Source organism: Ambystoma mexicanum, chromosome 2q (genome assembly GCF_040938575.1).
Source record: "Ambystoma mexicanum isolate Mex_15411 chromosome 2q, UKY_AmexF1_1, whole genome shotgun sequence".
NCBI classification, from domain to species: domain Eukaryota; kingdom Metazoa; phylum Chordata; class Amphibia; order Caudata; family Ambystomatidae; genus Ambystoma; species Ambystoma mexicanum.
The window spans coordinates 1,487,777,113-1,487,849,201 of NC_090924.1; the positions used below are offsets into that span (position 1 = coordinate 1,487,777,113).

The 72,089-nt window shown below is 47.6% G+C and overlaps 1 protein-coding gene across 1 annotated transcript; it reads left to right on the forward strand.

Annotated features, from left to right (window-relative positions):
* The first annotated feature begins 20,033 nt into the window (after positions 1-20,033).
* Positions 20,034-57,143, forward strand: LOC138570313 (zinc finger protein 615-like). Its single transcript, XM_069649095.1, has 3 exons — positions 20,034-20,226; positions 51,295-51,416; positions 52,122-57,143. Exon 3 carries the CDS (start codon positions 52,834-52,836, stop codon positions 54,172-54,174), a length of 1,341 nt encoding a protein of 446 aa, XP_069505196.1. The 5' UTR covers positions 20,034-20,226; positions 51,295-51,416; positions 52,122-52,833; the 3' UTR covers positions 54,175-57,143.
* The last annotated feature ends 14,946 nt before the right edge of the window (positions 57,144-72,089 follow it).

Consider the following 72,089-nt stretch of genomic DNA (forward strand, 5'->3'; position numbering starts at 1 on the left):
GCGCACCCCTGAAATACACGCGCACAGGCTATTCGCGTGTGCAAGTTCCCGCGCACCCCTGAAATACACGTAACCTGCTGTAATCGCGTGTGGGACTTTCCGCGCACCCCTGAAATACACGTACCCTGCTGTAATCGCGTGTGGGACTTCCCGCGCACCCCTGAAATACACGTACCCTGATGGAATCGCATGTGGACCTTCCCGCGCACCCCTGAAATACACGCGCCCAGGCTATTTGCGTGTGGAACTTCTCGCGCACCCCTGAAATACACGCGCCCAGGCTATTCGCATGTGGAAGTTCCCGCACACCCCTGAAATACACGCACCCTGCTGTATTCGCGTGTGGGACTTCCCGCGCACCCCTGAAATACACGTACCCTGATGGTATCGCGTGTGGACCTTGCCGCGCACCCCTGAAATCCACGTACCCTGATGGAATCGCGTGTGAGACTTCCCGCGCACCCCGGTATACACGCACACGTATTTTTTGTCAGCGTGTCCGTGTTTGTGGGTACCCCTTTGCACGTCATTTGTCCTGGAGGGCCACAGTATAGGACATTCATCATGGCAGTATATGGGTGCTATTTGTTGGCGCACCTTTTGGCGCACATTTCTTACAGCCGCAGAGACGCTACCGCCTGCTTTCTTGTGGCGGTCGTGTTTGTGCCTGTGCGCTGGTTTGAGCGTGCGCTTTTTTGCCCTATTCTATTCCATGAATACATGTTGTAGGCGAGCGTGTGGGCATTCCGCGCACTTGTACCCTGTACTTCCCCCGTGACGCCCACATTTTGGCAAGTTGTTCCCCATTCCGAGTGGTACGCCCCGTGTTCCACCTACTTTTGTTGCGTGCGCCGCGCTATGTGCGATTTTCGCTGTGGCCTGTGCGATTTTCGCTGTAACCTGGCGCACGCCGTTACATGGCCTGTGCAACAACGTGCGCCGCGCACTTTTTTATCGCACATCCGATGGTTTTCTCGCGCACGGCCTTCCATGAATCGATGTGCGCTGCTTTTCGTGCGATTTTCGCACTTGCACTGCGATTTTCGCTATTCCACTGCGATTCGCACGTTTTTGGCCACTTGCGCCGCGCTAATTATTCCATGAATCGGCCTGTATATGTATTGCTGTAGCTTTGGTTGCCTACTTTGGCCGTTCAGTCTGTCTTTATTGACACCTTGATTAGCAGCCATTGGTTTCCTCACCCAATATGGCCGCTGCCGGCTGGTCCGGTCCTTCTTGTTTTCGTGTTCTAGTTCTCTAGTTTAACTACACCAGCGGTATCTCGCGCGCGCGCGCATTCTCCCTTGGATACAGTTGTTGCCGGAAGGCTGGTAAGTGAGATGCTGCTCCTTCGATACGGTCCCTTACATCTAATTATGTTCGGTTACTATTCATTTACCTAATTCTGTGCTCTGGTTCTTGTGTTTTTTTCTGCTAATTGCCCAAATCGCAACTGATATCGGACTGTCGTGGTTCCTTCTAATTGGCGGATATATTGTTTCATCGCGGGCAACATTCCCCTTCCTATTGTGGATCCTTGCAGTCTGCCATAATTAGTTGTTGCAATTGCAATTTAAATCAAGGTAACTCTTTTGATTTCCACTATGTGTGACAAATTAAAAATGATAAACTGTTAATCTTGGTTTTTAGTCTTTGCTATTTTAAACTTTGGTAACACCATGGCATTGCGTAATCATTGTGACTTTAGATATCAATTTTTGTTGCATAGATTTTTCACTCTCGACAAGGATCAACGGTAATTATACCTTATTATTATTATTATTGGTAACTTAACCAATTTATCATCCAAGGTTGCTTGGTCACCCCATTTCACTTGTTTTCTTATCATGTTTTTGTCATTTTTCTTATTGATCTCGGTAACGTATGGATGTCTCTTGGAAATGGTAATTATTTTCAATTTCCTTTTTAATATTCATGTTCATTCAACTATATTGATTATGTAATATTGTAATGTTTGAAATAATGCTGTCATGCATTACACATTTATGATTGTGGCCAATTTCCCCTTTCCAATCCCCATGGTTTCTTAAATGATGATGATGCATATACATTGGTTAACATGTTCATGTTTTTAAATTGTAATTTGTAACATAGCCTTTGAAAAAGAGCTCTGCTCGAAACACGTGTCAGGCTGTGGAATTGAATTAAAAATATAACTCAACTGATTGATGTATTATTGTTTAATTGGCGCAGTTCACTGATTAAATTTATTGAATGCTTTTGTAACAACAACGTTAGTACTCTTACTCAAGAGTCTAATTACATTATTTGTAGCAATGCTGCATAATAGAGTCTGTTATGGACCATTGCATATGGGAGGCGGGGCTGCTATGGACATCCAGCAGGCACCTGGTGCTATGGGGCTTCAGCACCTTAGAGGCCCAGTACCTGTGGGGGTTGGGGACTGCTATGGACAACCATCAGTTCCTAGTGTGCTATGGGGCATTAGGACTGTAGAGGGCCTTGCGTGGGGGCAGGGCGAGCCATACCCATGACCATGCAGACCTCTGCCACCGTACTGGCACAGGGGTCCCACGTCATCATGTCCTGCAGGCCTGTGCTCTCACAGTGTGGGCCTGCAGGCCTAAATGAGTGAGAGAGGGACTCAGGTGTTCCTCTTCAGGAGTCTGCAGCTATTCTAATGCCTGTGCCTGCAGGTGCTCCTTTTATTAGCTTGGGTCATGACACAGTCATGGCCCACATGAAAAGGGCAATATACATGGGAGGGACACATCCCCTTAAAGGGGCAAGACACTTGGGAGGTATTTGTCAGGGATGCCAGCACCACTGTAACGGTGAGAGCGCCCAGCCTCTTCAACACTTTCTTGTAGCACCCAACACCAGAGCCGCTCCAAGGTCGCGGCCGGTGGCCCAGGATTTGTAGAGGGTCATTCCACAGTGCGCTGGGCGGAGCGATTTCCTTTCCTCTTGAACACGCGGATGAGCAGCCCCTCATTTCTGTTTCCTCTTCAGCCCCGATCGCATGGCACCTTCAATATTCCCTGCTGTCCACCCGTTTCGACTTTACTTCCATTGCTCCAATCCGGAGTACACCATTATGCTCACCGCTTTCATAGCCCAGGGTGTGCAGGGGGGCATTCATATCTTCTTACACAGGTTCTGACATGGAGCGTATCACCTTTGATCACTGCTGGAGGCCCGGAATCTTCCCAGCTCTGATCCTTGAGCATCCTCCCCTAAGCTCTGGCACAGAGCTGCTGATTTCACTGCCGGCGGCCCGGATTCACAGCAGCTGGGGGCTGCCGGCATAACAGAGTGCTGCCTGCGGTACTGAAGGAAGCGGGCAGCCTCTGGCCACCATCATCACCGCCCGGGCAGGGACATTATTCTCTCCCCTCCCCTTTTCAGCAGGCTTCTGCCTATCCACTAGGTCTGGCGGGCCGGGCACCCACCTCATTCTCTGCCTCGCAGGGCCCGGTGTGCACACGCACCTTCTCCATCTCCGGCCGGAGATGTATTTCTTCTTCATTGATGATGGATGCTGCAGGGGCCGTGAGCCCCGCAGGGGGCTGTGGGCTGACCCTCCCCTGGTCGCATGAGCACTCTCTTCACAGAGGGCCACGGCCAGGGAGGATCCACCAGACGGGTCCTAGCTCCCACCTGTTCTTGCGGCTGCGGCCGTTTCATGAGGGTGGCAGATACTCTGGGGGTTGGCACTCTGGGGGATGGGCACTCCCATCCACCATTCTAGCCGTGGATGCTGTTTACCGGCACACACAGACACCACTGCCTCTGGATATCAGTGGGTGGGCGGGTGCTCTCTCATTATGTTCTGGACCGGAGCATATAGTTATTAATGCCCGGTCTTCCTCCTCACCTCCCCGGCAAGTGGATGCCGCGCCTCCTTTCACACGGAGCACCTCTCCCTCAGCGGGGGACAGCTCCTTCCCTTCACACAGCGCTCAAATGGTTGCTACCCACCGCATTCTCTCACACAGAAGGGGACTGCTCCCTCCCACCCCTCCTTCCTTACAAAAAACAAAAAGAAGAGAAAAAAACTTGCGAACCAGCGGGGCAGGGACCCCTCGGGTTCCATCATGGTCGCCATTCTTGCATAGAGGGGGGCTGCTATGGGCATCCAGCAGGCCCCAGGTGCTATGGGGCATCAGCACCTTAGATGCCCAGTGCCTCTGGGGGTTGGGGCCTGCTATGGGCATCCAGAAGGCCCAAGGGTGCTATGGGGCATCAGCACCATAGAGGGTCTTGCGTGGGGGCACAGCAACCCATATCCATGACCATGCAGACCTCTACCACCGTACTGGCACGAGGGTCCCACGGCATCATGGCCTGCAGGCCCATGCTCGTGGGCCTGCAGGCCTAAATGAGCGAGAGGCGGGCTCAGTCGTTCCTCTTCGGGAGTCTGCAGTCATTCTAATGTACTTACTTGCAGGGGCTCCTTTTATTAGCGTGGGCCTTGACAGAGTCATGGTGCACATTAAAAGGGCAAATCACATGGGAGGGACACATACCTTTAAAGGGGCAAGACTCTTGGGAGGGTCAGACACCAAGTCATCATTGCCAACAACGTCTCCTGTTCATGCATCACATGTTTTTCATATGTTGTGGCTCCTCCTGTGTACCTATAGCACTATCCCTCATCTGTGTTTTATATATTACACACCTTCATGCATGCCAACCCTTCTGATTTAGGCGGGAGACTCCCAACTTTTCAGTGAAAAATATTGCTATTTTTCACGGTCTCCTGCCTAAAATAACCGTAGCTCCAATGTATGGAAAATGTATGTCTCCCGAATTCCCTGTCCAAATTTCCCTCCCAGTCGCATCTGAATGTTGGCATGTATGCACCTTTCCATTTTTTGTTTCCCTCTATGAAATAGGGTCGACAACAGTCCTGTATTTTGCGGGATCGTCCCATATTTGGGGACTTTGTCCCGCAGTTTGCAGAGTGGCGGTGCGGGACGCAGGTTGTCCTGACTTTCTTTGTTCCCTGGAGTGTGACTCTTGGGAGACAACAAGTCGGGATAACCTGCGTGCAGCACAGCCACTCTGCAAACTAAAGTGGCCGTCTACCACTATATAAGCCATTGCGTGAACCAATGGATGTTATGTTATGTTATGTTACTTGGCATTTATATAGCGCCTTATGTATCATTGGTATGATCTCAATGGGCCTCATTATAACAATTGCGGAATGGGTTAAAGGGTGGTCAGTCAAAAGGTCGAAAAAAAAATCTCGAATGTCAATAATCTTGAAACAAAAATCTCGAAAAAAAAGGTCAAATTTATTATTTATTTATTTATTTTTATGTATTTTTGGGGTCAGGTAAGTAAGAAAAAGGGGTAAAATAAAAAAAATGAAAAAAGGGGGTTTGGGGGGAACCCCCCATTTCGAAAAAAAAAACGTATTGATAAAAAAATGCGACTTTTTTTTTCGAGATTTTTTTTTCGACCTTTTTTTTCAAGATTTGTTTTTCGATCTTTTCACTATAAACCAGGATAACGGGCGCCGCTAATGGTTGCGGCGCCGTTAATCGCATTCCGCAATATTACGAGGTTCCCTCGCGGGACCCAATGTGGACGTCTGGTTTGACCAGACGTCCAGAGCGGGTCCGGCGTGGGGACCAGGGAGCTAACAACGGGCCGATCGTAATCGACCCGTTGTTATCTCCCGCACCCATTCCCTTTGAGCCCTATGGATTCACTGATTGCCTAACTGCCATCCAAGATTGGTGTGCCGCCAACGATCTTTGTCTTAATGCCAGCAAGACAGAGATCCTCCTCGTTGGCACACCATTACCTTTCTTTCCCCTCAATCTCTGGCCGGCCTCCCTTGGCCCTCCTCCTATCCCCACCTGTGAGGCCAAGAACCTTGGTGTCACCTTTGATTCCACACTCTCCTTCTCTGCCCACATCGCTGATGTATCAAAAAAGTCAAACCTCCTACTGCACCTCCTCAGAGGTATTCTACCTTTCCTCTCATTCCCCCAGAAGCTCACTGTCTCCCAAGCTCTGGTTCTCTCTAAGTTGGCTATCGCAACACCCTCTTTCTTAATCTACCTGCCTCTACTCTCCGCCCTTTACAACTTATCCAGAACAGGACTGCGAGACTTGTCCTTGGCCTGAAGCCCTGGGATCGTATCTCTCCAGCTCTGAAATCTCTCCATTGGCTCCCAGTGGATGCAAGAATTAAATTCAAAACCCTCTGCATTGTCCACAAGGCTTTCTGGGGCCTGGGTCCAACATACCTTCAGCTATCCCTCCGCAAATACCTCCCATCTTGAGCACTCCGTTCCTCTACCTCTAACTCCCTCAGGGTCAGTCGTTTCTCAAAGAAACGAGCTGGGGGTAGATCTCTGTCTTCGGCTGGGGCCTCCCTCTGGAACAGCCTCCCTGCCACTCTAAAACTTGAGGAGAACCATCTCCGGTTCCGGAAGCACCTCAAAACCTTCCTCTTTGCTTCTGCCTTCTCCTCCCATCTCCCCTGTTGATTCTACTCTCCCTCGGCACCATGCACCTGGCCACCCTCTGTTCTCTGGGCCCAGGTACCTGCTCATCTTGCCACCCTCACGCTCTGCCTCCGGGCCACCCCCTGCACTGGGGTCTGTATCTGTACCCATACAGCCCTCCCCTTTTCTTCCTGCACTTTCAGACCTACACGGCCTGCTGCCATAAGCCCAGCACTTGCCACTTGCTGGTTGCACTCTCATTGTTTGTTGCCTTTTTATTTATTATTTTATTATTATATTAGGGTTTTCCTTCTCACTTCGCACTGTCCTTTTGTTCCGCCTTCCATGCACTTCTCCCCCTTCTCCCTCTACCCTGCACTTGCACGTTCTCAATGTCACTGGGCCTAGTAAGACCGTTGTTTTTGTTCTCCCCTGTTCCCTTTCCCTTGCGTTGTCGCGCTCTGAAACACTTGTTTATGAGCGCGATAGAAATAAAATATCAATCAATCAATAGGGAAGGTCCGGGCCTGGGTTCCCTGAAGGAGGAATTACCGGGCCCTCCAAACTTGGAATGGCCCGTAATTCCCCATTCAGGGAACCCGGACCCTGACTCGATTGGAGGCAGCCATGCCCTTATTAAGGGCATGGCTGCCTCCAAAGTCGTAATGAGGCCCAAAGTCTTTTAAATGGATTCGGATTAACATGAAAGCTCGGCAGGGTGCATACGGATGATTATCACCATAGGCTGTCTTGTCCACCGCTGCCAACTAAACACAGAAAATAGCGCAGGCAGAACTACTAGATGGTGCAGTTGCTCTTTGCTTAATTTGCATACTCAGCATGACCAAGCGCTGGACACCGGACTAATGATATATAAAATAAAACCTAAAGGAGCTTCAGAAAATAGTGTTAGGAAATATGTGAACCTTTGCCCGCCCCAGCTCCGCTCCTTAGTGTAGCTATTCGAGTTGGCTAGTAATATTATTAAAACCCATTATTCTTTTTATTTAAATTGTTTAACATGTTTAACATGATTAAACATTTGGGCCCTGATTCACAGAGCGTTTTCCAATGGGGTTTTGCCATTATAAAACGCTTCTGTGAATTAGGCCCTAATTGTTTAAATTACAAATGGGGCAGGCCAGACGTGAATGACGCTGTGACGTCATCACCACCTTATGGGCAAGTGTCCTGCAAAAGGACATGCTTGCCAAGCCCACAGATTTACGCGGGAGTATACCACTTTTTAAGCAGTCCTACCGCCTACTGATTTGCATGTCAAAACCTACCGATTAATGAGGGCTCCAATAAGCCTGGCTGCCAGGCCCAGCGCAGCATCCTCAGATCAATGATTTGAAGCTGGGCGTAATGGGCCTATTCATTTTGATTGATGATGACATGCTGCTGCGTGAAACAGACACTCTCTGCCCTGCCTCCCTGGGGTCAGTGTCAGAGCATCCATGTGACAGCGCCATGTGAACAGACACAAGCACCTATTTTCCATTGTATTTTAATGCAGTCATTTAGGCACAATACCATTTTCTATTTAGTCAGTTCTTAGTGTTTGAAAACGGCAGTGTTAATGAACATGCCTTAGGTTGGAGTATATTTGTAGTTTTTTACTTGTGAGGTGCATAAGCCTCTCGTCCACAGAAAGGGACAGCGTTGACTGGCAATAATATACTATGTATTGGCGAGAAGCGGTTACTGGAACCGTCAGCATATTAGCTTTTGCATACCTGCTTCTGCTCACAGGCAAGCAGGTCCTTCCTTGTCTATCACAAGCTTCAAGGCGGACATAATCACTTGGATATGTAAACACGTACCTAGCATAGCTCTCAACCATTTGTGCAGGAGGCTTTGGCGTGTGAGTCAGCCCTTAACAAGGCGGGTGACACCCGCTAAAAGCGTGTGAGTTGAGGGCTATGTACCTGGAGTACGTTGGTTTACAATTTTTAAACACATGCACTTTTTAACTTCTTTGTCACACATACGTGTGCCCTAAGCTGTGGCATCTGTGCCGTAGTACGCAACAGGTTATGAGCGCAATGAATGGTGAAGCTAAATCATCCCCTGACGTCACCCATTTTTGATGTCATAACACAGGGCCCCCTATATGGAACTGCAAACATCCAGGAAACGTAGCGCTGGTGGCTTTGTTATTATACAAGTGGTGAGTTTGCTTCTCTGAGTGTTTATTAGAGACGCTGGGCCTCATTACGACCCAGGCGGTAAGGGGTTTACGGCAGCGTAAACAGCGCCGACCCTTACCGCCTGATTCCGAGGTCCCTTAGTGCAATGGCGGATTTAACACCTGCTTTTAGCAGGTGTTAAAATCCATGGCGTTAAGGGACCATGTTGTTAATTACGCCACCGTAATTTACGGTGGCGTAATTAATGCCTTCCCCACTCCCATTATGCCCTATGGGGCAAAAATGGGAATGGGGAAGGGTAAATGGGGATTGGGGACTTACCGCCCCGCCGACCTCGGAATGGGGCGGTAAATCCGCCAACCACCATGGCGTAAACATAGTTTACGCCATGGTGGTAAAGGTACGACCCAGGCGGTAACTTACCGCCTGGGTCGTAATGAGGCCTGCTGTGTCTCTTAGTTATGTGAGATATAACACTGTTTATCCACACTTAGGATCTTGCCTCATGACGTTTTTTTGCCACTGTGTTTATAAGAGGTACTGTTGGACATGCATCCAAAAAATGGACGATTTTGACACTGGGAGTGTTGGAATCACCAGTGATGGAGTAAAGGTTTTGACACATTCTACACAGGCATTTTTAATCATAGCATATCCAATTAGGTCACTAGTACAGCTAACGGTATTTAGACACTCACTACTGCGTCAATTTTGTTTTTGTTCACACTTATGTTTGATGTTATGATGTTGTCAAATACCTGTTTTACATCAGAGTTAACAGGTGTTTACTGATTTGGATGTTGGACTCATCACCGTCAATTCAATCTCTGTGAATGAGTTACCTTTTAATGAGGTAGATATTATTCATTTCCTTATACATGAGCCAAAATATTAGGACATTTATCACTTATAATAATAACTGCTTTTTTTCTTTTCTCTTTTTCCTCTTTGGATGTGAAATAATTGACTGTGTTTGTTCAGAGCACCCTCGGTGCAGAATAATGAACTTCCCAGCGTCTGTGCTGAATGTATGCTCTCTGAGGCAGGTACATTTCTTACTTTTTTAAATATTTGATGTGTCAAGGGCAGGGACAGCATCAGGACCTTTCAACCTTGTCATTTGAAAGGGGTCATGAACCTCAGGGAGACCTCTAGCAACTGCCCCATGTTTCCAGTCAGCAGTTATAACACAAACATATTTCTCTCTATATTACTGTATTAGTTCTGGGGCTTGCCTTACAAGCTGCATTTGTTGAAGCCCTTGCGGCCGTCACTTCTCTTAGGATACACAGAAGTCTTATCACACCGGTTGCTTCACAGCAGGCACTTGCTAACATAGGATTTATAGCTTTTCAGTGGGTATTTCTTGTTTCAGCTCTCTGCTGGCTGCCCGTTTTGTGATAATTGGCAGCTATTAACCCCCAGCTCTATTTCATTGACTCCTTTGCAATGTATACACCTCACACAGGCCTCTGACTTTTTTCCACTCTATGCAGGGGCAGTACCTACCCATTATGTTGAACTTTCCTGGCGAAGTGGAGTAGACGTTTCTTGGATGTAGACTGCAAGAATGCTAGCCAGTTATTTTTTTTTTCGGTTGGTTAACCGTCTGATGGGGAGTTGGCTTTGGCGTGTTTATATTTGGTTGAATTTCCTGGCCGTGATCCTCCCGTTTGGGTGGGGATGTCGCCTAGCGAGCATAAGAGTGGGGGAGGTGATTAAGGCAGTGCAGGTTGAGTACATACCACAATCTTCCATGGGCGCAGGTCACCCGACAGCCCCTACCCTTCCTTGAGCGTCTGCACAGAATATGGAAAGCGCCGTGGACAATAAGCCTTTCACGTACTGAAAGGACCAGCATACCAATCATGGGAGCTCAAAGGACATTGGTCACGATGTGCGCCTCGCCAGTTAACGTTTCTCAGCAATCTCGACGCATTGCACTCCTGCTTTGCGGTGCTCCCAATTTCTGTCAATACATGGCCGTGGTGCATTGTCTTGGTAAACCATGCTGCAGTTATCTTTTTCATGTTAGATACGATTTGAAACCCAGGCCTGCTTAGGGAACTCCCACCTGTAAGGACCCAGCCATTGCATAGCTCTCAACCATTTGTGTTGCAAAGGCGGGTGAAATCACCCGATTTTGTTTTTCGGCGGGGGAGATGCCCATTGGGTAGAATGGGCGTGCAGGAGGCTTGGTGGGTGAGTCAGCTCTTTGCAAGGTGGGTGACACCCGCCAAAAGCATGTGAGTTGAGAGCTAAGCCATTGGTTGATGGAATTCTCCTGTGTTCGCTTTGCGCTTGCACGTTGCTAGCCCAATATTTAAAACTATGCACTTTTAGCACTTGCCCCGACCCAAAGGTGGCTTTGCTGCTCCTGGACCGCTTATGCTGGAGCACACCATGCAAAGGTTGAGCAGCGCTTGTTAAATATTGTCCTTTGTGAGGGAGTGGGTTGCTCTAATAGACGACCAGTTGCACGTTAGGGACTCATTAATGATTAGATGGTTAGTCTATTTTCTCTGTTGTAGTTGGGAATGGCTTGGTGTAACCTACTTTTGTTCAGGGGTAACGGTTTAACTTGAGCCCATACATTGACGTTTATTCCCACCCCATAATCTTGTCTCTTATACAAGGGTCGTGTTGAGCTTGGCATTAAACGTTTGATACGTTGCCGTACGTGCCCATCTTTATCAAATTTTGCAATTTAGTGGCAACATGTTGAGGATTCCGCCTCCCTCCTTCCCCCAGGGTGTTGTTGCCTCCGTCCCACCTGCATTAGCCCGAGAATTGTGTAGCTCCAGCACCTGTGGGAACTCATAGCTCTCAACTCTCACGCTTTTGGCGGGTGTCACCCGCCTTGTAAACAGATGACTCACCCGCCAAGCCACCTTCATGCCCATTCGTTTCAATGGACCTCTCACCCGCCAAAAATAAAATCGGGTGTTTTCACCCGCCTTTGCGACATAAATGGTTGAGAGCTATGGGGAACTCAAGGTGCCCACAATTGTGATGGTTGTGAGTGTAATTGCTTTTATAGTACGTACTTTTGCCCCCATCCCCACTTCCTGGCGTTAGAAGAACTATATTCCAAAAGGCTCCCTCCCTTTGCAGCCGTTTTAGAGCAAGCCCCACCACATAGCTCTCAACAATGTGTGTAACAAAGGCGGGTGAAAACATCCGATTTTAGTTTTGGCGGGTGAGAGGCCTATTGAAACGAATGGGTGTGCAGGAGGCTTGGCGGGTGAGTCACCTGTTAATAAGGCGGGTGACACCCGCCAAAAGCGTGAGAGTTGAGAGCTATGCCACCATGCCTCGTTCTTTGGACGAGTGGCTAACGGTGACTTGGATAGGCCCCGGAGTTGGTGGTTCACCTTCAGCAGCGCGAGTGTGCTTAGCGTACAACTTGTTTTCGATGTGCCCCTGTGGGGGCATTGCTGTGTTTTTGCCTGCGCGATTACACTTACGTTCTATAAATTACCCTGGATGGAAATTGGGTATTTACAGCTATGCCGCACGTCGTTTGATGTGTTTTGCTACCAAGTTTATTAGAAACTACACATGAGATGGGCGAGTTGAATACAGGTATTTCCATCTGCTGACCGTTAACAAATGTTTATCAAGTAAGCATTTTTCATTTGTAATTTGTGCTGTACATACTTGATGTGTAATGTGAAACTTAAACTCATCGGTACGTTCCTAATAAACTCAAAACATAAAACCTTTCTTTAAATGGTGTTTTTTTGGATGCAGTGAGTGGGGGGGTGGTAGTTTGATTGCTACTTAATATAAACATCCCAGCCACGTTCTAGTTTAACAAATATCTTTTCTTTTTCTTGATTCCAACAACTGGTGGAATTACCTTGCTGATGTGTATACAATGGACAGTTGTGGGAATTCAAATGGTTTGATCTAGGTGGTAAGGGGACTGAGGGCGTGGCTCCAACTCTTCCTATGGATGCATGAAAGGAGGTAATACGCTCTAGTAGCAGCTTGTATTCAGTGCGCTATGAAGCAGACCGAGTACATACGACCTGACTACCATAGAAAGTAGTTAGAATATACTCACGTTATGTAGCTCTTTCCATTGAAAACCATGCCGGACTGTACCTTGCCAGTGCATAATACATTATTTTTGATTTCGACAGTTGGTGCAATACTCAAACAGCTAAAACATCAATGTCTTGTGCTGCTTCCATGTCATTTAAAGCTGAGTTGTCACCCCTAAGTACTTTTTAAATAGGTCAGACAGTGGACTGCAAAAGTAAAGACATTGTTTACACTAGTAAAAGACTACAGGGTTGTATGCCCAGCACCTTGGTGGGTGCTTACAACCGCACACGCCAGTCAACTGAATTGAAACTGCACTTGAAAATCTGAACTTTGAAAAACGTCCTGCTTAGTTTGGTATCACGGTCGTCTACATACATCTCACCCTTCATACTGTTTAGTGCATGGTGGTGTGCTTTACAAAAAGAACACATTTTAAATAGTGATTTGGGTGGGCGGGTGAAGGCTTTACTCCCCCAAGCACGCAATATCTAATAGACCAAATAATGGATCCACCCCACATTCGGGAATGAGACCAGGAGATGGGTTGCAAGTAAAACAAATGTATAAGAGGTAAGTTGAGCATCTGCTGCCCTGAGAGTGCACTGCTAAAAAATACACTGCAGCATATAAGTCAAAAACACATCTTCTCCAAAGAGAAGGGCAATTCCTGTTTGGACCTGTTCGGACCAGGATCCAGGGTCCGACACCCCCTGCTAAGATAGCAGGTAAGCATGCACAAACATGTGTTTACACCCTCTGTCCCCACAGGCCATTCGCACCCTCTCTGGGTCATTCGTGTTGTTCCCTTGTGCCCCCTCCCCTTCCTGCACACAGGAGTCTGTCCTGATACATTCTAGTTTCACCATCACCGTGTTGTGGCCAATGCTGGATTTTACTTTTATGGACTTCATTGATTGACGGTGCGTTACCCTTTCTCAACTCTCATGCTGGACTTCCTTTGCATCTTGTACTCATGGTGGCCCTGAATCACGCTGTTCCCATCTTCATCTTTGTTGTGTGGCCGCCCGTGCCTCGGGCCGGCCTGCATGCATTTGTGCACTCACTCACGCATACAGGAACACACGGGACACGGTGTTGGCCGGTTAGCGTCCCGGCGGCACCTGCCGGCACGTGCGCACTTTATTCTTCACCGTGCATGCGCGTAGCCAGAACGAGGCTCGCGCATGCGCATGCCGTGACTCGCACATCACATCCCTTTTTTTCTTTAACGAAAACACTACCCAACATACCTTGAAATAACAGTTCAAACTTCGATCACCCAAACATTTTCTTGCTCTCAAAGAACGCCTCCCCCTGCCTCGGCTCAGTCTCCCGAGTCCAGGACGTAGTCCTTGAGGTATGAGGGCGGTCTGCGACCCCTCCGCACAGGGTACCTTGACATCTCTGGCGCAGTTCCACTGAGACCATCCTCAGCTGGGCCGGCATCCCTCTGGACGTCTTCCACGCGACCATCAGGGGTTTCCTCGGAAGCCCTGCTCTCGCTCGGCTCACTCGTCTCCGATGAAGTGTCGACTTTCTTAAAGAAGGACCTGTTGCGAGTGGCTGTGCCGCGTGCACAGGCTGCTGTCACCATGGTCCCTTTTACGTGTGTGACCTTCCACGGGTGGGGTTCATAGGGCAGTGATAGCTTGCCTTCAGGGTGGCGGTTACAGACTAGCACCACGTCCCCTACACGTACTTCTTTGTCTTGCAGACCCCTCCTTTCACTTTCTCGCTGGTTCCGTGCTATGCGATCCTCTCGTACTTTCTCATTGTCAATGACGCCTGGCCCGCGGCCATCCATTTCCGGTATCATGCCTCTGGGGCAGCGTCCAAACAGTGCTTCTGCGGGGGCTACCCTCGTTGACTGGTGCGGGGTGGTCTGGTAGTCTCTTAGGAATTCTACTAGCTTCTTTGGAAGATCTTCCCCCCCATGAGCGGAAATTCTTAGCACTTTGTTCAATGTGCGCATTAACCTTTCGGCTTCCCTATTGGCGCGAGGCCACAGAGGGGATACTCTCCGGTGGTGGATGCCTCTGTCCTTGAGGTACTGGGCGAAAACACTGCCGGGGAACGGGGGTCCATTATCAGAGCATATTATTTCCGGGAACCCATGTGTCGCAAACATTTTGTCCAGGGCCCTAGTGGTGTATTCAGTCGCCGTATGTTCCATCACCTCCACCTCTGGGTATCGCGACCATTGGTCCACGGCTACTAAGAAATACATGCCCCGACCAGTCGACCCAAAATCCACGTGGATAGTTCCCCAGGGCTTTTCGCTCTGTTCCATCGACCTAATCGGTGGGGCCTTGTCCCCTGGAGCCGCTGCTTGACACGGCAGACATCTTCCCACAAAGCGCTCAACCATCCCTTCAAGATCAGGGAACCACACCTTTGGACGGAGCCTCGCTTTGGTCTTGACGACCCCTTGGTGCCCAATGTGTGCTAATTCCAGGACGCGATTCCTCAGAGCTTGCGGGATCACAATTTGTCTCCCTCTCAGTAGCAGTCCATCATCCGAAATAGACAACTCATCCTTCACCTTCCAGAGCACCTGAAGGTCCTTTTGTGCTTCTAACTGCCGCTTGGAGTTGTCCCTTAGCACAGCTTTCCAGTCACCACTCCTCACTGCCGCTTTGATGATGTGGAACACCTCATCCTTGGATGACTCTGTTGCGATGGTGAGTCTCGACAGCGCCACTGGCAATGCACCTTCCACGACGTGGCAGAGTAGTCCCTGGCAGTCCGACACTTCCTCATTCATGTCCCCACTCACCCTGTTGGGGTGACGCGACAAGTAGTCTGCCAGGTTGTTGGTGCCTGGCCTGTACACGAGCCTCACCCCATACTCCATCAGGGCCAGCATCCAACGCTCAATTCTGGGAGGCGGCTTGGATGACACTCCCGCCAGGATGGGCAGTAACGGCTTATGATCAGTCACAACCACTACGGGCTTGCCCAGAATGTAAAGCCGAAAGTGGCGACAGCCCCATAGGATAGCTAGAGCCTCTCATTCAATTTGCGAGCAGCGCCTCTCAGTGTCAGAGAGCGCTTTGCTCGCGCAAGCGATGGGTCGCATGTCCCCTCTTTTGTCTGGCTGTAGTAATACTGCTCCAATACACACGGGACTAGCAACTACAACAATTTCAGATTCAACTAATGGGTTGAAATACGCCATGGTGTTACTATCCGACAGGGCATTCTGGAGGAGCTGAAAGCCTCTTGCTCCTTCCTCTCCCATGCCCACACAGCTTAGTTCCTGGTCAATGCCCTGAGTCCGACAAGGAGGCCAACCCTCTGATGAAGCGCCCGCAGTAATTTACCATCCCCAAGAAACTCCTCACCTCGGTAGGGGATTGGGACGCAGCGGCCTCACGAATGTCCTTAATCTTCGCCGGATCCGGTGACACACGACTGGCAAGAAAGATGAATCCAAAGAACCCAATTCTGTCTTTGAAAAATTCGCATTTTTCGCGATGTAAGGTGAGTCCCAAATCATCCAATCTCTTTAGTGTGCACTCCAACCTCTTCATGTGCTCAGACTCAGATTCTGCGAACACTAGAATGTCATCACTCATGTTCAAAACGCCTTTAAGGCCCGCCAGCACCCCCCTGATGGTGTTCTGGAAGACTTCGGCGGCAGATGAAATGCCGAAGCTCAGGCGCTTAAACTGGTATAGGCCTTCATGCGTCGTGAACGTCGTAATAAATCTGGAGTCTGGGTGGAGTTCAAGCTGATGGTAGCCTGCTCGCAAATCTAACTTCGAGAACACTTTTGCGCCCTGCAGTTCCCCTATGATGTCGTCAAGAGTGGGTGTGATGTGTCTCTCCCTCTTGATAGCAGCGTTGGGGAGGCGCATATCTACGCATATGCGTACCGCTCCAGGCTGCTTCGGCTTGGGGGCTACCACAATGGGCGAGACCTAGGGCGTAGGTCCTTCCACCCTCTCGATGATGTCCATCTGCACAAGCGAACGAAGCCCCTCTTCAACATTTTCCCGGAGGTGGAACGGGATTCTGCGATGCTTGAGCGCTGTAGGTCTGATGGTGTCATCTATGTGCAGACGTACCGGAGGAGCCTTCGATTTCCCTACCCCTTTGAAAATACCTGGGAATTTGCCCAGTAACTGCTCAATGTCCACTTGGTAAACTTCCCACGCAAAATGCACCAGGTCGAGGGCCTCAGAAGCCGCACAACTGAGTAGAGAGTGAGGGCTCACGTCTGTGACAAAAAAACGGGCTTTGATGGTCTTGCCTCCTCTGGACACAGGCGTCACGAAAACGCCCTTGATAGGGAGCGGTGTATCTCCGCCGAACGTGAATATTTTTGCCGTTGAAAAGTCCAGCGCCGGTGGACCCGGTATAGACTGGTAGTGATCGGACGCCAGTACACACACCGAGGCTCCCATATCCACCAGTACTTGTGTCGGCACCCCTTGAATGTCCACAACACACTTCGGTTGCCTCTTCTTTTTCGCCCCTGTGGCCAAGCTTGAAATGAAGAACACCTCCTCCTCCTCATCTTCTTCTTCCTCGGCCATGTTGAGCCTCTGCATTTCCTGCTCTAGCACGGCAACGCTCCTTTGTCTCCTTGAATTTCCGCCAAGTGCCCTGGCGGGGCCCCTCTGTACAGTCACCGGGGCGGGAGCACGACACATCCGGGCGTAATGACCAGGACTGTTGCATCTGCCGCATGTTCTCGACTTGGCCGGACATTCTTCAGAGTGTGGTAGGTCATATCCACAGTATTGGCACACAGACATCGCCCCTTGCACCGACCCAGTGTCCTGGCGCCTTTGGCCCCACTTAGCTGTCGACGCCACCTGTTTCCCAACGGCAAATGCCTCTTCCGATTTTCCCGGGCGCACTGCTGCATCCATTTTGGCGGCCCTTGATTCCGCTAGCTCATAAGTCCTGCTGCTGTCCAAGATCTGTTGTAGAGTCCAACCAGGCGCCCTCAAAACTTGCCTGTGTAACTTGCTTGAGCCACAGCCTTGGAGGACCTGATTCCGGATCATGGATTCCTCGTTGTCCCACCGACAAGTTGTAGCCATTTGACGCATGCGAGCGCAGAATTGGTCGAGTGACTCCTCTTCCCGCTGCTTTTCACCGCAAAACAGGAATCTCTCGTAGTCCACGTTGGACAACGGAATGAAGTAGTTCTCAAGAGCAGCTTTGACGGCGTCATAGGTGGTTACCTGTAGATTCAGGGACTCATAGATGCGTAATAGGTCCATGCCCACCGAGTATAAAAGGGTGGCTCTCTTTGCGTCGTCGTTGGTTTCCCCCGTCGCAGTAAAGTACATGTCTAATTTCTTGATCCACAACAGCCACCTCGGGCCTAGTTTGGAAGGGGGTCCCGTCGTGTCAAATTCTTGCATGGGTAGTAACGCCCCTTGTTGCCTCCGTACCACCACTCTCGCTGTTTCTAGTTCGCCGTCACTATCTGCCATGTTCGCAGGTCGCACAGGCACCTCGTGGTGGATACGAGGCCGCAAACCTGACTTAGGTGACTAGTGGACGTACCTTGGATCACTGCGCAGTCCTTGAACCTCCAAGTTGACGAGAGTCTTCCCTTGTGCCTGTATTTTCTACCAGCTGCCCCTTGTGTGGTGGCAGCTAGTTCAGGTGCAGTCCTCCTGTCTGGTGGAGACTGCAGATTTTCCCAAAATTATTGTTCTGAGAGGATTTTCAGGTAAAAGCAGCGCACAAGCACCTTTTCAGGCCGCTACTGCTGTCTACCAAGCGTGAAAACACCTCTGTTGTGTTCGCGCCGGGTTCGTAATGTACCTCTGTACGGCGTTATGATGATGAAAGCATTCGGCGGCGTGTTACTCCACGCCCCGCTTGCATCCCGCCTCGTTGTCACGATGTTGCGTGGCCGCCCGTGCCTCGGGCCGGCCTGCATGCATTCGTGCACTCACTCACGCATACAGGAACACACGGGACACGGTGTTGGCCGGTTAGCGTCCCAGCGGCACCTGCCGGCACGGGCGCACTTTATTCTTCACCGCACATCCGCGTAGCCAGAACGAGGCTCGCGCATGCGCATGCCGTGACTCGCACGTCACAATCTTGTATCCTGGCTTGCAACATTATGGGCCACATTACAGCCTGTGGGGAATGGGTTAACGGGTCCCGCTAATGGGTGCGGACCCGTTAACACCATTCAGCACGATTACAAGGTCCCCTCGTGGGACCCGGTAAGGAACGCCTGGTCAAACCAGGCGTTGTTACCGGGTCCCGCGAGGGGAAGAGGGAGCTAACAACGGGCATGTCTTAATCAGCCCGTTGTTAGCTCCCTCTCCCATTCCCATTGAGCCCTATGGGGGCTCAGATGGGAATGGGGAGGGTCCGGGCCCGGGTTCCCAGAGGGAGGCATTACCGGGCCCTCCGAACTCGGAATGTCCCAGTAATTCCTCATTCTGGGAACCCGGCAAAGGAGCCCGGTTTGGCGGCAGACATGGAGCTCATAGCTCCATGGCTGCCGCCAAACTCGTAATGAGGCCCTATGTGTTACTACTGACTTCTGCAATTGTATTTGTTCTCCCCTCTTGCTTCTCCACTCTTTTTGACTGCTTACTGTCTGTTCTCTCCACCCCTCTCCCTTTTCCTATCTCCTCCCCTCCTCCCCTTACTTTCTTCTTTGCACTTTATCAGAATTGTCCCTGGACCTAGTATGATAGCAACCTCGTCTGTTGCTCCCCCATCCCCTTAATGTCCCACCTCCCTCCAGCACTATTTGAAACGTTGTCATGCCTAGTAAGGACATAGCTCTCAACTCACCCGCTTTTGGCGTGTGTCACCCGCCTTCAAAGCAGACGAATCACCCGCCAAGTCCTTCATACACCCATTCACTTCAATGGGCCTCTCACCCGCCAAAAAGAAAATCGGGTGTTTTCACCCACCTAGGTGACAAAAAAGGTTGGGAGCTATGAGTAAGGATCTCAAAAAGTTGGCCACCCTACTACTAGGCATATGGGATTAATTTTGTAATGACCACTGTTGTATCTGTTAAAAATTCAATACAACTTTTTGAACTTGACAATGCTGGTTTTATTAGTCATGCAAACAAAGCATTCTTGTATTGTAGTAACACCTTTCTTCCTTTGCGGGTTTCTGGGGCTTGTTTGGGAGTGATCATTGCGCATGCTCCTTAGAGGTTTCGCCGCATTTCCGAGCATGCTCTATTGAATATCTCCTCATGCGCATGCGCTGAAGATCAATATCTCGCCAATGCGCACGTCCTACTTGGCAGCGAGCGGTGGAGTCTCCGGGAGATGGTTCCTGTTTGTGTTGCGGGTCTTCTTTGGCGGAAGGTCCTCACTGCGCATGCTCCAAGCATAGGTGTCATAACTCTGCGCATGTGTAGATCAGTCCCCTCCCACCTCGAGGTTACGGCCCGCAGCACAGGCTCAGCCCTCCTCAGTCCTCTTCAGTCCCTCTGGGAGACTCTTGGAGGGGGATGTGGGACCTCCTCCTGACTCATTCATACCTCAAATGCTGTTTATTTAGATTTGGAAAGCGCCTCGCAAGCGATGGAGCGGTAATTACGGCGTCACTTCCTGCAGGTGAGGGACGCTTCTGTGACGTCACACCGAAGCCTTCTAGAAACATCTGTGATAACATAGCAACAGTGCAAGGTGTATTTTCAGCAGTGACCTGCCCCCCACGCTTGCATGAGACCCCATGATCCGGCGTATCAGCAGTATTTAGTTCAATGTTGTCTCTGTGTATCTCCTTTCTTAAAAAGAAACGTGGCATAAACAGGAGAAACGTGGCCCTGTCTCTGCTTTTCCTTCACAAACCTTCCATTAACCCTTTCTCCTGTGCATCTGATGGAGGGTGGGTTACAGGCCCGGATTTAGCTGCGCGGGGGCCCCATTTCAACATGATGTTTGGGGCCCCCTTTGCGCAGAGCGGAAGAGAGTCGGAGACACCTGGTGACAAAGAAAAACACCCTGCGGTTAATAGCCGCCGGTGATCAGAAGACTGGCACCAGGGAGCTGAAACACTGAATTCCCACTGATTATCACCTCTTTGACATCCGCCTCTTACTGGCAAATAAGGGTTTATAGCTTCTCAGTCAGCATTTAATGGGTTCCCTCGCCATGATAATCGGCAGATAAGAACCCAGTTTGTATTTCTTTGTTTTAAATGTACGCTTTTCAGAGCTTGCATTAAAAGCTTCATTTGCTGGAGCCCTTCAGGCCGCCACTTCCAAGTGACGGCCTAGAGGGCTGGAGCAAATTCATTTTGGAATGCGAGCACCTAAAAGCGCACATTTAAAGCCCCAGAAAGAAAATATTAAGGACAATTCTTTATTGCAGCATTATACAACTAATTAACGCCAGTAGCAAGGGGCGCGCCCCTGAGCCTTGAGGCCCCTTTCAAAGGAAAGGGTTGAAAGGCCCTGGTGCCCTTGTAAGGAAAACAACCAGACAAAATAAAACAATCCTCTGAGGAAAAAAGCGTGGTGCACCTCTTGCAAGGAAAACTGGGTCTATTCAGTATACCGAAAGGAAAAATGCACAGCAGGGTGTCTGAAAACCCACTGCCACAGTGCACACCAGTTAGTTCAAAGTAAACAAGGCATTTTAAAGTGCATTTACGTCACTTGTGATGCAACCAATATACAGTATTCACACCTGTCCCTCGTTAGTTACCCCCTATGTACGTACTAGTCCCTAGGCTGATTGGCCTCAGTTAAAATATGCCCCCCCCCATGTGGTTTTGTGCCCCACCACGTTGAGTTCTGTGAGCATGATTGGAGGCCCTTGGAGAATGTTTCCCCTCCCCGTGGTCAAATCACGTGATGTGCACCTGGTAGTTGGACATGAGCTCAGTGAATATTCTCGATGTTAAATTGACCCCCTGAAATAACAAAACGCTTCTGATCCCAGACATGCAGGTGCCCCTGCCATGCCTCCCTGGCGCAGAGCTAGATTTGTTGGCCTCACCCCTTGCACCTCGTTGTACAAATCACAGGACCTAAGCTCCGTGCTTCCTCCTAGGCCGCTGGCCCTCCCTGTGTATGCACCTGGGGAATTTTTGGCCATGCTTAATCAGCTAAATTGCGAAGGATTTAGGCGTTCTGTTAGTGGGCACCTGGCAGTTGTGAAGGCATCATGAAGCACGACACAGACAACAGATTTTATGTTCAAATAAAATATTTTTTATCAACTAAAGTCGGGATGGTGTAAGGTCTAACTTTTCCTATCCTAAGATGGTATTTTCCCTAACTATATAAACTAAGGATAGTCTGAGTCAGTAAGTTCCACAAAAACTTCTTTTACTAATGATGAAAAATGGGGGGAAATCAGTCCCAATTATGGTTTCTTCTGGTCACCCTGGGATAGTGGCTGAAGGAAAGTTGTGTGTTTCTCCATTCATGTGCATGGGTATAGCCGCCTTGGGATAGATTTCCTGATCCCCATGAACACATATTATTTTCACTAGGGAAACCCCTTTTAAGTTCTCAGGTGGTATTAGGTCAGCCCTGTCTGCTTAATGCCAGAAATCTACAAGGGCCTGGACTGGGATCCCGTTAACCGGGACTGATTTATAGGTGTACTTAGAAGATGTTCCACAAAAGAAATTGCTTTGCACCTCTACCTCTCCATCGTACTTGGGATGGCCCCATTCCTTGCCCACCACACACCCGATCTCCATGGGTTCCTCTCTATTGTTTTGTGGACAGTTTTGAGCTAAATGTACGGGTTCCTTACAGGAAAAACAGGTTGGAACCATGAGTTTCACTGTTTTACTCTCTTACCTCTTTATTTCCTCTCTGGGTTTGGTTTCTGGCTTTCTCTCTATCCTCCCTTTTCTCCCGCTATGTGGATCTTGAAATATATAGGGGAACTCGACTCCTTCTTTAGGAGAAAACATTGTTTTGAGAGACCCCTTTTTCTCTTGTCTTACTTTGGGCCGATGCATCGAATGTAAGTACTTCTTGGCATTGGGGAAGGTTTGGGTGGTTTCAATAACTAGGGAAAGGGTATGCTTGTTATGTTGCAAAACTGCTATTTGACGTTTGGGAGGTAAATAGTTACACATTGTTCCAGGCTCAGAGCTTCCAGTACTTTAGGTAGTGTTTTTTTGCCCTAACCACAGGGACAGTGGGCCTCATTACACGGATGGCGGAGAACCGTGGCGCTATTAGCGCCATGGTTCATGCCGGTAAAATACCGGCACCGCCTTGGCGGAAAGGGGAATTACCACCCCATTCCAAGGTTGGCGGGGCGGTAATTCCCCCTTCCACCATTGCCCTTCCCCATTCCCATTTTTGCCCCATAGGGCTCAATGGGAATGGGGAAGGCGCTAATTACGGTACCGCAAATTGCGGTACCGTAATTAGCACTCTGGGTCCCTTTGAGGGTTGGCTTTTAACGCCTGCAAAAAGCAGGCGTTAAATCCCCCAACCCGCAAAGGGACCTCGTAGTAAGGTGGTAAGGATTTACAGGTACCGGTATTTTACCGGTACCGGTAAATCCTTACCGCCATCCGTGTAATGAGGCCCAGTGTGTTCTTAACCCGTTCACCTAGCTCGATCAGAGTTTCCTGCTGGACCTGGTTTTAGGATTGTACATTGTTGGCAGTAGAAGTTGCTAGTTTGACCTATCCATTGTAGGAGCCCCTCTTTGATGTCGGCAAAAGAAAAGTTTCCTGGGAGGTTCAATAGTTGAAAAGATGTTTGTAATTCCCCTTTTAAGAGGGTTCCCATATAGCATAGTTTTAACTCACTCCCACCCCCTCATTGGAACTGAGATGGCATCCTTTCAAAATTCCGAAAGAAATTTCCCATATCCTCTCCCTCTTTGTAGGGTTGCTCTTCTCCCTGGGGACTATTTGGTTTTTCTTGGGCAGCAATCAGCCGCTCCAAACCCATTTGGATCCTTGCCTAAGCTTGTATTTGATGTGCGGTTAGTTGGGCTAATACTTCCCCCCAGAGATGAAATTATGTCTAAGGAGATTAAGGTATCACTTGAACCCTCATCATAGTCAGAAACAAAACAATACATTCTGGGTCCTCAGTGGTATCAGAGTGTGTACTTCAATTTCCCCTCCTCCGACAGGATTTGGGTGCGCTTTCCTCACTGACTAAGGCAAAGGGCAATAGAGAGGACTGGACGAAGACTCTGGTTCCTGATAGACGGGCCTCAAGGCTCTGGGTTGAATAAAAGCCTGTGGTTCTATAACCGTCAGAAGTATTTTATCTGCATGTCTTAAGTGAAAGGCTGGCAAGGGAACAGTATGCAGGAGGAGTTCTCACTTAAAAGTTAGAACTTTTCGGCTGACTGGGACCTGCAACTGCCGGGCAATTTATTTCTTTATCTCGATAATGTGATCGTAGTTTTGAACCTTTACAATCATGTCCTTCCATCTGGATTGTTGAACTATCAACCATCCCATAGTTTGTATCAATTGAGTGCATCCCACTTTCTGACACCATTTGGGGAAGGCAACAGATTAAAAGTTCAAATACAGGATGTTTATTAAATCAAATGTTAGGATGGTGTAAGGCCTATCTTGCCCTATTCTAAAGGGGTATTTTCCCAGCCTATATAAACTAAGGATATTCTGAGTCGGTAAATTCAACTTAAAAGTACAATGTGATGGGATGTCAGTGTCTAAACTAAAGGTCTGAGCTTCGTCCAGCTCCAGGTTTGCTCTTGGCTCCATTCCCCGAAGTTCAAGACAATTACAACAAAAAGGGAATTGGGGTTCCGTTCCTCACGTTCAGCACAGTTCCATAGGCTTCAAATTCACAGTCTTAGCAACTGGTACGCATCTTCCTTACATTTGGCGATGAAGTTTAATGCGGCGAGCCCGCCGAGACAACCGCTCCTTAATCCTCCTCTATCAATAGTCGCTGCCGTCACGCAAACTCTCTGCTTGGAATAATAACAAGAAGACAGAGGTTCGCGTGGCGGCACGCGTACACCAGAAATTCTATTCTCTACAGTTTCCTTTCTTCCTCTGTGTTATAATTCCACTTATACTTCTGGTTCACTTTATTGGCTTCATGCCTTTATCAACATGTAACTTTCATACACTTTATTCATGGTATTTCTCTGGGTTACCACTTTGCTTTCAGACTGTCCAATAGGGTTTTACTTTCTGCTCTTTGCTAATGCTGTGTCACGACTATCTGTGTTAATCCTAACGCGATGCCTGACCCCAACATGGCGGCTCCTGCAGTCCACTGCAGTATGTGCAGCAGTCTAGTCGCTGCGCCCCAGAATGCCTTGCAACGTTTCCAGGCTGACGCCGCCGACAGTTTATCTGCCTGCTTCTGAACTGAGCAGAAAAAAGTCGAAATGAAATACACTGCCATGAAGGAAAAAGAAACTCCAACTTTGTGTGATCAGAAAGGGTTTGTTTACACTTGTCGAGGAACGATGCATCTTGGCATTACCATGGAGACACATCAATAGATTGCGCACACACGACGTTGACATGAGACGTGCATTGGCATTGTGAAAGGGACATCATCATCTAGTGATGTCAGGGTTAGGAGCGGGGGATCGGAATTAGTGCCGTGAGGGCACGTGAATTTAGGGCGATGGATCAGCGAATAAGATTAGCACAAGATGGCAGTACCTGACCCATCGTTTTCGCATGTGTTAAAGTGCAAAAAATTCAGGTAAGTTGCATTGGATTTTTTTTTAAGAACGATTGATGTCTACTCGGAGATACATGCCCGATCGATTGGGCCAATCCAACTTCTGACCAAACTACCCCTTTAATGCTGGATACCAAGGAGCGGCGTTTAGCTCCTGCTTATCAAATCTTAATTTTGAGCCCTGCATTCCCTAAAGATTAGAAGGCATACCCTTCCCCTGTAGTGATTAATACATGAGAGTGTAGTGATTAATACATTAGAGTGCAGGGTCATGCTGATGAGGTGCATGAGTGATGCCGTGCTTTATAGAAGATTAGGAGTCATACGCTTCCCCTGTTGTGACTAATACGTGAGAGTGCAGGGTCATGCTGATGAGGTGCATGAGTGATGCCGTGCTTTATAGAAGATTAGGAGTCATACGCTTCCCCTGTTGTGACTAATACGTGAGAGTGCAGGGTCATGCTGATGAGGTGCATGAGTGATGCCGTGCTTTATAGAAGATTAGGAGTCATACGTTTCCCCTGTTTTGACTAATACGTGAGAGTGCAGGGTCATGCTGATGAGATGCATGAGTGATGATGTGCTTTATAGAAGAGCAGGAGTCATACGTTTCCCCTGTTTTGACTAATAAGTGAGAGTGCAGGGTCATGCTGATGAGATGCATGAGTGATGATGTGCTTTATAGAAGATTAGGAGTCATACGCTTCCCCTGTTGTGACTAATACGTGAGAGTGCAGGGTCATGCTGATGAGGTGCATGAGTGATGCCGTGCTTTATAGAAGATTAGGAGCCATACGCTTCCCCTGTTGTGACTAATACGTGAGAGTGCAGGGTCATGCTGATGAGGTGCATGAGTGATGCCGTGCTTTATAGAAGATTAGGAGGCATACGCTTCCCCTGTTGTGACTAATATGTGAGAGTGCAGGGTAATGCTGATGAGGTCCATGAGTGATGCCGTGCTTTATAGAAGATTAGGAGTCATACGCTTCCCCTGTTGTGACTAATAAGTGAGAGTGCAGGGTCATGCTGATGAGGTGCATGAGTGATGCCGTGCTTTATAGAAGATTAGGAGTCATACGCTTCCCCTGTTGTGACTAATACGTGAGAGTGCAGGGTCATGCTGATGAGGTGCATGAGTGATGCCGTGCTTTATAGAAGATTAGGAGTCATACGCTTCCCCTGTTGTGACTAATAAGTGAGAGTGCAGGGTCATGCTGATGAGGTGCATGAGTGATGCCGTGCTTTATTGAAGATTAGGAGTCATACTCTTCCCCTGAGGTGACTAATACGTGAGAGTGCAGGGTCATGCTGATGAGGTGCATGAGTGATGCCGTGCTTTATAGAAGATTAGGAGTCATACGCTTCCCCTGAGGTGACTAATACGTGAGAGTGCAGGGTCATGCTGATGAGGTGCATGAGTGATGCCGTGCTTTATAGAAGATTAGGAGTCATACGCTTCCCCTGTTGTGACTAATACGTGAGAGTGCAGGGTCATGCTGATGAGGTGCATGAGTGATGCCGTGCTTTATAGAAGATTAGGAGTCATACGCTTCCCCTGTTGTGACTAATACCTGAGAGTGCAGGGTAATGCTGATAAGGGGCATGAGTGATGCCGTGCTTTATAGAAGATTAGGAGTCATACGCTTCCCCTGTTGTGACTAATAAGTGAGAGTGCAGGGTCATGCTGATGAGATGCATGAGTGATGCCGTGCTTTATAGAAGATTAGGAGTCATACGCTTCCCCTGTTGTGACTAATACGTGAGAGTGCAGGGTCATGCTGATGAGATGCATGAGTGATGCCGTGCTTTATAGAAGATTAGGAGTCATACGCTTCCCCTTTTGTGACTAATACGTGAGAGTGCAGGGTCATGCTGATGAGGTGCATGAGTGATGCCGTGCTTTATAGATGATTAGGAGTCATACGCTTCCCCTGCTGTGACTAATACGTGAGAGTGCAGGGTCATCCTGATGAGGTGCGTGAGTGATGCCGTGCTTTATAGAAGATTAGGAGTCATACGTTTCCCCTGTTTTGACTAATAAGTGAGAGTGCATGGTCATGCTGATGAGATGCATGAGTGATGTCGTGCTTTATAGAAGATTAGAAGTCATATGTTTCCCCTGAGGTGACTAATACGTGAGAGTGCAGGGTCATGCTGATGAGGTGCATGAGTGATGCTGTGCTTTATAGAAGATTAGGAGTCATACGTTTCCCCTGTTGTGACTAATACGTGAGAGTGCAGGGTCATCCTGATGAGGTGCATGAGTGATGCCATGCCTTATAGAAGATTAGAAGTCATACGTTTCCCCTGAGGTGACTAATACGTGAGAGTGCAGGGTCATGCTGATGAGGTGCATGAGTGATGCCGTGCTTTATAAAAGATTAGGAGGCATATGCTTCCCCTGTTGTGACTGATACGTGAGAGTGCAGGGTCATGCTAATGAGGTGCATGAGTGATGCCGTGCTTTATAGAAGATTAGGAGTCATACGCTTCCCCTGTTGTGACTAATACGTGACAGTGCAGGGTAATGCTGATGAGGTGCATGAGTGATGCTGTGCTTTATAGAAGATTAGGAGTCATACTCTTCCCCTGTTGTGACTAATATGTGAGAGTGCAGGGTCATGCTGATGAATTGCATGAGTGATGCAGTGCTTTATAGAAGATTAGGGGGCATACGCTTCCCCTGAGGTGACTAATACGTGATAGTGCAGGGTCATGCTGATGAGATGCATGAGTGATGCTGTGCTTTATAGATGGTTAGGAGTCATAAGCTTCCCCTGTTGTGACTAATATGTGAGAGTGCAGGGTCATCCTGATGAGGTGCATGAGTGATGCCGTGCTTTATAGAAGATTAGGAGTCATACGCTTCCCCTGTTGTGACTAATACGTGAGAGTGCAGGGTAATGCTGATGAGATGCATGAGTGATGCCGTGCTTTATAGAAGATTAGGAGTCATACACTTCCCCTGTTGTGACTAATACGTGAGAGTGCAAGGTAATGCTCATGAGGTGCATGAGTGATGCCGTGCTTTATAGAAGATTAGGAGTCATACGCTTCCCCTGTTTTGACTAATAAGTGAGAGTGCAGGGTCATCCTGATGAGGTGCATGAGTGATGCCGTGCTTTATAGAAGATTAGAAGTCATACGTTTCCCCTGAGGTGACTAATACGTGAGAGTGCAGGGTCATGCTGATGAGGTGCATGAGTGATGCCGTGCTTTATAGAAGATTAGAAATCATACACTTCCCCTGTTGTGACTAATACGTGAGAGTGCAGGGTCATGCTGATGAGGTGCATGAGTGATGCCGTGCTTTATAGAAGATTAGGAGGCATACGCTTCCCCTGTTGTGACTAATACGTGAGAGTGCAGGGTCATGCTGATGAGATGCATGAGTGATGCCGTGCTTTATAGAAGATTAGGAGTCATACGCTTCCCCTTTTGTGACTAATACGTGAGAGTGCAGGGTCATGCTGATGAGGTGCATGAGTGATGCCGTGCTTTATAGATGATTAGGAGTCATACGTTTCCCCTGCTGTGACTAATACGTGAGAGTGCAGGGTCATCCTGATGAGGTGCATGAGTGATGCCGTGCTTTATAGAAGATTAGGAGTCATACGCTTCCCCTGTTGTGACTAATACGTGAGAGTGCGGGGTAATGCTGATGAGATGCATGAGTGATGCCGTGCTTTATAGAAGATTAGGAGTCATACACTTCCCCTGTTGTGACTAATACGTGAGAGTGCAAGGTAATGCTCATGAGGTGCATGAGTGATGCCGTGCTTTATAGAAGATTAGGAGTCATACCCTTCCCCTGTTTTGACTAATACGTGAGAGTGCAGGGTCATGCTGATGAGATGCATGAGTGATTCCGTCCTTTATAGAAGATTAGGAGTCATACCCTTCCCCTGTTGTGACTAATATGTGAGAGTGCAGGGTCATGCTGATGAGGTGCATGAGTGATGCCGTGCTTTATAGAAGATTAGGAGTCATACGTTTCCCCTGAGGTGACTAATACGTGAGAGTGCAGGGTCATGCTGATGAGGTGTATGAGTGATGCCGTGCTTTATAGAAGATTAGGAGTCATACGCTTCCCCTGAGGTGACTAATACGTGAGAGTGCAGGGTCATGCTGATGAGGTGCATGAGTGATGCCGTGCTTTATAGACGATTAGGAGTCATACACTTCCCCTGTTGTGACTAATACGTGAGAATGCAGGGTCATGTTGATGAGGTGCATGAGTGATGCCGTGCTTTATAGAAGATTAGGAGTCATACGCTTCCCCTGTTGTGACTAATAAGTGAGAGTGCAGGGTCATGCTGATGAGGTGCATGAGTGATGCTGTGCTTTATTGAAGATTAGGAGTCATACGCTTCCCCTGTTGTGACTAATACGTGAGAGTGCAGGGTAATGCTGATGAGGTGCATGAGTGATGCCGTGCTTTATAGAAGATTAGGAGTCATACGCTTCCCCTGAGGTGACTAATACGTGAGAGTGCAGGGTCATGCTGATGAGGTGCATGAGTGATGCCGTGCTTTATAGAAGATTAGGAGTCATACGCTTCCCCGGTTGTGACTAATACGTGAGAGTGCAGGGTAATGCTGATGAGGTGCATGAGTGATGCCGTGCTTTATAGAAGATTAGGAGTCATACGCTTCCCCTGTTGTGACTAATAAGTGAGAGTGCAGGGTCATGCTGATGAGATGCATGAGTGATGCTGTGCTTTATAGAATATTAGGAGTCATACGCTTCCCCTGTTGTGACTAATACGTGAGAGTGCGGGGTAATGCTGATGAGATGCATGAGTGATGCCGTGCTTTATAGAAGATTAGGAGTCATACACTTCCCCTGTTGTGACTAATACGTGAGAGTGCAAGGTAATGCTCATGAGGTGCATGAGTGATGCCGTGCTTTATAGAAGATTACGAGTCATATGCTTCCCCTGTTTTGACTAATAAGTGAGAGTGCAGGGTCTTCCTGATGAGGTGCATGAGTGATGCCGTGCTTTATAGAAGATTAGGAGTCATACGCTTCCCCTGTTGTGGCTAATACGTGAGAGTGCAGGGTAATGCTGATGAGGTGCATGAGTGATGCCGTGCTTTATAGAAGATTAGAAGTCATACGCTTCCCCTGTTGTGACTAATACGTGAGAGTGCAGGGTCATGCTGATGAGGTGCATGAGTGATGCCGTGCTTTATAGAAGATTAGGAGGCATACGCTTCCCCTGTTGTGACTAATTCGTGAGAGTGCAGGGTCATGCTGATGAGATGCATGAGTGATGCCGTGCTTTATAGAAGATTAGGAGTCATACGCTTCCCCTGTTGTGACTAATACGTGAGAGTGCAGGGTCATGCTGATGAGGTGCATGAGTGATGCCGTGCTTTATAGATGATTAGGAGTCATACGTTTCCCCTGTTGTGACTAATACGTGAGAGTGCAGGGTCATGCTGATGAGGTGCATGAGTGATGCCGTGCTTTATAGAAGATTAGGAGTCATACGCTTCCCCTGAGGTGACTAATACGTGAGAGTGCAGGGTCATGCTGATGAGGTGCATGAGTGATGCCGTGCTTTATAGAAGATTAGGAGTCATACGTTTCCCCTGTTGTGACTAATACATGAGAGTGCAGGGTCATGCTGATGAGATGCATGAGTGATGACGTGCTTTGTAGAAGATTAGGAGTCATACGCTTCCCCTGTTGTGACTAATACGTGAGAGTGCAGGGTCATGCCGATGAGGTGCATGAGTGATGCCGTGCTTTATAGAAGATTAGGAGTCATACGCTTCCCCTGTTGTGACTAATACGTGAGAGTGCAGGGTCATGCCGATGAGGTGCATGAGTGATGCCGTGCTTTGTAGAAGATTAGGAGTCATACACTTCCCCTGTTGTGACTAATATGTGAGAGTGCAGGGTCATGCCGATGAGATGCATGAGTGATGCCGTGCTTTATAGAAGATTAGGAGTCATACCCTTCCCCTGTTGTGACTAATGCGTGAGAGTGCAGGGTCATGCTGATGAGATGCATGAGTGATGCCGTGCTTTATAGAAGATTAGGAGTCATACCCTTCCCCTGTTGTGACTAATGCGTGAGAGTGCAGGGTCATGCTGATGAGGTGCATGAGTGATGCCGTGCTTTATAGAAGATTAGGAGTCATACGTTTCCCCTGAGGTGACTAATACGTGAGAGTGCAGGGTCATGCTGATGAGGTGCATGAGTGATGCGGTGCTTTATAGACGATTAGGAGTCATACGCTTCCCATGTTGTGACTAATACGTGAGAGTGCAGGGTAATGCTGATGAGGTGCATGAGTGATGCCGTTCTTTATAGAAGATTAGGAGTCATATGCTTCCCCTGTTTTGACTAATACGTGAGAGTGCAGGGTCATGCTGATGAGGTGCATGAGTGATGCCGTGCTTTATAGAAGATTAGGAGTCATACGTTTCCCCTGAGGTGATTAATACGTGAGAGTGCAGGGTCATGCTGATGAGGTGCATGAGTGATGCCGTGCTTTATAGAAGATTAGGAGTCATACGCTTCCCCTGTTGTGACTAATACGTGAGAGTGCAGGGTAATGCTGATGAGGTGCATGAGTGATGCCATGCTTTATAGAAGATTAGGAGTCATACGCTTCCCTTGTTGTGACTAATATGTGAGAGTGCAGGGTCATGCTGATGAGATGCATGAGTGATGCTGTGCTTTATAGAAGATTAGGAGTCATACATTTTCCCTGTTGTGACTAATAAGTGAGAGTGCAGGGTCATGCTGATGAGATGCATGTGTGATGCCATGCTTTATAGAAGATTAGGAGTCATACGCTTCCCCTGTTGTGACTAATACGTGAGAGTGCAGGGTCATGCTGATGAGGTGCATGAGTGATGCCGTGCTTTATAGAAGATTAGGAGGCATACGCTTCCCCCGTTTTGACTAATACGTGAGAGTGCAGGGTCATCCTGATGAGGTGCATGAGTGATGCCATGCCTTATAGAAGATTAGAAGTCATACGTTTCCCCTGAGGTGACTAATACGTGAGAGTGCAGGGTCATGCTGATGAGGTGCATGAGTGATGCCGTGCTTTATAAAAGATTAGGAGGCATACGCTTCCCCTGTTGTGACTGATACGTGAGAGTGCAGGGTCATGCTGATGAGGTGCATGAGTGATGCTGTGCTTTATAGAAGATTAGGAGTCATACGCTTCCCCTGAGGTGACTAATACGTGAGAGTGCAGGGTCATGCTGATGAGGTGCATGAGTGATGCCGTGCTTTATAGAAGATTAGGAGTCATACGCTTCCCCTGTTGTGACTAATACGTGACAGTGCAGGGTAATGCTGATGAGGTGCATGAGTGATGCTGTGCTTTATAGAAGATTAGGAGTCATACGCTTCCCCTGTTGTGACTAATATGTGAGAGTGCAGGGTCATGCTGATGAATTGCATGAGTGATGCAGTGCTTTATAGAAGATTAGGGGGCATACGCTTCCCCTGAGGTGACTAATACGTGAGAGTGCAGGGTCATGCTGATGAGATGCATGAGTGATGCTGTGCTTTATAGATGATTAGGAGTCATAAACTTCCCCTGTTGTGACTAATACGTGAGAGTGCAGGGTCATCCTGATGAGGTGCATGAGTGATGCCGTGCTTTATAGAAGATTAGGAGTCATACGCTTCCCCTGTTGTGACTAATACGTGAGAGTGCAGGGTAATGCTGATGAGATGCATGAGTGATGCCGTGCTTTATAGAAGATTAGGAGTCATACACTTCCCCTGTTGTGACTAATACGTGAGAATGCAAGGTCATGCTGATGAGGTGCATGAGTGATGCCGTGCTTTATAGAAGATTAGAAATCATACACTTCCCCTGTTGTGACTAATACGTGAGAGTGCAGGGTCATGCTGATGAGGTGCATGAGTGATGCCGTGCTTTATAGAAGATTAGGAGGCATACGCTTCCCCTGTTGTGACTAATACGTGAGAGTGCAGGGTCATGCTGATGTGATGCATGAGTGATGCCGTGCTTTATAGAAGATTAGGAGTCATACGCTTCCCCTTTTGTGACTAATACGTGAGAGTGCAGGGTCATGCTGATGAGGTGCATGAGTGATGCCGTGCTTTATAGATGATTAGGAGTCATACGTTTCCCCTGTTTTGACTAATAAGTGAGAGTGCAGGGTCATGCTGATGAGATGCATGAGTGATGCAGTGCTTTATAGAAGATTAGAAGTCATACGTTTCCCCTGAGGTGACTAATACGTGAGAGTGCAGGGTCATGCTGATGAGATGCATGAGTGATGCCGTGCTTTATAGAAGATTAGGAGGCATTCGCTTCCCCTGTTTTGACTAATACGTGAGAGTGCAGGGTCATGCTGATGAGGTGCATGAGTGATGCCGTGCTTTATAGAAGATTAGGAGGCATACGATTCCCCTGTTGTGACTAATACGTGAGAGTGCAGGGTCATGCTGATGAGATGCATGAGTGATGCCGTGCTTTATAGAAGATTAGGAGTCATACGCTTCCCCTTTTGTGACTAATACGTGAGAGTGCAGGGTCATGCTGATGAGGTGCATGAGTGATGCCGTGCTTTATAGAAGATTAGAAGTCATACGTTTCCCCTGAGGTGACTAATACGTGAGAGTGCAGGGTCATGCTGATGAGGTGCATGAGTGATGCCGTGCTTTATAGAAGATTAGAAATCATACACTTCCCCTTTGTGACTAATACGTGAGAGTGCAGGGTCATGCTGATGAGGTGCATGAGTGATGCCGTGCTTTATAGAAGATTAGGAGGCATACGCTTCCCCTGTTGTGACTAATACATCAGAGTGCAGGGTCATGTTGATGAGGTGCATGAGTGATGCCGTGCTTTATAGAAGATTAGGAGTCATACGCTTCCCCTGTTGTGACTAATAAGTGAGAGTGCAGGGTCATGCTGATGAGGTGCATGAGTGATGCTGTGCTTTATTGAAGATTAGGAGTCATACGCTTCCCCTGTTGTGACTAATACGTGAGAGTGCAGGGTCATGCTGATGAGGTGCATGAGTGATGCCGTGCTTTATAGAAGATTAGGAGTCGTACGCTTCCCCTGAGGTGACTAATACGTGAGAGTGCAGGGTCATGCTGATGAGGTGCATGAGTGATGCCGTGCTTTATAGAAGATTAGGAGTCATACGCTTCCCCTGTTGTGACTAATACGTGAGAGTGCAGGGTAATGCTGATGAGGTGCATGAGTGATGCCGTGCTTTATAGAAGATTAGGAGTCATACGCTTCCCCTGTTGTGAATAATAAGTGAGAGTGCAGGGTCATGCTGATGAGATGCATGAGTGATGCTGTGCTTTATAGAATATTAGGAGTCATACGCTTCCCCTGTTGTGACTAATACGTGAGAGCGCAGGGTCATGCTGATGAGGTGCATGAGTGATGCCGTGCTTTATAGAAGATTAGGGGGCATACTCTTCCCCTGAGGTGACTAATACGTGAGAGTGCAGGGTCATGCTGATGAGATGCTTGAGTGATGCCGTGCTTTATAGAAGATTAGGAGTCATACGTTTCCCCTGTTTTGACTAATAAGTGAGAGTGCATGGTCATGCTGATGAGATGCATGAGTGATGCCGTGCTTTATAGAAGATTAGAAGTCATATGTTTCCCCTGAGGTGACTAATTCGTGAGAGTGCAGGGTCATGCTGATGAGGTGCATGAGTGATGCTGTGCTTTATAGAAGATTAGGAGTCATACGTTTCCCCTGTTGTGACTAATACGTGAGAGTGCAGGGTCATCCTGATGAGGTGCATGAGTGATGCCATGCCTTATAGAAGATTAGAAGTCATACGTTTCCCCTGAGGTGACTAACACGTGAGAGTGCAGGGTCATGCTGATGAGGTGCATGAGTGATGCCGTGCTTTATAAAAGATTAGGAGGCATATGCTTCCCCTGTTGTGACTGATACGTGAGAGTGCAGGGTCATGCTAATGAGGTGCATGAGTGATGCCGTGCTTTATAGAAGATTAGGAGTCATACGCTTCCCCTGTTGTGACTAATACGTGACAGTGCAGGGTAATGCTGATGAGGTGCATGAGTGATGCTGTGCTTTATAGAAGATTAGGAGTCATACTCTTCCCCTGTTGTGACTAATATGTGAGAGTGCAGGGTCATGCTGATGAATTGCATGAGTGATGCAGTGCTTTATAGAAGATTAGGGGGCATACGCTTCCCCTGAGGTGACTAATACGTGAGAGTGCAGGGTCATGCTGATGAGATGCATGAGTGATGCTGTGCTTTATAGATGGTTAGGAGTCATAAGCTTCCCCTGTTGTGACTAATATGTGAGAGTGCAGGGTCATCCTGATGAGGTGCATGAGTGATGCCGTGCTTTATAGAAGATTAGGAGTCATACGCTTCCCCTGTTGTGACTAATACGTGAGAGTGCAGGGTAATGCTGATGAGATGCATGAGTGATGCCGTGCTTTATAGAAGATTAGGAGTCATACACTTCCCCTGTTGTGACTAATACGTGAGAGTGCAAGGTAATGCTCATGAGGTGCATGAGTGATGCCGTGCTTTATAGAAGATTAGGAGTCATACGCTTCCCCTGTTTTGACTAATAAGTGAGAGTGCAGGGTCATCCTGATGAGGTGCATGAGTGATGCCGTGTTTTATAGAAGATTAGAAGTCATACGTTTCCCCTGAGGTGACTAATACGTGAGAGTGCAGGGTCATGCTGATGAGGTGCATGAGTGATGCCGTGCTTTATAGAAGATTAGAAATCATACACTTCCCCTGTTGTGACTAATACGTGAGAGTGCAGGGTCATGCTGATGAGGTGCATGAGTGATGCCGTGCTTTATAGAAGATTAGGAGGCATACGCTTCCCCTGTTGTGACTAATACGTGAGAGTGCAGGGTCATGCTGATGAGATGCATGAGTGATGCCGTGCTTTATAGAAGATTAGGAGTCATACGCTTCCCCTTTTGTGACTAATACGTGAGAGTGCAGGGTCATGCTGATGAGGTGCATGAGTGATGGCGTGCTTTATAGATGATTAGGAGTCATACGTTTCCCCTGCTGTGACTAATACGTGAGAGTGCAGGGTCATCCTGATGAGGTGCATGAGTGATGCCGTGCTTTATAGAAGATTAGGAGTCATACGTTTCCCCTGTTTTGACTAATAAGTGAGAGTGCAGGGTCATGCTGATGAGATGCATGAGTGATGCAGTGCTTTATACAAGATTAGAAGTCATACGTTTCCCCTGAGGTGACTAATACGTGAGAGTGCAGGGTCATGCTGATGAGGTGCATGAGTGATGCCGTGCTTTATAAAAGATTAGGAGGCATACACTTCCCCTGTTGTGACTAATACGTGAGAGTGCAGGGTCATGCTGATGAGGTGCATGAGTGATGCCGTGCTTTATAGATGATTAGGAGTCATACGCTTCCCCTGTTGTGACTAATACGTGAGAGTGCAGGGTCATCCTGATGAGGTGCATGAGTGATGCCGTGCTTTATAGAAGATTAGGAGTCATACGCTTCCCCTGTTGTGACTAATACGTGAGAGTGCGGGGTAATGCTGATGAGATGCATGAGTGATGCCGTGCTTTATAGAAGATTAGGAGTCATACACTTCCCCTGTTGTGACTAATACGTGAGAGTGCAAGGTAATGCTCATGAGGTGCATGAGTGATGCCGTGCTTTATAGAAGATTAGGAGTCATACCCTTCCCCTGTTTTGACTAATACGTGAGAGTGCAGGGTCATGCTGATGAGATGCATGAGTGATTCCGTCCTTTATAGAAGATTAGGAGTCATACCCTTCCCCTGTTGTGACTAATATGTGAGAGTGCAGGGTCATGCTGATGAGGTGCATGAGTGATGCCGTGCTTTATAGAAGATTAGGAGTCATACGTTTCCCCTGAGGTGACTAATACGTGAGAGTGCAGGGTCATGCTGATGAGGTGTATGAGTGATGCCGTGCTTTATAGAAGATTAGGAGTCATACGCTTCCCCTGAGGTGACTAATACGTGAGAGTGCAGGGTCATGCTGATGAGGTGCATGAGTGATGCCGTGCTTTATAGACGATTAGGAGTCATACACTTCCCCTGTTGTGACTAATACGTGAGAATGCAGGGTCATGTTGATGAGGTGCATGAGTGATGCCGTGCTTTATAGAAGATTAGGAGTCATACGCTTCCCCTGTTGTGACTAATAAGTGAGAGTGCAGGGTCATGCTGATGAGGTGCATGAGTGATGCTGTGCTTTATTGAAGATTAGGAGTCATACGCTTCCCCTGTTGTGACTAATACGTGAGAGTGCAGGGTAATGCTGATGAGGTGCATGAGTGATGCCGTGCTTTATAGAAGATTAGGAGTCATACGCTTCCCCTGAGGTGACTAATACGTGAGAGTGCAGGGTCATGCTGATGAGGTGCATGAGTGATGCCGTGCTTTATAGAAGATTAGGAGTCATACGCTTCCCCTGTTGTGACTAATACGTGAGAGTGCAGGGTAATGCTGATGAGGTGCATGAGTGATGCCGTGCTTTATAGAAGATTAGGAGTCATACGCTTCCCCTGTTGTGACTAATAAGTGAGAGTGCAGGGTCATGCTGATGAGATGCATGAGTGATGCTGTGCTTTATAGAATATTAGGAGTCATACGCTTCCCCTGTTGTGACTAATACGTGAAAGTGCGGGGTAATGCTGATGAGATGCATGAGTGATGCCGTGCTTTATAGAAGATTAGGAGTCATACACTTCCCCTGTTGTGACTAATACGTGAGAGTGCAAAGTAATGCTCATGAGGTGCATGAGTGATGCCGTGCTTTATAGAAGATTACGAGTCATATGCTTCCCCTGTTTTGACTAATAAGTGAGAGTGCAGGGTCTTCCTGATGAGGTGCATGAGTGATGCCATGCTTTATAGAAGATTAGGAGTCATACGCTTCCCCTGTTGTGGCTAATACGTGAGAGTGCAGGGTAATGCTGATGAGGTGCATGAGTGATGCCGTGCTTTATAGAAGATTAGAAGTCATACTCTTCCCCTGTTGTGACTAATACGTGAGAGTGCAGGGTCATGCTGATGAGGTGCATGAGTGATGCCGTGCTTTATAGAAGATTAGGAGGCATACGCTTCCCCTGTTGTGACTAATTCGTGAGAGTGCAGGGTCATGCTGATGAGATGCATGAGTGATGCCGTGCTTTATAGATGATTAGGAGTCATACGCTTCCCCTGTTGTGACTAATACGTGAGAGTGCAGGGTCATGCTGATGAGGTGCATGAGTGATGCCGTGCTTTATAGATGATTAGGAGTCATACGCTTCCCCTGCTGTGACTAATACGTGAGAGTGCAGGGTCATCCTGATGAGGTGCATGAGTGATGCCGTGCTTTATACAAGATTAGGAGTCATACGTTTCCCCTGAGGTGACTAATACGTGAGAGTGCAGGGTCATGCTGATGAGGTGCATGGGTGATGTCGTGCTTTATAGACGATTAGGAGTCATACCCTTCCCCTGTTTTGACTAATACGTGAGAGTGCAGGGTCATGCTGATGAGATGCATGAGCGATGCCGTGCTTTATAGAAGATTAGGAGTCATACCCTTCCCCTGTTGTGACTAATACGTGAGATTGCAGGGTCATGCTGATGAGGTGCATGAGTGATGCCGTGCTTTACAGAAGATTAGGAGTCATACGTTTCCCCTGAGGTGACTAATACGTGAGAGTGCAGGGTCATGCTGATGAGATGCATGAGTGATGCCGTGCTTTATAGAAGATTAGGAGTCATACGCTTCCCCTTTTGTGACTAATACGTGAAAGTGCAGGGTCATGCTGATGAGGTGCATGAGTGATGCCGTGCTTTATAGATGATTAGGAGTCATACGCTTCCCCTGCTGTGACTAATACGTGAGAGTGCATTGTCATCCTGATGAGGTGCATGAGTGATGCCGTGCTTTATAGAAGATTAGGAGTCATACGTTTCCCCTGTTTTGACTAATAAGTGAGAGTGCAGGGTCATGCTGATGAGATGCATGAGTGATGCCGTGCTTTATAGAAGATTAGAAGTCATACGTTTCCCCTGAGGTGACTAATACGTGAGAGTGCAGGGTCATGCTGATGAGGTGCATGAGTGATGCCGTGCTTTATAGAAGATTAGGAGTCATACGTTTCCCCTGTTGTGACTAATACGTGAGAGTGCAGGGTCATGCTGATGAGGTGCATGAGTGATGCCGTGCTTTATAGAAGATTAGGAGTCATACGCTTCCCCTGAGGTGACTAATACGTGAGAGTGCAGGGTCATGCTGATGAGGTGCATGAGTGATGCCGTGCTTTATAGAAGATTAGGAGTCATACGTTTCCCCTGTTGTGACTAATACATGAGAGTGCAGGGTCATGCTGATGAGATGCATGAGTGATGACGTGCTTTGTAGAAGATTAGGAGTCATACGCTTCCCCTGTTGTGACTAATACGTGAGAGTGCAGGGTCATGCCGATGAGGTGCATGAGTGATGCCGTGCTTTATAGAAGATTAGGAGTCATACGCTTCCCCTGTTGTGACTAATACGTGAGAGTGCAGGGTCATGCCGATGAGGTGCATGAGTGATGCCGTGCTTTGTAGAAGATTAGGAGTCATACACTTCCCCTGTTGTGACTAATATGTGAGAGTGCAGGGTCATGCTGATGAGATGCATGAGTGATGCCGTGCTTTATAGAAGATTAGGAGTCATACCCTTCCCCTGTTGTGACTAATGCGTGAGAGTGCAGGGTCATGCTGATGAGATGCATGAGTGATGCCGTGCTTTATAGAAGATTAGGAGTCATACCCTTCCCCTGTTGTGACTAATGCGTGAGAGTGCAGGGTCATGCTGATGAGGTGCATGAGTGATGCCGTGCTTTATAGAAGATTAGGAGTCATACGTTTCCCCTGAGGTGACTAATACGTGAGAGTGCAGGGTCATGCTGATGAGGTGCATGAGTGATGCGGTGCTTTATAGACGATTAGGAGTCATACGCTTCCCATGTTGTGACTAATACGTGAGAGTGCAGGGTAATGCTGATGAGGTGCATGAGTGATGCCGTTCTTTATAGAAGATTAGGAGTCATATGCTTCCCCTGTTTTGACTAATACGTGAGAGTGCAGGGTCATGCTGATGAGGTGCATGAGTGATGCCGTGCTTTATAGAAGATTAGGAGTCATACGTTTCCCCTGAGGTGATTAATACGTGAGAGTGCAGGGTCATGCTGATGAGGTGCATGAGTGATGCCGTGCTTTATAGAAGATTAGGAGTCATACGCTTCCCCTGTTGTGACTAATACGTGAGAGTGCAGGGTAATGCTGATGAGGTGCATGAGTGATGCCATGCTTTATAGAAGATTAGGAGTCATACGCTTCCCTTGTTGTGACTAATATGTGAGAGTGCAGGGTCATGCTGATGAGATGCATGAGTGATGCTGTGCTTTATAGAAGATTAGGAGTCATACATTTTCCCTGTTGTGACTAATAAGTGAGAGTGCAGGGTCATGCTGATGAGATGCATGTGTGATGCCATGCTTTATAGAAGATTAGGAGTCATACGCTTCCCCTGTTGTGACTAATACGTGAGAGTGCAGGGTCATGCTGATGAGGTGCATGAGTGATGCTGTGCTTTATAGAAGATTAGGAGGCATACGCTTCCCCCGTTTTGACTAATACGTGAGAGTGCAGGGTCATCCTGATGAGGTGCATGAGTGATGCCATGCCTTATAGAAGATTAGAAGTCATACGTTTCCCCTGAGGTGACTAATACGTGAGAGTGCAGGGTCATGCTGATGAGGTGCATGAGTGATGCCGTGCTTTATAAAAGATTAGGAGGCATACGCTTCCCCTGTTGTGACTGATATGTGAGAGTGCAGGGTCATGCTGATGAGGTGCATGAGTGATGCTGTGCTTTATAGAAGATTAGGAGTCATACGCTTCCCCTGAGGTGACTAATACGTGAGAGTGCAGGGTCATGCTGATGAGGTGCATGAGTGATGCCGTGCTTTATAGAAGATTAGGAGTCATACGCTTCCCCTGTTGTGACTAATACGTGACAGTGCAGGGTAATGCTGATGAGGTGCATGAGTGATGCTGTGCTTTATAGAAGATTAGGAGTCATACGCTTCCCCTGTTGTGACTAATATGTGAGAGTGCAGGGTCATGCTGATGAATTGCATGAGTGATGCAGTGCTTTATAGAAGATTAGGGGGCATACGCTTCCCCTGAGGTGACTAATACGTGAGAGTGCAGGGTCATGCTGATGAGATGCATGAGTGATGCTGTGCTTTATAGATGATTAGGAGTCATAAGCTTCCCCTGTTGTGACTAATACGTGAGAGTGCAGGGTCATCCTGATGAGGTGCATGAGTGATGCCGTGCTTTATAGAAGATTAGGAGTCATACGCTTCCCCTGTTGTGACTAATACGTGAGAGTGCAGGGTAATGCTGATGAGATGCATGAGTGATGCCGTGCTTTATAGAAGATTAGGAGTCATACACTTCCCCTGTTGTGACTAATACGTGAGAGTGCAAGGTCATGCTGATGAGGTGCATGAGTGATGCCGTGCTTTATAGAAGATTAGAAATCATACACTTCCCCTGTTGTGACTAATACGTGAGAGTGCGGGGTCATGCTGATGAGGTGCATGAGTGATGCCGTGCTTTATAGAAGATTAGGAGGCATACGCTTCCCCTGTTGTGACTAATACGTGAGAGTGCAGGGTCATGCTGATGTGATGCATGAGTGATGCCGTGCTTTATAGAAGATTAGGAGTCATACGCTTCCCCTTTTGTGACTAATACGTGAGAGTGCAGGGTCATGCTGATGAGGTGCATGAGTGATGCCGTGCTTTATAGATGATTAGGAGTCATACGTTTCCCCTGTTTTGACTAATAAGTGAGAGTGCAGGGTCATGCTGATGAGATGCATGAGTGATGCAGTGCTTTATAGAAGATTAGAAGTCATACGTTTCCCCTGAGGTGACTAATACGTGAGAGTGCAGGGTCATGCTGATGAGATGCATGAGTGATGCCGTGCTTTATAGAAGATTAGGAGGCATACGCTTCCCCTGTTTTGACTAATACGTGAGAGTGCAGGGTCATGCTGATGAGGTGCATGAGTGATGCCGTGCTTTATAGAAGATTAGGAGGCATACGATTCCCCTGTTGTGACTAATACGTGAGAGTGCAGGGTCATGCTGATGAGATGCATGAGTGATGCCGTGCTTTATAGAAGATTAGGAGTCATACGCTTCCCCTTTTGTGACTAATACGTGAGAGTGCAGGGTCATGCTGATGAGGTGCATGAGTGATGCCGTGCTTTATAGAAGATTAGAAGTCATACGTTTCCCCTGAGGTGACTAATACGTGAGAGTGCAGGGTCATGCTGATGAGGTGCATGAGTGATGCCGTGCTTTATAGAAGATTAGAAATCATACACTTCCCCTTTGTGACTAATACGTGAGAGTGCAGGGTCATGCTGATGAGGTGCATGAGTGATGCCGTGCTTTATAGAAGATTAGGAGGCATACGCTTCCCCTGTTGTGACTAATACATCAGAGTGCAGGGTCATGTTGATGAGGTGCATGAGTGATGCCGTGCTTTATAGAAGATTAGGAGTCATACGCTTCCCCTGTTGTGACTAATAAGTGAGAGTGCAGGGTCATGCTGATGAGGTGCATGAGTGATGCTGTGCTTTATTGAAGATTAGGAGTCATACGCTTCCCCTGTTGTGACTAATACGTGAGAGTGCAGGGTCATGCTGATGAGGTGCATGAGTGATGCCGTGCTTTATAGAAGATTAGGAGTCATACGCTTCCCCTGAGGTGACTAATACGTGAGAGTGCAGGGTCATGCTGATGAGGTGCATGAGTGATGCCGTGCTTTATAGAAGATTAGGAGTCATACGCTTCCCCTGTTGTGACTAATACGTGAGAGTGCAGGGTAATGCTGATGAGGTGCATGAGTGATGCCGTGCTTTATAGAAGATTAGGAGTCATACGCTTCCCCTGTTGTGAATAATAAGTGAGAGTGCAGGGTCATGCTGATGAGATGCATGAGTGATGCTGTGCTTTATAGAATATTAGGAGTCATACGCTTCCCCTGTTGTGACTAATACGTGAGAGCGCAGGGTCATGCTGATGAGGTGCATGAGTGATGCCGTGCTTTATAGAAGATTAGGGGGCATACTCTTCCCCTGAGGTGACTAATACGTGAGAGTGCAGGGTCATGCTGATGAGATGCTTGAGTGATGCCGTGCTTTATAGATGATTAGGAGTCATACGCTTCCCCTGTTGTGACTAAAACGTGAGAGTGCAAGGTAATGCTCATGAGGTGCATGAGTGATGCCGTGCTTTATAGAAGATTAGGAGTCATACGCTTCCCTTGTTTTGACTAATAAGTGAGAGTGCAGGGTCATCCTGATGAGGTGCATGAGTGATGCCGTGCTTTATAGAAGATTAGAAGTCATACGTTTCCCCTGAGGTGACTAATACGTGAGAGTGCAGGGTCATGCTGATGAGGTGCATGAGTGATGCCGTGCTTTATAGAAGATTAGAAATCATACACTTCCCCTTTGTGACTAATACGTGAGAGTGCAGGGTCATGCTGATGAGGTGCATGAGTGATGCCGTGCTTTATAGAAGATTAGGAGGCATACGCTTCCCCTGTTGTGACTAATACGTGAGAGTGCAGGGTCATGCTGATGTGATGCATGAGTGATGCCATGCTTTATAGAAGATTAGGAGTCATACGCTTCCCCTTTTGTGACTAATACGTGGGAGTGCAGGGTCATGCTGATGATGTGCATGAGTGATGCCGTGCTTTATAGATGATTAGGAGTCATACGTTTCCCCTGCTGTGACTAATACGTGAGAGTGCAGGGTCATCCTGATGAGGTGCATGAGTGATGCCGTGCTTTATAGAAGATTAGGAGTCATACGTTTCCCCTGTTTTGACTAATAAGTGAGAGTGCAGGGTCATGCTGATGAGATGCATGAGTGATGCAGTGCTTTATAGAAGATTAGAAGTCATACGTTTCCCCTGAGGTGACTAATACGTGAGAGTGCAGGGTCATGCTGATGAGATGCATGAGTGATGCCGTGCTTTATAGAAGATTAGGAGGCATACGCTTCCCCTGTTTTGACTAATACGTGAGAGTGCAGGGTCATCCTGATGAGGTGCATGAGTGATGCCATGCCTTATAGAAGGTTAGAAGTCATACGTTTCCCCTGAGGTGACTAATACGTGAGAGTGCAGGGTCATGCTGATGAGGTGCATGAGTGATGCTGTGCTTTATAAAAGATTAGGAGGCATACACTTCCCCTGTTGTGACTAATACGTGAGAGTGCAGGGTCATGCTGATGAGGTGCATGAGTGATGCCGTGCTTTATAGATGATTAGGAGTCATACGCTTCCCCTGTTGTGACTAATACGTGAGAGTGCAGGGTCATCCTGATGAGGTGCATGAGTGATGCCGTGCTTTATAGAAGATTAGGAGTCATACGCTTCCCCTGTTTTGACTAATACGTGAGAGTGCAGGGTCATGCTGATGAGGTGCATGAGTGATGCCGTGCTTTATAGAAGATTAGGAGTCATACGCTTCCCCTGTTGTGACTAATAAGTGAGAGTGCAGGGTCATGCTGATGAGGTGCATGAGTGATGCCATGCTTTATAGAAGATTAGGAGTCATACGCTTCCCCTGTTGTGACTAATAAGTGAGAGTGCAGGGTCATGCTGATGAGGTGCATGAGTGATGCCGTGCTTTATAGAAGATTAGGAGTCATACGCTTCCCCTGTTGTGACTAATACGTGAGAGTGCAGGGTCATGCTGATGAGGTGCATGAGTGATGCCGTGCTTTATAGAAGCTTAGGAGTCATACACTTCCCCTGTTGTGACTAATACGTGAGAGTGCAGGGTCATGTTGATGAGGTGCATGAGTGATGCCGTGCTTTATAGAAGATTAGGAGTCATACGCTTCCCCTGTTGTGACTAATAAGTGAGAGTGCAGGGTCATGCTGATGAGGTGCATGAGTGATGCTGTGCTTTATTGAAGATTAGGAGTCATACGCTTCCCCTGTTGTGACTAATACGTGAGAGTGCAGGGTCATGCTGATGAGGTGCATGAGTGATGCCGTGCTTTATAGAAGATTAGGAGTCATACGCTTCCCCTGAGGTGACTAATACGTGAGAGTGCAGGGTCATGCTGATGAGGTGCATGAGTGATGCCGTGCTTTATAGAAGATTAGGAGTCATACGCTTCCCCTGTTGTGACTAATACGTGAGAGTGCAGGGTAATGCTGATGAGGTGCATGAGTGATGCCGTGCTTTATAGAAGATTAGGAGTCATACGCTTCCCCTGTTGTGAATAATAAGTGAGAGTGCAGGGTCATGCTGATGAGATGCATGAGTGATGCCGTGCTTTATAGAATATTAGGAGTCATACGCTTCCCCTGTTGTGACTAATACGTGAGAGCGCAGGGTCCTGCTGATGAGGTGCATGAGTGATGCCGTTCTTTATAGAAGATTAGGGGGCATACTCTTCCCCTGAGGTGACTAATACGTGAGAGTGCAGGGTCATGCTGATGAGATGCATGAGTGATGCCGTGCTTTATAGATGATTAGGAGTCATACGCTTCCCCTGTTGTGACTAATACGTGAGAGTGCAAGGTAATGCTCATGAGGTGCATGAGTGATGCCGTGCTTTATAGAAGATTAGGAGTCATACTCTTCCCCTGTTTTGACTAATAAGTGAGAGTGCAGGGTCATCCTGATGAGGTGCATGAGTGATGCCGTGCTTTATAGAAGATTAGAAGTCATACGTTTCCCCTGAGGTGACTAATACGTGAGAGTGCAGGGTCATGCTGATGAGGTGCATGAGTGATGCCGTGCTTTATAGAAGATTAGAAATCATACACTTCCCCTTTGTGACTAATACGTGAGAGTGCAGGGTCATGCTGATGAGGTGCATGAGTGATGCCGTGCTTTATAGAAGATTAGGAGGCATACGATTCCCCTTTTATGACTAATACGTGAGAGTGCAGGGTCATGCTGATGAGATGCATGAGTGATGCCGTGCTTTATAGAAGATTAGGAGTCATACGCTTCCCCTTTTGTGACTAATACGTGAGAGTGCAGGGTCATGCTGATGAGGTGCATGAGTGATGCCGTGCTTTATAGAAGATTAGAAGTCATACGTTTCCCCTGAGGTGACTAATACGTGAGAGTGCAGGGTCATGCTGATGAGGTGCATGAGTGATGCCGTGCTTTATAGAAGATTAGAAATCATACACTTCCCCTTTGTGACTAATAAGTGAGAGTGCAGGGTCATGCTGATGAGGTGCATGAGTGATGCCGTGCTTTATAGAAGATTAGGAGGCATACGCTTCCCCTGTTGTGACTAATACATGAGAGTGCAGGGTCATGTTGATGAGGTGCATGAGTGATGCCGTGCTTTATAGAAGATTAGGAGTCATACGCTTCCCCTGTTGTGACTAATAAGTGAGAGTGCAGGGTCATGCTGATGAGGTGCATGAGTGATGCTGTGCTTTATTGAAGATTAGGAGTCATACGCTTCCCCTGTTGTGACTAATACGTGAGAGTGCAGGGTCATGCTGATGAGGTGCATGAGTGATGCCGTGCTTTATAGAAGGTTAGGAGTCATACGCTTCCCCTGAGGTGACTAATACGTGAGAGTGCAGGGTCATGCTGATGAGGTGCATGAGTGATGCCTTGCTTTATAGAAGATTAGGAGTCATACGCTTCCCCTGTTGTGACTAATACGTGAGAGTGCAGGGTAATGCTGATGAGGTGCATGAGTGATGCCGTGCTTTATAGAAGATTAGGAGTCATACGCTTCCCCTGTTGTGAATAATAAGTGAGAGTGCAGGGTCATGCTGATGAGATGCATGAGTGATGCAGTGCTTTATAGAAGATTAGGAGTCATACGCTTCCCCTGTTGTGACTAATACGTGAGAGTGCAGGGTCATGCTGATGAGATGCATGAGTGATGCCGTGCTTTATAGAATATTAGGAGTCATACGCTTCCCCTGTTGTGACTAATACGTGAGAGCGCAGGGTCATTCTGATGAGGTGCATGAGTGATGCCGTTCTTTATAGAAGATTAGGGGGCATACTCTTCCCCTGAGGTGACTAATACGTGAGAGTGCAGGGTCATGCTGATGAGATGCATGAGTGATGCCGTGCTTTATAGATGATTAGGAGTCATACGCTTCCCCTGTTGTGACTAATACGTGAGAGTGCAAGGTAATGCTCATGAGGTGCATGAGTGATGCCGTGCTTTATAGAAGATTAGGAGTCATACGCTTCCCCTGTTTTGACTAATAAGTGAGAGTGCAGGGTCATGCTGATGAGATGCATGAGTGATGCAGTGCTTTATAGAAGATTAGAAGTCATACGTTTCCCCTGAGGTGACTAATACGTGAGAGTGCAGGGTCATGCTGATGAGATGCATGAGTGATGCCGTGCTTTATAGAAGATTAGGAGTCATACGCTTCCCCTTTTGTGACTAATACGTGAGAGTGCAGGGTCATGCTGATGAGGTGCATGAGTGATGCCGTGCTTTATAGATGATTAGGAGTCATACGCTTCCCCTGCTGTGACTAATACGTGAGAGTGCAGGGTCATCCTGATGAGGTGCGTGAGTGATGCCGTGCTTTATAGAAGATTAGGAGTCATACGTTTCCCCTGTTTTGACTAATAAGTGAGAGTGCAGGGTCATGCTGATGAGATGCATGAGTGATGCCGTGCTTTATAGAAGATTAGAAGTCATACGTTTCCCCTGAGGTGACTAATACGTGAGAGTGCAGGGTCATCCTGATGAGGTGCATGAGTGATGCCATGCCTTATAGAAGATTAGAAGTCATACGTTTCCCCTGAGGTGACTAATACGTGAGAGTGCAGGGTCATGCTGATGAGGTGCATGAGTGATGCCTTGCTTTATAAAAGATTAGGAGGCATACGCTTCCCCTGTTGTGACTGATACGTGAGAGTGCAGGGTCATGCTGATGAGGTGCATGAGTGATGCTGTGCTTTATAGAAGATTAGGAGTCATACGCTTCCCCTGAGGTGACTAATACGTGAGAGTGCAGGGTCATGCTAATGAGGTGCATGAGTGATGCCGTGCTTTATAGAAGATTAGGAGTCATACGCTTCCCCTGTTGTGACTAATACGTGACAGTGCAGGGTAATGCTGATGAGGTGCATGAGTGATGCTGTGCTTTATAAAAGATTAGGAGTCATACGCTTCCCCTGTTGTGACTAATATGTGAGAGTGCAGGGTCATGCTGATGAATTGCATGAGTGATGCAGTGCTTTATAGAAGATTAGGGGGCATACGCTTCCCCTGAGGTGACTAATACGTGAGAGTGCAGGGTCATGCTGATGAGATGCATGAGTGATGCTGTGCTTTATAGATGATTAGGAGTCATAAGCTTCCCCTGTTGTTACTAATACGTGAGAGTGCAGGGTCATCCTGATGAGGTGCATGAGTGATGCCGTGCTTTATAGAAGATTAGGAGTCATACGCTTCCCCTGTTGTGACTAATACGTGAGAGTGCAGGGTCATGCTGATGAGATGCATGAGTGATGCTGTGCTTTATAGAAGATTAGGGGGCATACGCTTCCCCTGAGGTGACTAATACGTGAGAGTGCAGGGTCATGCTGATGAGATGCATGAGTGATGCTGTGCTTTATAGATGATTAGGAGTCATAAGCTTCCCCTGTTGTTACTAATACGTGAGAGTGCAGGGTCATCCTGATGAGGTGCATGAGTGATGCCGTGCTTTATAGAAGATTAGGAGTCATACGCTTCCCCTGTTGTGACTAATACGTGAGAGTGCAGGGTCATGCTGATGAGATGCATGAGTGATGCTGTGCTTTATAGAATATTAGGAGTCATACGCTTCCCCTGTTGTGACTAATACGTGAGAGTGCGGGGTAATGCTGATGAGATGCATGAGTGATGCCGTGCTTTATAGAAGATTAGGAGTCATACGCTTCCCCTGTTTTGACTAATAAGTGAGAGTGCAGGGTCATCCTGATGAGGTGCATGAGTGATGCCGTGCTTTATAGAAGATTAGAAGTCATACGTTTCCCCTGAGGTGACTAATACGTGAGAGTGCAGGGTCATGCTGATGAGGTGCATGAGTGATGCCGTGCTTTATAGAAGATTAGAAATCATACACTTCCCCTGTTGTGACTAATACGTGAGAGTGCAGGGTCATGCTGATGAGGTGCATGAGTGATGCCGTGCTTTATAGAAGATTAGGAGGCATACGCTTCCCCTGTTGTGACTAATACGTGAGAGTGCAGGGTCATGCTGATGAGATGCATGAGTGATGCCGTGCTTTATAGAAGATTAGGAGTCATACGCTTTCCCTTTTGTGACTAATACGTGAGAGTGCAGGGTCATGCTGATGAGGTGCATGAGTGATGACGTGCTTTATAGATGATTAGGAGTCATACGTTTCCCCTGCTGTGACTAATACGTGAGAGTGCAGGGTCATCCTGATGAGGTGCATGAGTGATGCCGTGCTTTATAGAAGATTAGGAGTCATACGTTTCCCCTGTTTTGACTAATAAGTGAGAGTGCAGGGTCATGCTGATGAGATGCATGAGTGATGTAGTGCTTTATAGAAGATTAGAAGTCATACGTTTCCCCTGAGGTGACTAATACGTGAGAGTGCAGGGTCATGCTGATGAGGTGCATGAGTGATGCCGTGCTTTATAGAAGATTAGGAGTCATACATTTTCCCTGTTGTGACTAATAAGTGAGAGTGCAGGGTCATGCTGATGAGATGCATGAGTGATGCCGTGCTTTATAGAAGATTAGGAGGCATACGCTTCCCCTGTTGTGACTAATAAGTGAGAGTGCAGGGTCATGCTGATGAGATGCATGAGTGATGCTGTGCTTTATAGAAGATTAGGAGTCATACGTTTCCCCTGTTGTGACTAATACGTGAGAGTGCGGGGTCATGCCGATGAGGTGCATGAGTGATGCCGTGCTTTATAGAAGATTAGGAGTCATACGTTTCCCCTGTTGTGACTAATACGTGAGAGTGCAGGGTCATGCCGATGAGATGCATGAGTGATGATGTGCTTTATAGAAGAGCAGGAGTCATACACTTCCCCTGTAGTGACTAATACGTGAGAGTGCAAGGTCATGCTAATGAAGTGCATGAGTGATGCCGTGCTTTATAGAAGATTAGAAGTCATACGTTTCCCCTGTTGTGACTAATACGTGAGAGTGCAGGGTCATGATGATGAGGTGCATGAGTGATGCCGTGCTTTATAGAAGATTAGGAGTCATACGCTTCCCCTGTTGTGACTAATAAGTGAGAGTGCAGGGTCATGCTGATGAGGTGCATGAGTGATGCCTTGCTTTATAGAATATTAGAAGTCATACGTTTCCCCTAAGGTGACTAATACGTGAGAGTGCAGGGTAATGCTGATGAGGTGCATGAGTGATGCCGTGCTTTATAGAAGATTAGGAGTCATACGTTTCCCCTGTTGTGACTAATACGTGAGAGTGCAGGGTCATGCTGATGAGGTGCATGAGTGATGCCGTGCTTTATAGAAGATTAGGAGTCCTACGTTTCCCCTGTTGTGACTAATACGTGAGAGTGCAGGGTCATGGCGATGAGGTGCATGAGTGATGCCGTGCTTTATAGAAGATTAGGAGTCATACGTTTCCCCTGAGGTGACTAATACGTGAGAGTGTAGGGTCATGCTGATGAGGTGCATGAGTGATGCTATGCTTTATAGAAGATTAGGAGGCATACGCTTCCCCTGTTGTGACTAATAAGTGAGAGTGCAGGGTCATGCTGATGAGATGCATGAGTGATGCTGTGCTTTATAGAAGATTAGGAGTCATGCGCTTACCCTGTTGTGACTAATACGTGAGAGTGCTGAGTCATTTGCTTCCATAAATCTGCACTCTGGTTTAAAAATGTACTTTAATGCTTTTACTTTATGCTTGTTTTTTGTATTTCTTGTAGAATGTTGCATATAATTTTGTCCTCTGGAAGACGCAGCCGTTAATGAATAAGTGTGTGTCTTGGCAGACCCTGCAGCGAATTCTGAAGTGCAGTCGACATATCCAACCTATTTCTGACTATGGGTAATACATGTTCTGGACATATTAAGAATCCTGTTTGGCACTGTGCCCATTCTGAAAGTCTATGCCATCCTTTTCCCTCTTTAATTTTGTATTGCTTTCAATAATGCCCTTTGCTGTAGAAGCTGAAACATGTACCCTGACACGGCATCTAAATTATGTTTTAACATGTGACCCATTTAGTCCAAAAAAAGGTCAGCATATTGAGATAGCAGGAGCTCCAGCACATCGATCCTTGAGAGTGGGGAGGAGGGCAGGAGCACTGTGTGTGCACTCCCTCTCTTCCACACTAGCAGAGCATTGCTATGACATCAGAAGCGCATCCAGAGAGCTTTCTGACTTTACTCCCACTCATAACATGGTAGAATGTGTATGCACGGCCCTGATGCTTAAAGTACCCACTAAAAATGTTTGTTCACCCAGTCTGCGTTTTATTCTAGTACTCTTGGGTACTAAAACGGTCTTAATAAGAAAGGATCCTACAGTTCCTCCATCACATATTTTATCATCAGAGAACCGCTACTCTGCCCCCTAGAGTCAATGTCCCCAATAGATGGCGCCCTAGTATTCAAAGTCTTATGAGCTACTATGTGAGTAATTAACTGGTGCACATCACTAATGCTGAGAACCAGTCTGCCTGTTACATGTGAAGCCTGCAATTATGAACACGTTGAAACTAATAGTGTGCATCTCCTTTTATTGTAACAGGTGACGGATGTCGCAGAAATGCAACAACAGTGATTGTTAGATTCTCTGGACTAATGCTGTGAAAAGCGTAATTATTAGAATATGCAATTTCCAATCATCTTAGAATTGTTTAAGTTTAAGGGGTCGGTTGTCCCTTCAGAGTATTCAGGAACTGAGATTGAGAAGCCCATTGGATACCAGATGGCTTCCGTCCATGCAACTCCTTCATGGTAACATCCCGTAACCAAGCTTGTTCTTTCTGTCAATCTTGGGGTAGAGGGGTATCTGGCCCGAAAACGGCAATATATATTGTGTTTGCTATTATTTCTGATAGAACACATGTGAGTGCTGTCTTATACACATTCGAATGTAATGGTCGTATATTTAAAGCATTTTGTGAAATATTTGTAAATGTGAATGGACAAAGTGTATCCTGAATACTTTCATAGCTAGCTCTAGAGGAAAAATAATATTGGTCAACAGAAATGATCTTCAATGAGAAAGCTCATGTGTGCTCTGAATTTGGGAACGGATTCAGTGGGAAGTGTCCTCATAATAAGCACCAGACACAATAAACTGATGAGAAACCTTACACATGCACAGAATATGGGAAACTTTGCCAACTCAAGAACATACTTATTGCCCTCATGAGAACATGTTTGGAAAACCTTATCAGTGAACTGAATTTGAGAATAGTGTATATTTATATGATACAATTGTCTTCCCTCCAAAAATGCATACATGTGAGAAACCTCATGTGTGCACAGAATGTGCGAAAGGGTTTGCTCAGAATCGAGATCTTGCTATTCATCAGAGAACACATACAGATGAGAAACCTCATAAGTGCACTGAATGTGGGAAAGGGTTTGCTCAGAAGGGAGGACTTACTATCCACCAGAGAACACATACAGGTGAGAAACCTCATGTGTGCATTAATTGTGGGAAAGGGTTTGCTCGGAAGGGGAAGCTTACTGTCCACCAGAGAACACATACAGGTGAGAAACCTCATGTGTGCACTGAATGTGGTAAAGTGTTTGCTCAGAAGCGAGATCTTGCTATCCACCAGAGAACACATACAGGTGTGAAACCTCATGAGTGCACTGAATGTGGGAAAGGGTTTGCTCAGAAGGGATCTCTTACTATCCACCAGAGAACACATACAGGTGTGAAACCTCATGAGTGCACTGAATGTGGGAAAGGGTTTGCTCAGAAGGGATCTCTTACTATCCACCAGATAACACACACAGGTGAGAAACCTCATGAGTGCACTGAATGTGGGAAAGTGTTTGCTTGGAAGGCACATCTTATTATCCACCTGAGAACGCATACAGGTGAGAAACCTCATGAGTGCCCTGAATGTGGGAAAGGATTTGCTGGGAAACAAGCACTTACTCGCCACCAAATAACTCATACAGGTGAGAAACCTCATGAGTGCACTGAATGTGGGAAAAGATTTCCGCAGAAGGGGCAGCTTATTCACCACCAGAGAACACATACAGGTGAGAAACCTCATGAGTGCACTGAATGTGGAAAAGGGTTTGCTCAGAAAGGAGGTCTTACTAGCCACCAGAGAACACACACTTTGGAGAAACCTCATGAGTGCAGTGAATGTGGAAAAGGGTTTGCTGCGAAACAAGCGCTTACTCGCCACCAAATCACACATATAGGTGAGAAACCCCATGTGTGCCCTGAATGCGGGACAGGGTTTGCTCATAAGGGACCTCTTATTAGCCACCAGAGAATACATACAAGTGAGAAGCCTCATGTGTGCACTGAATGTGGGAAAGGGTTTGCTCGGAAGGGGTATCTTATTAGCCACCAGAGAAAACATACCGGTGAGAAACCTCATGTGTGCACTGAATGCGGAAAAGGGTTTGCACAGAAGAGACTTCTTATTTGCCACTGGAAAACACATACAGGTGAGAAACCTCATGTGTGTAATGAATGTGGAAAAGGGTTTGCTCAGAAGGGAGGTCTTGTATACCACCAGAGAACACATACAGGTGAGAATCCTCATGAATGCACTGAACGTGGGAAAGGGTTTGCTCAGAAGGGAGAGCTTACTAGTCACTAGAGAACATATACAGGTGAGAAACCTCATGTAGCACTCGATGTGGGACAGGGTTTGCTCTGAAACAAGTGCTTACACGCCACCAGTGAATACACACAGGTGTGAAACCTCATGAGTGAGTTGGGATGCATATGCAGCGTCCCAATCATGGGATAAGGTTTAGACTGCACAACCTCTATTAGGCAGGAGTGATGAGCAATTCTTAAGCAGTAGTTGTAATTCTTAGTTTAGCTGCATAGCACACATGTTATTTTATAACTTGTTGAAAACATATTGAAAGAAGTATTAGGGGATACATTGCAGAGCAGTAACAGTGTTGAGATGCGAGAGGTAGATCCATGGGGGGGGGTCACGTGGTTGGTAGCTGGCAATTAGGAGCAGGGTGTGTCTTAGCTCATAGAAGATAATATAGAATGTGTAGTATTGTGTATTTAGGGTAGGGTTGGTAATGGATTATGGGCCAGTATAAGTGGTTAGTGGTATTATGGTAATTTAGTATTTAATATAGGCGTTAGTAGAATTAGACTGATAAGCCACGAGAGCAAGGACTCAGCCATTTTGAAGTAGTAGGCCATGGAGCGTTTGTTAACAGAGAATAGTAGGCTGCATTTGGAGTTGGTGTTTGGCCCCTGTAAACTAGAACATTTCTCCTTCCAACAGCGAGTCAGACGGCCATGGTTGACACAGGCAGAGTAGGTACCATGCTGTTATCGGGAGCGATGTTCAACCAAAAAAGCAACTCACAGGAGCCGAGGACGAGATACATTTTAATTAGGTTGGTTTATGCGCAATAGATAATCTTGACACCTGCAAGGCCGAAGCTGGTGAGAACGGGTCAAGGCAGGCCAGAGATGTTAAGGTAGCAAGTCCAAATGATATGATATGGCATTTATAACGTGCCTATACACAAGTGTTTCAAGGTGCGACAAGGTAAGGGAGGGGAAACAGAGGGAGGAAAAAAACAACGATCTTACTAGGCCTAGTGACATTCAGATCGCGCAAGTACAGGGGACAGGGGAGGGGAGAAGTCACAGTCGGGTGGAAGGATGGACAAGTGCAGGACAAGGAACAGGATGCAACAATCAGTGCAGCCAATGGGTGGCAAGTGTGAGTGTTAGAAGTGCAGACACACATCTAATAAGTGCAGGAGAGGGACTGTAGGGTTACATATACAGACCACAAGTGCAGGGTGTGCCAAGAGGCAGTGCAGGTTTGCAGCTGGACAGGCAGGGACCTGGGTCCGAATTCAGAGGGTTGCCAGGTGACCAGTGCATGTATCAGACAGGAGATCAGCAGGAGCGAGGAAGAGAAAAGGCTGAAGCAAAAAGGAAGGTCTTGAGGTGCTTCACAGATGGTTCTGCTCAGGCTTCTGGGAGGCTGTTCCAGTGGGAGGCACCAGCCGAAGAAAGAGATCTGCCCCCAACTTGTTACTTGGAGAAGCGACTGACCCTCAAGGAGATAGAGGTGGAGGAGCGAAGGGCTCTCTGTAGAGAGAGTTGGAGAGATACGATCCCTGGGCTTGATGCCAAGGGCAAGTCTTGCAGTCCTGTTCTGGGTGAGTTGTCAAGGACGCAGAGTAGAGGCAGGTAGATTTAGAAAGAGGCTGTTGCAGCAGTCCAGCCTAGAGAGAACCAGAGCTCTGGAGACAGTGAGCTTCTGGGGGAAAGTGAGGAAAGGAAGAATACCTCTGAGGAGGTGCAGCTGGTATTTTGACTTCTTAGATACGTCCGAGATGAGAGAAGGAGAGTGTGGAGTCGAAGATGACCCCGAGGTTCTTAGCCTCACAGGTAAGAGCAGGAAGAGGCCCAAAGTGGGCAGCCAGAGAGTGACAGGAAAGGAAGGTGCTGGTGAGCCTATGAGGAGGATCTCCGTCTTACTGGCATTAAGTCAGAGATCTTTGGTGGCACACCACTCCTGGATTGCAGACAGACAATTCGAGATGAGCAAGGGAGAAGCAGCTGCAGAGGGGAGCCTGAAAACAAGCTGAGTCATCTGCATAGCACTGATAGTTGGAGCAGAGTGCAGCAAGGCAGTGGGCGAGAGGTGCCAGGTATTGGTCGAACAGCCAAGGAGCAAGATTATACCCCTCGGGAGCATTACAGATAGAGAGATAGAGGAGAGGAAGGACCCAAGTTGGACCTGGGAGGGTCAGTCAGAGAGAAAGGAGGTCAGCCAGGCCAGGGCCTGATCAGTGTATCCCAGGTTATCACAGAGCCAGTTCAGCATTATAGCATGGTTGACAGTATCAAAAGCAGAAGAGAGATTGAGGAGTATGAGGACAGATGAGACTATGCTGCACCCCAAGAGCGATGGCCATCCCATTTGAACTTCAGGTACTGCACTGTTATTAGCAAATACATAAGCAAAATTGATTTCACTGAGTGGGGCATGGTCGCATTTCTTTATAAAGCCACCTGGTTCCACACACCGAAAGGGAGGGTAGCATGCCAAGACAGCGCTGTCTTTCAGTATGGGAGTCGCGGGAGGTGTTACTAATGAATTAAGCTGGAAGGTCAAGAAGACTGTCTGGGGTGCCAACATTTCTGGTCTCGTGAAGGAGCCATTGTTTTACCGAAGGAATGTCTCAGGGAGTTGCATATCAAACGCTGTCTGAGCTGCCTCGACCAATGAAATGAATAGCTAATTGTAAATTACTGCCTGATTAGCAGGGACCAATCGAAGTGGAGTAGATCATGCTGACGACATTATAAAGTCATTTTTAGGGGTTGTGTTTTTATATGAAGATGTAGCCAATAATACAGCAATCTGTATGTAATGTGAATGGTCTTTGTAAAGTTTGACCAACGGGAAACATGGGATAATTATGTATAAGATATGTCAAAACTGAGGTTTACACTCAACATAGCGCTGTAACTGTGTTGGGTGTGTAGAGTGAGTGATTAGTTCAGTTCAAATGCACTGCCTAACGCTCGAAGCCGCATTGCATGTAATAAACTTGTTTGTCTTCCAAAGATGTGCACTCTTATTGCCAGTTGGATTATTGTCTATCTATCTGGTTGTGGGTAACCCTTACAAGTGACTTGAATGTGGGAAAGGGTGTGTTGGGAAGGGATAGCTTACTCGCCACCAGAGAACGCATAAAGGTGAGAAACCTTATGCATGCACTCAATGCAGGAAAGGGTTTGCTCAGAAGGCACATCTTACCATCCACCAGAGAACATACAGGTGAGAAACCTCATGTGTGCACAGAATGTGGAAAACGCTTCATTGTGAACAGTAACATTATTAGGCACCAGATAAAACATACGCACTTAACTATTTCAGTGTAGTGAATGTGGAAAATACTGCAGTATGCAGGATGTTCTCATCTGCCATAGAGAGGACATGTAGGTGTTGAAATCCCCTCTGAAACTGAAGCATCAGAGAGGAGAAGGTGGTTCTTCAAGTGGTCTGAGTTTGGCATGGCTATCTACTAAAACTGCAATCAACTACAGCTGTTCCCAGTTTCTCTTGGCTCACAAATAGTGGCTTAGTATGATTGGTTGAATCACTGCTGCTTGAACGCATCCCTTCTGGAATATTCTAAAAGGAGACTGTCTTTTGTGTCCAGGTACTCATCCTAAAGAGCACTTTGCCTAAGGACCTTGTTCAATTTAATGGCCACCAACATTTTGAAAATATTTAAAGACTCAGTGGTTCAATCAATAACGATGGACCCTCCTTGACCATAGAGATGGTGCCAGAGAACATATACAGATGAGAGCCTGCATTGGTGAAGTGAATGTGGTGTAGGGCAGGCCTCAAGACAACCAGACAAGGACAAAATGCAACCCTCTAGGGAAAAAAGCTTGATATACCCTTTGCAAGGATACACTTTTAATTCTCACAAAAGAAAATACATGCCAGCAGAGGCATTCAAACCCTGCTGCCATGGAGTGCGCCGGTTATTTCAAAGCACATAAGACATTTTAAAGGACAGTGGGCCTCATTATAACCCTAGCGGTAGCTGTGCCCGTAAAACAGGCACTGCTGCTGCCAGAGTTGCATTTTTTCCGGCACCCGTCAATGAGGAACCATCAGGTAATTCCGACATTGCCGGACCCAGTAATTCCTGCATTGCTGGGTGCCAGTGCCTGTCAGTCAGCATTCTCATCTGAGCCCCATAGGGCTCAGTGGGAATGGGGACGTCGGAGGAACCCGCTGGTGCATGCCACATGCTGCGCTTGCAGGTACTGCTCTGCCCGCCAAGCCAGAACTGGCGGGCTGACAGGCGCCCGCGAGCACAGCTCGTAGTATGGCGGTCCTGGAACTACGGTACCGGCATGCTTTCCAGTACCGTAGTTCCTGGACCGCCATGCTTATAATGAGGCCCATTATAGTTCAAAGCAAAGAAGACATTTTAAAGGACATTATCATCGCTTGTGCAGTGTAATCTCATCACCCTCATTGGTTGTCCGCTATATGCATATAGCCTGCTCCTAAGCGGATGCCAGGTGATAGGTTACAGTTCCTTGTGTCGATTTCTTCCATGTGGCCTTCAGCATTGCTCTTTTTTTGGGCACCCACAACACAATTGGTTCATTAATTAAAAAGGCTCCTGTCCCCACATATCAACCATGTGATGTGCAACCGGTAATTAGACATAAGCTCAGTGGATGCTCTCGAGGTCAAAATAGCTCTTTCAAATGCGAGGAGCTTTGTCCGATCCCTGACACACTGGTGCCCTACCATGCCTCCCATCGTTGACCTCAATTTGTTTCTCTCTCCTGACGCACTTTGCAGTACAAATCACAGGGCATCCTGCTAGTGCTCCCCCCTCGGCATGTGCCCCCTCCCCGTGCTGCCCCATCCGAGATCGTCCTTCAGGAACAGGTTCAACCCTGCCCACGCTTTGCTGTTCACATGCCTTACAGATTACATGGTCCTGCAATGTGAAACAATGGAGAGTTATGTCTTAATTGGTGAAATTACCTTCTAGTCTACCGCCTGAGATGGGAAAGGGGATGGGAAAGTGTATTACAGCTATTATTCCCGGTACTGGGTCCTGGATATTCTAGGCCTCACTTCCAAAATGATGGTGGTTCACTAATTTCGTCTATCAGAATACCTGACGTTTATAAACTCTATACTTACTACAAGCTCCTGCATCCTATCGTCCCTTGTGTACAGCTCCCCCCGCTATCTCATGTCATTTACTAACGCTGCTAGCATATTGTTCTCAATTTAAATTGTTTGGGGAGACAGGAGCTTGGTATGCATCCCAGCATTCCCCCCTTTAGTTATTCCTACATTAACTAACCCAGCTGCTATCCTCTGTGCTTCCTCATATCTCCAAGTTACCCTCCTTGGGCACCTAAACCTGACATACACCATGCAAACATTCCCCTGCCTGGGCATACTTTTCTGGAGTACATGTGAGTTAAATACACCCTTCATCCCCTGCCAGGTTGACCCAGTGCTCAGTGTAATTCTCTGGGTCCGGCAGATGGGGTTATCACCATCCACGGAGGGTCAGTACTACACTCAATTCTCACCATATGAGGTTTGTTGAGATCATTGTGTGCAGGGGCTGTGGTGTGGGTTGTTCTGATTGTGCTGAACTGGTGGTTGGCGCTATCACGAGGTGTGCTTTAGGAGCCACAAGAATGGCTGAATGCAGGGTGGCCAACGAGCATGTACCCCTCCATGATGGTGGGAGGTGCAGATACACCTGCTGGCCGCACACCCAATACATGTCCATGAGTGCTGCAGTGCCCTTATTCAGATTTGGAATGTACCACATTGTATTGGATTTATTGTTGTTTCGTACAGGAACACTTCTGACCCCTTGAAAACACAACTGGTATTCTTCTTGCATTTGCATTTTTACTGGAGTGTATTTTGCTTTGATCCATGTTAGCTTGGAGAGATGTCCCGTGCAGATGTCATGAGAGAGATTGTTAACTTCCCGCATCACTTCTTCGTTGCCCCCCACCAGCCCCCCAGCTGTACAGCTAACCAGTGCTCCTTCCCATCGGATGGATACGAAAAATACACCATCCATCTTCATGAGTAGGTGCAGTCTCCATTGTGCGTCTTTAATGTTCTTGACACACCTTTCATCATCTCTGTCCATCAACGCGAGCCGTATTCCATGCGCCTGGAACAAGCTTCACACTCAACATAGCGCTAGATGGCCTAAGCACTGAGCATCTAACGATTAGGTCTTCTGAGGTACTAACATCTTGGGTGCCCCTAATGAGTGGTTGATCAAGGAGCTAACATTGCAGCTTCCATTTGGCCTCTCTTTCCCCACTGATTGCTTCCCATTGTACCACATGTTACTAAATGCAGGAGAGTGCATGTCCGCCATTTATATCTAGCCCAAGACCCCTGTATTCATCATATTGTATTCTGGTGCCCACTTCTCTTCTCATCCCACGTAGCTCTATAACAGTACTCGTTATTGGGCTCTAAATAATAATTCAGAATACATTTCCATTGCTAGACTCCCTCCCACGTCTACACATCCACCCTTACCACACACCCTTTATATGCCTCCATCATAAAGAACGACTACTTATATACAATGTCAATCCAGAAAGAAAGCCTACAAACGTACCCATTGCTATATGCGTTATGCACTGATAACGGGGGTTATACTGTGCAGTATCTCTTTTAAAAGTGCTGTATAGGTTTGACAGTGCAGGAACATAAACATCTCTATGGTTTGTAACCATCATAATAACAAAAAGGTATTAATAAACAAAACCAAAAATGAATAATGCTCGTCAGAACCTGAGTGCCCCAAAAATGTTGTTGCACTGTTGAGGTATAGTTGTTACAATGCAACAACCAAAACATATACATATGTCTCTTCGGACCACTTTTTTTTGTTGTTTAAATAATCCACACTTTTCTCATTGTAGTACGCTTTGTTCCTTTAACACCTTATGGACTGTTCATACATGATCAAAAGAAAAACAAATCATTCTTCAATGGATGCTGGCAATATGTCAGATTCAGAGGGGCTGTGGGGGGCCCGCCGGACATCCGAAATGTGCACCCAATAGCACAGCGTCTTTACCTTGACTGTGAATGGACCATTGTACCTGGGCTCACTCCAACTCCGGACAAAGTTCCGAACATAAACGGTATCTCCGGATGATAACTGAATAGGTGGCAAGCTCGCAGATTCCAGTGCAGTGCTGATGTCTTCTTCTGAATGTCGTGGCGCTATCTGTTGATAAAAATGTTTTGTCTAGCGCATCAACACAGACAGGTACTGTTTAAATTCATCCCCTAAAACGGATATAGCCACGTGAGCATTAGAGGCACTTCTAATCAGTGATAATGACATATGCATACGCTGGCCCCTCTCTATTTCATGGGGTGACGAATGACAATCTTTACAGAGTTTTGTCTGCATGCCGAAAAGACCCATTTCTTCTTGAGGGTAACACTTAACTTTGATAACTTTGCCTTTAAAAGGCCATTGATCTGCTCAACTATGCCATTGGTCAGAGGTGATACATTGATCACACCCTATGCTTTATGCCTAATAAGGTAGTTATCGTTTTGAGCAACTCATTAAAGAAGTGTGTGCCTTCTTCCAATCTTAATGTAACACATACACCCCAGCGAGGAAATACCTCCCTCAACAAGAACTTTGCGGCTGACTTGGAATCTGGATGTGTACAATGACCAGCCTCAACCCAACAGGAGAAGGGGCATGCTGCCACTATAAGATATTAGTACGTGTTGCACTGTTCTCCCATGTCAGCATAGTTGATGTGGAGCTCACAGAATGGTCCAGTATGGCAGGGTAGGGCAAGGTGCCCCTTATTGTCCATAGTGTTTGCCCAGTACTATAACTTTGGCACACCATGCAGTTGAAAATGAATATGTTGAATAATTCTTGCAGACTGGGGATAAACCAGACCTCCTGTAAATCTGCAGTGATATGTTTAGATACATGAGAAAGATAGTGATGTTTCTTTTTTAAAACCTTTATTTATAAAGTGTTTGACATTACAACAGAAGTAAAAGGATAGCAGCGTCAAGAGGAGCAAATACATTACTTTTCCAGGTCCTTGACAATTTCTTTACAGTGATGAGAACACAGTTTATTATGAGCAGTGTTTTAGGAACGAACATGTGGCAATATGTTTACATGAAAATGGTGGAATCATCTATTGGTGGTTGGGCTTTCTACATCATTTGTACTAATTTGGGTTGACAACAGGTAGCTTTCGGAAGGGCGCCCATTTATCTAGTGGATTATAGTTCATCAGTTGTAGTGAGAACCAACGTTCCTCCATATCTGATGCCCATGCAACAGCCTGCAGCCACTGCAGCACAGTTAGGCAGGTGGGGCGCAGCCACAGCATCAACACACAGTGGACGGCCAACAACATGCATAGGCTTGGCAGTCTGCGAAGGTTACCTCGTAGTTGTTCAAATTGGTGAAACAAACAATTGGATGGAATAGGCTCCAGTGTGCAATTTAATATATCTGACCTATTGTTGCAGACCCCTGTCCCATATTCCCCCATTTTAGGGCAGTTCCAGAGCATGTGGAGGTATCTCGCCCCATCAGTGTGGCATTTGGGGCAGGAGGCGCGGTGGGTATGCGAAAAAAGGTGTAGCCTTGCAGGGGTGTAGTGGAATCTGTGTAGCACTTTAAATTGTATCAGTCGAAATCTGGAGTTGAGGGATACAGCTCGGGTCTGTGTATACGTGGATTTCCAGATGTCGTCAGTTATATTTATATCTAGGCCCTTTGCCCAGGTCTCTGAGTCTCTCTAAGGGTTTGCAACCGCAGTCTTGTAGTAAGTCGCATAATGTGGCCACAACACCACATGCAGAGGTTCCCCTCATAATGTTGTCTAGCAGTGGCTCATCAGGCGACTGCACCAGGAACTCAGCCCAGGTTTTTTTGGTTGCTCGATGGAGCCGTGCCTATTGCAGCCTGTGTAAGGACTACCTGTGAGGGGGCTTTGTTAGATCTTGAAATGAGATAAAGTATTGCATGCTGTAATTATCGCCCATCAACATGTATCCATTTTCTGTCCATTGACATGCATCTGTTTTCTACGCCTTAAATCAGCTGCAACAACTAGCATACCTAGGTAAGCCACGTTGGCCACATTTACTGCCACTAGTCCCTTTGCATCGTGTTAGGGAGAATTCTCAAGGATGTGCTAATTTCTCTTACCTTTTGAGACCCCCAGCAACTTTGCTGGATTTCTAGGATTTGATTTTTTACCTGGAAAGAGTGTGAGCCTTTTTTGCCACTCTTCCATGTATTTTGATGTGTGTTTTACTTTTGTGTTCTTTGGATATGGAGTTTTAAAACGACTCCATAGGGATCATCTTTTTCTGTGAGTCACACAGCACCCTCGGTGCAGTGGCACAGCAGTGTCTTTCAGACTCCCCAAGGTTTAAATACCTTCTTTGGGACCGACTACTGTCTCCCAGAGCATGTAAAGTTAAATTGACTTTACTAGTCTTTTTAGATTCACAGACCCAGCACACACTATCTTCCTATAGAGTTCTGGAGGGGTTGCTTAGCTTCCCCTGAGTCTAAACACTCATGTAACAGTCAAATGTTACCCGTTCTCAGTTGAAATGGCTGATGGCAGTGGATTTAAACAAACTACCATGATTTTTCCTAACCGCGAACACCGGTAGCTAAAAATCGGGTCAGCCATGTTTTCCAATATGGTGCCCAAGGCCTATCTGTAAAAACAGACTCCTGTCAACTTTTTTCGCCATTTCTTTTTGGAAAGGTCTTTCTTGTGTTTGTCTTTGCGCGCCAAACCAGGTTTGGTCCTTTTGCTTGTTGGCCTTTGGCGGGCTTCAGTGCTGAAGCCCTCCTTTGGCGCCTGAGTGTCTGGGGTGAACAGGATGTGAGGGAGGTGCCCGAAACTCCCTGTGTTTAGTCTCCTAGGAGACCTGAATGCACTCTGATGTGATTTGGCCGGCTGGCTGTCCGGCAAGGATAACCACCCTACTGTGTGAGTGACAGCCATGCTGGAATGAATGGGGGAAAACTGTTTAAAAGCAGGCCTCTGGGACTTGGAAAGCAGTGTCGACCACTGGAACGAAAGAACCGAAGATGAGCTGAAGGAAGACACTGCTGCAACTCCTGGATGACCGGTGAAGCCCTGCTGCAGGTCCGAATTGCCTGAAACTCCATCGACAGAGAAGCCCTTCAAGGTTAACTTCTTCCCTTGAGTTTGGTGGGAACATCCAACTCGCAAGCCACCTGAACACCATCCCCAACCTGGTTGAATTTTCTTCAGAGTGCTGTTGAAAACCAGATAGCCAGGGGGAAGGAAACCAGCTCGTGGACTTTAAGGCACTCACACCTTAAACCAATGTTTTGCCAAGCTTTTGGCCTCTTCCCTGGGCAGTGCAGGAACCTTCTGACAACCTCCTTCTTGTCCCCATGACTGAAGCTCAGGAACAGCGAGATCTGCCAGGAACAACTGCCTCAGCTACAGCTTTTCTTCACTTACAAGGTACTGTGCAAGTGCGGTGTAGAACTCTGTGCGGCCGTGGTGAACATTTGTGAAACTTTCCTGACTTTGAAGGTTTGTCCTTCCCTAAACCAATATCTAACTTTTCGTCTGACCAAATTCTTCTAAATCCGTGGCAAAGACTTAACCCTTTACTACCAGAACTGTGCTATCCTATACAAGACTCTGAACCATTGACTTTGGCCCAGGCCTATTGAATTGAATTGCTGGTTGTAGTGAACTGAAACCCTTTGCCCTGCCGATGAAAGTATTTGTGCTGTTGATTCCTATAACCTTTTCTTTTTACCTCTTTTTAAAGTAACTGAAGTGCCATTTTGCTCCCACTTCAGGGGAGCTGAACTTGTTCAGAAACTGATTGGTTGTGTATTGTAATATATGAGATTGTGATATTGAACTGCTCTTACTAGTGGAATGTTTTCCAAATGACTGTGTTAATAAATGTATATTCTTTTACCAAGAAACCTTGAGTAAGTGTTTGTTTGAATCACTGTATTTTTTGGTCCTTTGTGTAACTTGTTCTACTGCTCACTTTACTCTTGAGATAAGTCTGGCTGCTCAGCCACTGCCACCACATTACTGTGTAGTACAGGCTTGTACCAAAGGTGAAATTGTACTGACACTGTAGTCTTAATTGTGTGTAGTGTTCCCAAAGGGTACTGCATATGATTCTGCCTAACACATCGTGCCTGAGAGAGGAAAAGTTCTTTGCTCACAAATAATTGCGTTTTAAAAATAGTGTGTTTAAAAATCAGCTGCATTAACAGAGAACCATATGTGTTGAAGGTTGTGTTTTTTAGCCATCATTTAGCTGTGTGTGCTATGATTTGTGTCCAATTTGTGTGACTTTGGCTTGAACTCCAGTAGCCATCTTCCCTTTGCAAGATGGCTGCCTGCATATGATGCAGTCTGCGTAGCCTGCCCTGGTCACCTACCATTGGCTGACTTGGATTCATCTGCCAATCATTGGCACCGGGAGGCAGGAGCCAGCCTGTTGTTTGACGGCCCACTTCTAAGGCCCCTGCCTGCTTCCCTGTCCACTACCGGGATGCTACATTATTCTACCACACCCTGACCCTCCCTGGGCTGCCAACTCACTCTATTATGTAACTGGACAACCAAGACTCTCTTCCCTCTCCATGGGTTATTTCCCTCCTTCTGCTTACCCTTTCCTTTCCCTTCATTGACCTTCACTCTCCCCTCGGCCTGCTCCAACTGTTCTCCCTGTATTCTCCCTAACACTCTTGTCTCAACTCTCTCCTTTAACCCATACCCCTTTCCTTTACCTTTGGTGCCTATGCATCTGCTTTTGGTATTCGCATTTTGGTGTGTTTCGGGTGTGTTTTGAAAAGTCAAATTTGGGTGTGTTTTGAAAAGGCAAATTTGGGTGTGTTTTGAAAAGTCATATTTGGGAGTGTTTTGAAAAGTCACATTTGGGAGTGTTTTGAATAGTCAAATTTGGGTGTGTTTTGAAACTCTAGTTGTTGGGTGTTTGAAAATTCTAGTTTTTGGGTGTGTTTTTAATTTTACTTTGGACCTCAATTGTAACCTGCTAGCCCAGTGACTGTTCCACACCGCTGTACTTGCATATTTCTCCCACTGTATCCTCTCTCTACCTGTCCATGGCGCTATCTGTTTCTCCTACCTATTCCAACTGCTTCTCTATCAACTATCCTTCCCTTCTCACTAAATCTGGTAAGAAGAAATTTAAAAAGGATATCTTGGCCTCCAACCCTGGTCTCCCTATCGCTGATACCTAAATCAGCGCTCTGCCAGACAAACCCTCACTGACATCCTCTTTGTCATTCCTTCATCAGATCTATTGACCCCTCATATGATCTCTGTACTCCGTCCTGTCTCCTCCTCTCCCATTAATGGTGGCACCCACTGGGAAGTCCTCATGGATTCCTTGGACTCCTCCAGAGTCATCATTAATGTCTACCAAAATGGCACTGTCATGGTGCAAGGCCCTCAGGCTAATCTACTTCTGTCTGATAGGCGGTTCCCTCACCTTATCAACTTCCTCTCATTTCCAACTGTCCCTTACTCTCCTCCCTTGGCTACCTTGCCCTCTTCTCCTCGCTCCTCTGCCCCATCTCATGTCCCCTCCACACCTCCGCAGGGTGTACCTCTGATTTGTATCCCTCCCCAGAAGGTCCTTAAGGCTGGCAACCTTCTTCATCTAGCCACTCTCAACTCTCGCTCAGCTGTCAAACACTCCTCTGACATCTGCCACCTCCATGAGCTTTGGCACTCTCCTACCTGATGGCTACACAATTCTCTCTGCCCCCAGATCCACCCAGCCCTGAAGGGATGTAGCCATGACCTTCCCTGAGAAGATTCCTGCCTCTATCATCCCCACTCAGACTTACTCCTCTTTCTAATGCCTTGTCTGCAGCCTCTCTCAGTCTCCTAGCCACTCTCTTACTGATGCTACTCTCTACGGACCCCCTGGTCAAATCACCTCTTTTCTCTCTGAGTGGGCCGACCTCTCCTCCTCCCTCCTGGCCTCAACCACTCAACTCCTCCTCCTTGGTGACCTCAACATCCATCTTGATTCTCCCTGCTCCTCTTCTGTGCCTTTTCATGTCCTCTGCGCATCACTCTCCCTCTCTATCCTCCCTTCCGGCCTGACACACTCTGTGTCATGGCCACAGGCCCCAGAAATCAAAAACCATCCCATCTAGTGATGGGGGCAATGGGTCACTTCACTCACGTATGTCCCTTTGGGACCCATAAACACAGGGGCCCTGGCTAGACTCAGTTCTGGTGCCTTAGGCTCATATGGAGATGTGAGCAGGAACACTTTATTCCAGTGCAGGAGTGCTTTTACTTTATTTCAATGCAGGAGTGCTGTTATTGTACAAGAACTTTCCAGGAGCTGAAAGCCTTTATTCCAGAGAACATCCTCATGTGCTGACTCATAGGGTGTAGCTCCTTAGGCTTGGTCTTCGTGTGCTGACTCATAGGGTGTGGCAGGCAGGCTGAACCTGGTGGGCGTGTCTTCAGAAGCTCAGCTATATAAGCTGCTCCATCCTTAAGGCCGGTGCTTCACGTTACTGTGCAGTTGTGTGCAACGTGACGCTCACCGCGTGCAACGTGACGCTCACCGCTGCTTGGACCAGTTTACTTACCTTTGAAACCAGGCATTCTCCTGCATACTCACCTCCAGGAAACCGGTGCTTCATTGCTTCATCTGCATGCTCATCTCCTGACATTCAGTGATCTTGATCCCGATGCCGCAGCACTGCACTCCGCATCTACGAACTCGGACCCTGTGAAGAAAAAGAAAGAAAAGGTTAGAACATCCGTCCTGGGGCCGCACTGCATTTGAACCTTGCACGCCCCCTAGTTAACAATTTACCATCTACTGTACCACTGCAGATTCGTTCCTCATTCCCTCTGGCTGCTGCCTCGAGCTCCGCAGCTTCTGCCAGGCCGGCAACATCACCTGCAAGGGAAGAAACCAAAAGAGCAAACATCAAAAGTGGAACGGACAGCAATACAAGACAACAAACTTTACAATACAACAAAAACAGATGAGGAAAGACAAAGGCAAACGGGAACACTTACCTGAAGTATAGTGACTTAGTAGCAGCAGGACTGGACTACCACATGCAAGGCCCCAGTGAAGGAACTCGGTCCAGATCATACAAGCGGCCCTGCCAGAAGCAGCGGGACGGTGTGCTGACCAAAACTAATCAACGGGTGAGCTTCCCAGGGACAGCACATCCCACGGGTACCATGGTTTGGGAGGAGGGGTCTTGAAGGGGATCAGGCGCACAAGCTGGCATATTCACGCCCCCTGTTCTCTACACAGGAGCAGTCCCGAGCAGCATCACCTATTACCACCAGTCACCACATAAGCGCAGAGGGCGTAGTCGGACCCGAGCGACATCACCCCCGGGAGGGCTGTAACCGTGCCCCAATGCCTCCGAAGAGACCAGGTGAGCGTAACACTCTGCTGGTCACACACTTGATGTCTTTATCTCCTCTGGCCTCCCCCTCTCTACTACCCTCACCACTCCTCTCTCCTGGAGTGATCACTGCCTCCTCTCAGCTCATATTTCCATCTCCTCCCCTCAAGCCAAGCCTACCCCAAGATTGCCACCCACCTTCTCGGACATCCAGCCCATGAAGTGTGCGTCAGTCTAAGCTTTCGCTGGGGAGGCAGCTGGGCAGCAGGTGCAAGTGGATCCAGGTCACCTGGCCTTAGCCCCACCCACCTGGTGCCTTCCTGGTTGCAGCTCTTTTTCCCTACTCAAGGAGCGCTCCAGCCTCTTTTCCTTTACAGATGGGGAGCAGGTGCAAGTTTATCTAGGTTACCTGATCTAAGCCCTGCCCACATGGTGCCTTCCTGGATGCCGCTCTTTTTCCCCACTTAGCAAGCCCTGCCCCCCTGGTGCCTTCCTGGTTGCCGCTCTTTTTCCCTACTCAAGGAGCCCTCCAGCCTCTTTTCCTTTACAGATGGGGAGCAAGTGTAAGTGGATCCAAGTCACCTGTAGTAAGCCATGCCCAGCGGGTACCTTGCTGGTTGCTGCTCATTTTCCCCACTTCGCAAGCCCCACCCACCTGGTGCCTTCCTGGTTGCTGCTCGTTTTCCCCACTTCGCAAGCCCTGCCCACCTGGTGCCTTCCTGGTTGCCGCTCCGTTTCCCTACTTAAGGAGCCCTCCTGCCTCTTTTCCTTTGCAGCTGGGGAGCAGGTGCATGTGGATCTAGGTCATCTGGCCTAAGCCCTGCCCACCTGGTGCCTTCCTGGTTGTCACTCTTTTTCACCACTTAGCAAGCCCGCCCACCTGGTACCTTCCTGCTTGCTGCGCTTTTCCCTACTTAGGGAGTCCTCCTGCCTCTTTTCCTTTGCAGCTGGGGAGCAGGTGCAAGTGGATCTAGGTCACCTGGCCTAAGCCCCACCCACCTGGTACCTTCCTGGTTGTCACTCTTTTTCACCACTTAGCAAGCCCCACCCACCTGGTGCCTTGGTGCTTGCCGCTCTTTTCCCAACTTAAGGAGCCCTCCTGCCTCTTTTCCTTTGCAGCTGGGGAGCAGGTGCAAGTGGATCTAGGTCACCTGGTCTAAGCCCCGCCCACTTGTTGCCTTCCTGGTTGCCATTCTTTTTCACCACTTAGCAAGCCCCGCCCACCTGGTGCCTTTCTGCTTGCCACTCTTTTCTCTGCTTAAGGAGCCCTCCTGCCTCTTTTCCTTTGCAGCTGGGGAGCAGGTGCAAGTGGATCTAGGTCACCTGTCCTAAGCCCCACCCACCTGGTGCCTTCCTGGTCACCGCTCTTTTTCACCACTTAAGGAGCCCTCCTGCCTCTTTTCCTTTGCAGCTGGGGAGCAGGTGCAAGTGGACCTAGGTCACCTGGCCTAAGCACCACAAACCTTCTTAGCCCTGCCTCTTCCTTCGTGCTCTTAACTCTTAGATCAAGGGCATCTCTCGCCCGGGCGTCCGAAGTGAAGGGCAGACAAAGAAAAGGGCAATACCTGTTTGGACCAGGAGGATCCAGGGCCCAACCCCCTGCTCAGACAGCAGGTAAGCATGCACTAACATGTATTTACATCCTCTGTCCCCAAAGGCCATCCTGACCCCCTGTGGTCCCTCCATGATGTTCCCTTGTGCCCCCCCTTCTCGCACACAGGTGTTGCCTGTTTTACTTGATTCTTCTACCCTGCTTCCCCTAACCCCCTCCAGCCTACTTCTGCAGGAGTCTGTCCTGATACATTCTGATTTCACCATAACCGTCTTGGGGCCAATGCTGGATTGGACTTTTATGGACTTCATTGATTCACGGTGCGTCACCCTTTCTCAACTCTCATGCTGGACTTTCTTTGTATCTTGTACTCATGGTGGCCCTGAATCATGCTGTTCCCATCTTCATCTTGTATCCTGGTTTGCAACATTATGTGTTACTACTGACTTCTGCAATTGTATTCGCTCTCCTCTCTTGCTTCTCCACTCTTTTTGACTGCTTACTCTATGTTCTCTCCTGCTTTCCCTTCTCCCTTTTCCTATCTCCTCCCCTTACTTTCTTCTATGCACTTACTCTATCAGAATTGTCCCTGGACCTAGTATGATAGCAACCTCGTCTGTCTCCTCCCCCCTCCCCTTAGTTGTTCCCCCCGCTCCTTCCAGCACTGTCTGAAATGTCATCAGGCCTAGTACGATAGTCGCTTGTTTTGTTCCTCCCCTCCCTTTCTGCACCCCTCTCTCCCTCACCTTTTGTTTTTCTCTGGCTCTACCAGAAATGTTGCCGGGCCTAGTATGGTACTTGCCTGTCTGTTTCCATTTCCTTCCCACTCTCCCGCTGTCTTCCTTATCTATGTCTTTGCTCTTGCACTATATGAAATGTCGTCAGGCCGAGTACGATAGTTAATTTCAAATCCTTACTGTTCATGGCCTGCAAGAATGTCATTGTATTTTCCCTCCCTTGCCTTGAAGCGCTTTGAAACACGTTGTGTATATGCGCTATATAAATAAACTATCATATCATATCATATAACCCCCCCCTTCTCCACCCGGGCTGACTCACACCCTGACACAGCCCTGTCTCTGCTCTACTCCTCTATTTCTGCTACTCTTGATGCTCTTGCCCCTGTCATGAGGAACCACTTGAAGTCCAAAGCCAAGTGCAATTCCTGGTATGACTCAGACCTAGCTACACTTAAACATAAGTGTAAGGTGGCCGAGAGGAAATGGAGGGCTTCTTGCTCATCCTCTGACAAATAGGCCTGCCACCTGCTCAAACGGCAATACCGACTCTGTTCTCACCAAGAAGAGAGCCCACATTCAAGCCCGCATCTCTGCGGCATCTAACAACTCAGCCAACTCTTTAAAATCTGTAAGGAGCTGGCCAACCCTGCTTCAGTCTCCACCCCTTCTCTTTCCTCCCAGGCTCTTTGCAATGCCCTTGCCTCTCACTTTATTCTAAAACCCAGGACATCCTGTCCACCCTCTCCTCCCTCTCCCCTCCTCTCCCCTCTCCTTCTCTGCTTGATGACCCTCCTTCAGCTGCCCCCTCCCTCTTTCTCCTCCTTTCCTCTTTACTCCCCCGATGAGGTTGCTAGATAAGTCCAATCTATGAGAGCCTCATCAAAACAGGTCCATCCCTGTACCTCGAAAACCATTAAGGACCACATTGATACCCTCGCTCTGAACCTTGTTGATTTCTGCAACCTCTCCTTTGCCTTTGGTTCTTTCCCCTCCCCTCTGAAGCACTCCCTTGTGCACCCTCTCCTCAGGAAACCCAAAGCTGATCCTTCTTGTCCGGCTAACTATCACCCTATTTCCATTACCCCTGTTTTGGGTAAGTGCTAGGAAAGGGTGCCAGAGAGTCTGGAGTGCTTTGAATTCCTGGGACCACCGTAGTTCATGATTGGTCCATGAATGGTATGCCTGAATGTGAGCAGATCTCCGATTGGGTCTTCTTCGTTTTGGCACG

What these genes read in the sequence shown, in the direction of transcription:
- LOC138570313 (XM_069649095.1), top strand. Translation starts at nt 52,834, where the DNA reads ATGCATACATGTGAGAAACCTCATGTGTGCACAGAATGTGCGAAAGGG.